Here is a 72,089-nt window from a genome sequence, read left to right as displayed (position 1 = left end):
ACTGATGGTACAGAAGTTTGAGGATGATTATTATTGTAATAGAAAGGAAATCAACACTGAATATTCATTAGAAGGACTGATGCTGAAGCTGAAGCTCCAATACTTTGGCCACTTGATGCAAAAAACTGACTTATTGGAAAAGATCCTTTTGCTGGGAAAGATTGAGGGCAGGAGGAGAAGGAGGGCAACAGAGGATGAGATGGTTGGATGGCAACCCTGACTCAATGGACTTGAGTTTGAACAAGCTCCCAGAGATGGTAAAGCACAGGGAAGCCTGGTGTGCTGCCATCACAAAGAGTCAGACATAATTTAGCAACTGAACAACAGCAATACTTTTGAATAGAAGACAGAGCTTGTATCTGTGGGAGAAAAGTTGAAAATTATGTGCCAGACACTCAGATGAGGAAAGACTTTGTCCAAAAAAAATCAATTAAAGACTCACATTCTATTATAGAAGAGAACTTTATACTAGAGTGCTCATGAGGAGAGAAAGAAGAAATGAGGATGATAAAAGAGAAGTCAGATAAGCATATTATGTGAAGAGAGGAAGAGATAAGGGGTGAGCCAGGCAACCAAGGCAAGCCACAAAGAGATGAGATGCATTGGCAGAAATCGGTTTTGGGAGCAAGAGAACTAGCTTGGCTATTGACATATTGCTGGAAATTGTGATGAAGTCTTGGGCTTGCCAGGTGGTGCTGGTGGTAAAGAACCTACCTGCCAATGCCGGAGACAGCTGGTTGGATCCCTGGGTCAGAAATATTCCCTGGGGAGAGCATGACATGGCTGAAGCGACTTAGCACACAGCACATAAGTGATAAAGTGCAGCAGGCAGTAGGACTAAATAAAATTTTCTTTATAGACAGGTCACTAATTTTCATTCTCATAGTCATGCACATGTTTTGTCTGTGTTTTAAATGAGCAAGTAGGTCAATGAGTATGAATAAATTTTTTAAATGAATGGTACATGCGATTGATATTTGACATTGTTAGAAAAAAATAAATTCTACATGAAGATATGGAGTGAGAAAATTAAATAAAAGTAAGAATCGACTCAATTTTGACCCAACTATAGACAAAGAAAGAAGTACAATAAGGAAAGAAAGGAAATAGAAGGAATCACAAAAGTGAAGAAAGAATTTGCAGCACTGTGGTTGGACTTGGAGGGTATCACGCTAAGTTAAATACTGCATGATATCACTTACATATGGGATCTAAAAAATACAACAAAGTAGTGGATATGCCAAGAAAGCAATCAGACATACAGATTAGATACAAAGCACCAGCTAGTGGTTTCCGGTGGGGAGAGGGGAATGGGCAGGGGCAACATAGGGGTGCATATGTGCTGAGTCACTTCAGTCGTGTTCAATTCTGTGTGACCCTATAGACTGTAATCCACCGGCTTCCTCTGTCCATGGGATTCTCCAGGCAAGAATACTGGGGAGGGGGTGGGGGGGTTGCCATTTTCTTCAAGGGATTAAAAAATACAAGCTATTATGTGTAAAATAATCTACAAGGGTAAAACATGGAGAATTAACCAGTATTTTACAATAACTGTAAGTTGAATACAACCTTTAAAAATTATGAATCACTGTACTGTATACCTACACTATGTATATATACATATATACATATACATATATATATACACACACACACAAATGAAGCCAAAAAGCATACTATATATAGGTATAGGTATACAATATACACTCTATACTATAGTATATCTACACATATATATAGGCATACATACCTGTACCTAAGCTGCTATACCCCTGCACAGCAACTATACTGCAGTTTAAATAAGGGAGCAAAGCATAGCGACAAGAGGATGTCAAGAAGAGAAAAACAGGTGGTGTTAGTGGTGAAGAATCCTCCTGCCAACGCAGGAGATGCAAGAGACGTGGGTTCAATCCCTGCATCGGGAAGATCCACTGGAGTAGAAACTGGCAACCCACTCCAGTATTCTTGCCTGGAGAATCCCATGGACAGAGGAGTCTGGTGGGATACAGTCCATGGGACTGCAAAGAGTAGGACACAACTAAACACTGAGTTACTGGGTTGAACTTAACATGGGTATAAAGGCTGAAAGAATTTTGAGTGATGTTGAATGTGTGTGTGTGTGTGTGTGTGTGTGTGTATGAAATAAGAGAAAGCTAGACACATCTGAAGGCACAAGAGGAGACACCAATGGAAAGATATTTTAAAGATTAAATGTTTCATTTTTATAAGGACCAGTTGATGCTTTCCGAGACAAGGGAAGAGGAGATAAAGTTGGGAGAGTCCCAGAAGGGTTTTAGACCTGGCAATGGTGGGAGGGTAGATTATTCTCTTGATAAGGAAAGAAGAGAAAATAGGTGATAATCCAGAGATATTTTGAGATTTGAAGAGATATATACACAAAGATATAAGTAGGAAAGAAGGAATGCATGCCAGATGGTCTCAAACTAGGAACAAAATGGCTGGGTAAACCAGGCATTAAAGAATCAAGCAAATGAAGCCAAAAAGTGAAATTAATGTTGAAGAGTTGAAGTTGAGCTGAAATTAATGTTGAAGGGGCATGACCCTGGCTTTGCTACCATTAACAATAGTCACCTGGATTTTTACTACTCAGTAAAGTTTCCATCTGTAAAACTTGGAAGACAACCAGGTAGAACAGTGAGGAAAACAAAACTGTCAGCAAAAGAAAAAAAGAGAGAGAGAAACTATCTTAAAACTCAATTCAATTAAAAATATATCTTGAGCATTGATTACATGCCAGGCACTATATTAGATATGAGCAGGAAAATTTTAATGGAATTCTAGGACTTGGAAACTTGCACACAAAAAAAGTTGTGCTAGTTTCTTAAAACTGTATAAATGAGTTTCCTTTAACCAGGATGACTCAAGATAGCATGATACTGGCCTCAGATGACCCCTCAGTTATTTTCGAATCTGCTTATTGGGAGAACTCTGAATAACCAGTAAAAAAAAATTTTAATTTAGATGAATTTAGATGCTACTAATAATAATGCTATTGTGCCACCAAATCCAGAAAGAAATAATACTGGCCCATTACTCACTAATTTCCTTCTCATCCATCCCAACAGCTATAGCTTTTCTCATGACAATCAATGCTAAAGAAAATCAACCCTGAATTTTCATTGAAAGGGCTGAAGCTGAAGCTGAAGCTCCAATACTTCAGCCACCTGATCCAAAGAGTTGATTGGAAAAGACCCTGATTCTGGGAAAGATTGAAGGCAGGAGGAGAAGGGGATGACAGAGGATGAGATATTTGGATGACATCACTGACTCAGTGGACATGAGTTTGAACAAACTCTGAGAGATGGTGAAGGACAGGAAAGCTTGGCATGCTGCAGTCCATGGGATTGCAAAGAGTTGGACTTAGTGACTGGAAAAAACAACAAAGCATAAAAAGGAGCACAGTGCAGTGATGTATAAAGATGCAATCGACATCAACTTTTGAATGACCACTCTTTTAGGAACAGTATTCATGTCATCTCCTCTAATCTTTATATCTTTATGATTATTATCTCCATTTTAAAGGTGAAGAAATGAAAGCCAAAAATAATAAGTAACTTCCCAAGATGACTCAGTCAGTACGTGAACAATCACCAATTCCAACATAACTGCCTCTTTTTTCAAAGTCTACAATATTTTCCCTTATCCTAGTGACACAGTCTTTGCATATCAAAATAAGGTGGAGAAGTTTCAAAACATATGCATGCCGAAGTCTCATCACAGACCAAGGAAGTCAGAATGTCTGTGGGTGTGGAACCGGCACCTGGGTGCTGAACGATTTTCCTGAGGGGACTCTCTTGTGTGGTCACCACTGGGAACCACGCTTCTACATCAAGCCGTCATCACTGAGTCTCCTTTAATCCTGTGTTCCTCTGACTTCCTCAAAGTCAGCCTACTTTTTTTAAAATTAGTGTTTACACTCACAATAAGTGCAAATCCTTTGTCTTAGTGATCTTATATTTTCAAATTCCTGGTTTTCTGCAATTGCCCCCTCTAGATGAGAGTTTATGATTCTATACTTTATATGTATAATGTGCCTTTTACATTTAAGTGAGTTACATTTGTATATCTTATCTACATAATATGCATTATTCTTAAAAACTTATTTGTCAAGTATCTACTATTTTTCAACCTACATTCTAGGGGCTAGGGCTATGGTAAGAAAAAGAAAACACAGGATAATAAAGAGAGTCAAAGTTTGAATTCAGCCTTTTAATTATAAACTTAGTCCTCTTTCTACTCCTTTATCCTCATATAAAGTATACTTTTGTAGCTAAAATTAATAGGGGGAAGCTAATATAATCCTAGGGTTGCCCATGCAAATATTATGTTTATTACAATATATTCTGTATATGAGGGCTTCCCAGGTGGCTCAGGGGTAAAGAATCTGCCTGCCAATGCATAAGACACAGAGACTTGAGTTTGCTCCTGAAAGATCCCTTGGAGAAGGAAATGGAAACCCATTCCATGATTCTTGCCTGGAAAATCCCACAAGGAGTCTGGCAGGCTATAGTCCAGTGGGTTACAAAGAGTTGCACGTGACTGAGTGACTGAGCACACACCGTCTAGTTTTTAGACAAGAAGTCAAGTGCCGATGATAGCTCTACGTATCTGGAAACATAAAAAGAGACTAAGGATTTCAGCACCTGTGATGGGCAGTAGGGAGGAGGCTGGTAATACCATGGACGGAGGAGCCTGGTAGGCTGCAGTCCATGGGGTCACGTAGAGTCGGACACGACTGAGCAACTTCACTTCCTAAACATTACTGTACATGTTTTTATGTGGACACTTGTTTTCCTTTCTCTTGGGAATATACCTGGAAGTAGAATTTCTGGGTATATATTAACCATTTAAGAAATTGCCAGAGTGTTTTCTGAAGTGGCCACATCATTTTACATTTCTACAAGCAAGTGATGAGGGTTTTAATTTCTATACATCCTTGCTGACACTCGTTATCTTTTTTATTCTTGGTGTACTAGTTGGTGTGAAGTAATACCTAATTGTAGTTTTGATTCACATTTCCATGATTACTAATACTGTTGAGCATTTTTTCAGGGGCTTTTGGGCCATTTTTATATCTTCCTTGTAGAAATGTCTGTTCAGGTCCTTTGCCCATTATTAATTGGATTATTTGTCTTTTTTTATTGAATTGTAAGATTTCTGTATATATTCCAGACACAAACATAATATTAGACATATGCTTTATTAATATTTCATCCCATTTTCACTTTGTTGATACTGTTTTCTGAAATATAAATATTTTTAACTTACATTATGTCCAATTTATCTTTTCATTGTGGTTCATGCTTTTAATATCATATCGAAGTGTTCACTGCCCCATCCAAGGTCCTGAATATTTACTGTGTTTAATCCTAAGAGTTCTGTGGTTTTAGCTCTTCCATTTAAGTTTTTGAACTATTATGAATTGATTTTTGTGTATGATGTAAGGGTACAAATTCATTCTTTTTCAGGTGGCTCTCCATTTATTCAAATGACTTTTGTCCATTCAATCGTTTCAGCATCCTTGTTGCAAATCAGTTGACCATGGACACATGGGTTTATTTCTGGACTCTTCAGTCTATTCCATCTATCTATATGCTGGTATCACACTGTCTTGATTACTGTTGCTTTGTTGTTAAGTTTTGAAGTCAAGAAGTGTGAGTCCTCCAATTTCATTCTTTTTCAATATTGTTTTGACCATTTTGAATCTCTTGCAATTCTATATGAATTTTAGAACCAGGTTGCCAATTCCTGCAATGAATCTAGCTGGATTTCTGATAGGGGTTGCATTGTATCTGTAGATCAGTTGGGGAGCATTGCCATCTCACCAAGAGTAAGTCACCTGATCTATAAACTGGTCCTTACATTGTCAACACTTCTTATTATCTCTGTTTTTGCCATTGTTCAGTGTCTTTTCACTTAATTGGTCATGTGTAAAAGAGGAGAATAGTAAGGAAACAGAGAATCAAAGTATGGGGGTATGGACAAGGAACCATAATTAAGGAATAAAACATGGTTCCTGTGAATAAATCCAGGTAGAATAGTTTCCTGCAAGATCAATCTTTTGTGTTTGAGGGGAAATCCTGGAGGCATTCCATTCCAGTGCCTTATTTGGGGTCATGTCTCTTTCATATGCCGCAGCCCCGGGCTCCCATTTTTTCCTTTCTTTTTCTTTTTTTTATTGCTGTGGCTACCATGGCAACGGTTCACATGGGCTGGAAGAGAGATGAGGCCTCTGTGGAGCCATCATTAGTGCTCCTGTGGCCAGCAGGGGGTGCCAAGAAGAGCAGGCACTTGCACCTTCTCTTTCTAAGTATTCACACCCACCCCCAGGAAAGCAGAGGACCTGTGACTAGCTGAAGGTGGTGTGGGCACCACTACAGAAGGAAATTTTGAGCTTTCTGGAGAGGTTTTAAAGATTTGTGAGGATTTCACCAAGAATTCACAACCTAACATGATGTGTGAGTGATTAAATAGATAGTAAAATGAAAACTTCAAAATGTTCACTATAAAAGATAATCTTTCCAGCAATCAGAGATCATCTTCTTATTTTTACTTACTCATTTTTGCTACACTGATTTGATTTTTACATATCCTGCACTAACACGATTCACACAGGTTAGCGTCTCTTTGTGCATGATAGTTAAGCATCCCAAGGAATTAATAAATGTTTATTAAGGTGAATTCAAATGTCTGTTCTCTAGATACTGAAGCAAATTCTGTTTCCATTCAGTTAAGAGCAGTGGATCACCCACCAGTGCTTTCCTAGCACCATAGAATGAATTTCAAGAGGACACTGAGTTGTTATTTTACAATTCCATTCCATGTATGCATCAGAATATTGTGTCTCACACACATAAGCATGCAGGCAGCTATTAAATTAAAATGTGATGCCAAATACACGTTAAAAGAACTGTGGAGAATAAAGTAATGGCCTTCTATCACCCTTTCCAAAATATCACATGGATAGTCATGGATGTATATTTTGGGGTTTATATTATGTGGAATAATTTGCACATCTCTGGCCTGTGAGCTTGAAATCTTCAGATCTTTGATGCCTGTGACTGGCAGTTTTTACCTTTGCAAGTTCTTTGGTATGCAACCAGTGCTGCATGATACACAGAGTTGACTAAATATTTATCAAATATTACTCAGCGGATTAATTATTGAACAAGCTTCCACTCAACCATCCTTCTTCTTGCTACAGCTAATTCTCTGTTGCTCCATTGACATATGTTCTGGGGAAGGCAGAGAAAGAGCCAGCTCAGCAACTTTTATCCCTTTCAAGGTTATGCATTAAAGTGTGAGAAAGCCAGACACTCATGAAAGCCCACATCACTGATTTGGTGGTCTTAAAAGTTTAAACATATAGATGAACTCCCAATGGGTTTCTGTGTTTTGCTTTTGGAACAAATTTATATTTTAAGGCACTGTTTTATAATGTATTAACTGACAAAGAAGAAACTCTTTAAATAGCTAAATATAATTATTTTCATAGAGAATTATTATAGAATATTCCCCTGTGCATCCGTTCCTTTTTTTTTTTTTTTCCTGTAAGAAAACCAGGCTAGCTTCTGTATTCCCATTTTACAGAAGAGGCATTTGAGGTTCTGAGTTACTCACTGATTTTTCTCAAATTCACACAGCTGATAAGTGGTCATATTGGCACTGAAACTTGTGTTCTGTTTTATGCCGGGCAGCATAGCTATGTATATTAAAGAAAAAATGGAAATATTTGCTATAGGGATCCATAGATTTTCATTTTAGCAATGTTTTCATCATTCTCTGTATTCAGAATTGAAATTACGTTATGCACAATTCTCTTCTTTTTGATAGGCTATACCAAAAAGAAGTTACTGTTCCCATGAATGTAGATGAGAAATGGGGAGGAGGGAACTAGAAGATCTGTGTCCCCTCATAGAGCAGCTGTGCAGCTGCATGGGGGCAGTCCAGACCATGATGAGCAGATCTTCAGTGATTAAGTGATTGGATATCACCACCAGTCACCCTCAAATTTGTAACTAGAAACAATTGTAGGAATAAGAAAGATGGAGGTGGGAACCGACTTCTATTGATACTCAACTGTGGCATAGTCTTAAATAACAGGACTCTCTTTTGGATCTTTTTATAAGTGTGTTTATTTTTTATGTTTGGCTGTTCTGGGTCTTTGTTCCTGCTCGGGCTTTTTCTAGCTGCAGTGAGTAGGGGGCTACTCTTCTGGTTATGGCGCATGGGATTCTAATCACGGAGGCTTCTCTTGTTGCACAGCGCAGGCTCTAGGCGCACAGGCTTCAGTAGCTACACATGTGGGCTCAGCAGTTGTGGCTCCCGGGCTCGAGGGCACAGGCACAGAGTTGTGATGCACAGGTTTAGCTGTCCTGAGGCAAGTGGGATCTTCCTGTACCAGTGATCCAATCCACGTCTCTTGCATTGGCAGGCAGATTCTTTACCACTGAGCCACCAGGGAAGCCTTCTTTTGGATTTTTAACATAAAATTTGTACTTTAGGGGAAAATATCAGTTCCCTTACAAAGTCTGATTTCTGCTTTCTGTTAGTTCTAGGTAATCATATCTCTTTCACAGAAGGACGAATCTCAAGCTACAATGCATGTATCATGCACCTCAGCATTTCTATATTGAATCAAATGCAGTGTTCCCATTTCCACACCTTTTAATTGGGTCATCATGACCTTTTCCCATCAGACATTCTCAACAAGACCTTATAATGCACTACTATATGCTACATCTCTTAATTTTTCCCTAACAACATTATCATCATCTACCTATTTTGGCAGTCTATTTAAAATCTTAAAACTAGGGCTTTAAACAATATTCTTGGGATCAGAGTAAATAAAGATAACAAAATACTTGAACATGCTTCCAGATTATCCTTTTGTGAAGAAAGAATTTCAAACAAACTATTGTTCATATATGTGGTAATTAATATCTATTATAAATAGGTCAGGATTTCAAGGTTCCTGACCAACCATTAATTATGAATGTATTGTTTCAAACAAATAATAATACAGGTTATTTACAATATTATCAGCAGATGTGTTTGTGTTGTAAAACACCGATGGTATATTTAATTACTTGTAAGTAATACAAATGCATGACATAAACTCTTGAGACTTCAAATGTGGAGGTGGTTTGTGAAAAGCTTTGAAATCAACTGGCACATGCCATTCTTTCATTCAAGACAAATATGTGGGCGAATCAGCAGGAGTCCGTTCTGGCTTTCCCGAGAGTGCCCTGGAGCTGTCCACAGGAAGGTGCTGGAAAAGGCAGCCGCAGATGGTCTGGGTCCACAATTATTTCAGCCTGAAATGCGGCAGAATAATCAGACTCATGTTAGGGTATTGCTACAGTGTACATGACCTGGAAATTGCTTCATGAAGGCTTTCAGGGCCACCTTCAATCTCCTTTGATAATTATAAAGAAAAGATTTTTTTTTCATAAGAAACAGCAAGAAGATTTACATAAGATAAGGAATCATTTATTTAGTCTCAGAGATTTAAATGACATTCCTAATAGGTACCTGGCTGAATTGCTAAATAACTGGCATTTTATTCCAGAAGATTTAAGGTCTTTATTGAAGAATGTTAAGTTCAGACTCTGTGGATGTTTCTAGAATTTCCAACTCCAGACTGGAAAATAAAAGACCATTCAAAAAATCTGCTATTTACCCCCAATAGAATTGCCCTCCCAGCATACTGAAAAGAAAGGGGGATGAAAGGATTGATAGTTTTAGCAATATACAAGGACTGACTTTCGGATCCTTGGTAAAGGTCAGGCGTAATATTCAAAAACAAATTAAAAGGCAGACATTCTATTGGACTCAGAAGATTCCAGCAAGTGATGGGCACCCATGGGCATTGGCTCAAAATGTGTTTATTGTGATCATACCCCAGTTGATGCTGCAAGCACTATTAAGGACCCGGTTCACCACCATCCTTCTTGCATTATGTATGCAGTTATTGTTTTGCATTATGCACTATCTAAAATGATACAAAAACATTTTGCTGAAAAATAAACCACTGGTTTTATGCTTAACACCAGGATTACAAAACGTGATGTCATGAATTATTCATATCATTCGATTTAATGTAATCATTTTCTCCCCAGTGCTAAGCCTCTGTGAATGGTGTCCTCTGCAGCCACTGTTTTGAAGAACTTAATACAAGGGGGAGAAACACCTGGCATTAACTGACAGTAAATTAGGCTCATTGTCACTTTGAGGGAAAAATTGCAATTTAATCTTTGATCTTCTATACATCCTAATTCCAAGGAACATTTATCAGCACTGTAAAATGAACCAACCTTAGGAATTTATAGAAATATTGACCTCAACATTTAGATGCAGGCATACATAAAAGTACACATGCACCTTTGAAATTTGAACTATAGAATGGAATTCATCTTTGTTTCTTTCAAAGCAACAGTGGGATCTATTTTGAATGTGTTTACACTAATAGCAAATAGATTTTGATACACATTTATAATTTATTTAAATCAAATCTTTCAAAGAAAGACTGACCTTAGGAGAAAGCATGTTGAGAAAGATAAATATATCAATGCAACTTAGCCTACAGATTAAAGCAATTTATCTTCAAGGCAGTCCAAAAAAAAAAAAAAATTAAAACCAAGAGAACAGAATGCTTCTGTTTGAAACTCTTTAGAGAAAGTACAAACATTGGCATAAAACTGGTAGAAGCAACTTTTAAAAATCAGCATCCCCTCCTGGAGACCTATTTTCAACTTTGAATTCCAGGTTTTAACTAGAAAAGTTATAACAAAGTGTTTCTATTACTCTTTTAAAAAATACAATTTATTTATTTATTTATTTGGTTGCACCGGGTCTTAGTTGTAGCATGTGGGATCTAGTTCTCTGACCAAGGATAGAACCTTGCTTTGGGAACATAGAGTCTTAGCCACTGGACCACCAGGAAAGTCCCTATTTCTATTACTGTTAAATTAGAAGATTCTTCATTCTGGGATTGGGTATACGACCAGGTTATAGTGAAAAAAGCAGAATCCAGCAAAGCTGATCCTTAACCCCAGTCTCCTTCAAAACCCAGCTCCTGAGTATCTTAACACTGTGCTCTCAGCTACCCTGCTACCCTTACGATTAGGTAGGGAGACTAAACAATACCATTTGAGGTAAAGCATATCTAAAACTCTGGCATGAGCCACAAGTATGAAAAGTTATCATTTTAAATCAAAATGTCTGTGATCCCTATATGTTTGTAATCTACAGAAATGTTAGAAGGGATATGTAAAGATACTTATAGGTATCACTAAAAGACAGGTTTTTTCAAAAAAAGAAATTGGCTTAATAAGGAAAAAAAAAAAAGCTTAGCAATATAAAAATCAAATGGTACCCAAATCTGTATGGAATATCTCACCCAGACAACCAGGAAAAGGAAGAAAAGCTGTATACAGTGCAGTCAAGATCACAATCCATTTGCAGGACAGTTTTATCTCTCATAGCACCTACTGTAGCATCTTGCACCTTAGTCGAGACTCAGCCCCTGTGGCCTGACTCACAATGAAGACAGCTACCATGGTCAACCAGTAATTAAAGGTTCATTTTTTATAAGGTCAATTTAAAATCTGTCAACTGCTCCTCTGTGATAACAAACGCCTGAAAAACTTGAGACTCGGGCTTTACCAAATAATAACAATTGACAGTGTTCATCACAGCAGTATTTTAAGGAGGTGAAGTGGTGGGAGGGGTTGGAGGGGGGAGAACAGAGGCAGAGTGGTAGATGGAAAGTTTTCCTTAAACTAATGGCTTATTTGCCTTGTTTCTATAGCATACTCTCTTTTCTACTTAATAGGTAAAGGGAAATTTCTCTTTCCCCTAAATAAAAATTATTAGGCACTTTTTCTCAGAAGCAGGCTTCAACTAGTCTCGTTAACATCACAAGCTGGGCCAGAAGAAACCGTGTCACTGCCTTCCTTTCATTTCAAGAGCACATTGACCTTCTCTAGCATCCTGCACACCCATCAGGGTTCTCACCGCTTCCCAGGGTGACCGTCTGGTCTCCCAAGAGTCCATCAGAACAGAGTGGTCCCTGGAGACAGTCTACACAGGAAGCCTCTGGGGTCAGCTTTTCATTTGCTCACTTAGACACTCACTCATGGTTTATTTGAAAAAAAAAAAAAAAGAATCATGGCTTCAAGTCCACCCCCCACCCCCAGACCAAAAAAAAAAAAAAAAAAATGTTTGTGCTTAAAAAAAAATCTGGAGAACTGAGAACCAGGGCTGGTGCTTTAAGCGCTCGGTGAAGCTACAGCCTAATTACTGCCTGCTGCGTGGCGCAGTTAAACACAATCAGTCAGAAAGCCTTAAAGATACAATATCCCTTTTCACAGACTGTCTGCTTGTCAATTCCAAGTCACCCCCCTGCTTTAAATCAACCAACCACAGAGCTGTTATGAACAGCAACTGATTTTCCATGCAGTGCTGCAAAACAAAATCACACCGTATCCTATTTTTAATGGCCACAGTTTTTCAACTACATAACAAGAGTTAGCTGGCACTGCTGAGCTGAACGGTATCAAAAAATGGGTTCAAGTAGAAATAGCATGGAACCCTTGAAGTGAACAAGTACAGACCCAATTACAAGTGCATTGTCATGCTCAGTACCAATTACATCGAAATAACAGTGGAGTGAATTTCCCCCTTAATAGTTATATTGTAGACATCAACTTCTTTTATTTTTGTTCCTCTAGGATACAGCTTGATATTTACAAGGTGGAGGGTGGGGGAGGCTGGATCATAAATATTATTAACACAGTCTATTTATGCACAAAGGCTTTTCTATGATGTCAGCTTCTAAGCTGACATGGTACCTTGGTCACCACAGAGAGGTTTTTATCTTTCTTGCAGAGTTCATGATTTGTTGGAAATTTCACTTGGGAAAACCAGATTTTCTTCCTTGTGTACTGCTCCTTAGAAGCAATCTCTCCTCAGACAATACTCTTTTCAATTATTTGAGCCTTAGAGATATACACAGACAGTATCAGGGATTTTTTTTTTTTCTTTTTTAAGGAAACTTGGCCTCATCTCCAAAGTGTCAGTAAAATTAAGCATTCCACGAATTAAGGAACCTGCCACTTGGGCCCCTGGGGGTGAGTACATGACAGGTGCCTTAATAGGTAGAGAAAAAAAGAAAAAGGAAATAGGAAAACAAATGAGGCTGGATGGGAGTTGAAGAGATGCAAAAGAAAGTGCAAATACCAAATTGGTCCTTAAAACCCAGAGACACTATAGGAGAAAAGAAGCAGCAAAGGAGACCAGATTAAAGAAGAAGCAAGGGAAACCAACAAAATGCAGCGCCAGCGTTATGTGTGGTGTTTCGTTAAGTATCAAAGTCAGAGAAACGATGTGTCTTCAACGTCATGCTGTCTAACCCTGGATCACATATCATCCTACTGGCCACTCTGCTGGAATGTTTTGCCACAGCAGCCAGCATTCACTTATTCCTTGGGTATTAACTTCACTTTCAGTTTCTTCCAGGCCAGGATGAGCACTAGAGTTGTCCACAGCAGCAGAGGGCCAGCCCCATCTTTCCATGGCTGGCCACTCAGGCTTAAGGAAGGCAGCAAGAGAAATTAATGATGTCTCCAGGGCTTCATCAACACGCTTCAAAGGATGGAAGCACAGTTGGGAGCAAAGAGATACCTTCTTTATTTGCCCCTTTGCTCTGCCCATTTTCTCTTTATTTGGAACCATGAGTCAGAGCATGTGATCCAAAATTTCCCACCAGCTTGGTATCCTGTCCTCTTTTCCAGTTCAGTGTGAGCTTCATCCCTGACACACAGTGAAACAGAAGAGGCTGTTTCAGATGTAAGATAAAATGAAGGTCTTTAAAAGTTTTCATTCAGAATAAAAGTTAAACAAGAGACATGCCCTGATTCCAAATAAATGATAGAGATTTCTTTTACAAACCTTTTTAGAAAACTCTCTCATTTTAGAGATGAGGAAACCGAGGCCTCACATGACCGTGGGTTTTACAGCACATTTGTCGTCAGCAAGCAGTGGCATCAACAGCCCTGACACCTGGCATTGATCCCAAGACTCATGGTAGCAGGGGGATTGCTATTTATTGTTCATAGTGACTCACAAATCTAGGCTATGTGAACTATAAAAAGCCTGACTCAGAACTCCAGAGAGCAAGGAGCTAATACTCCTTGAAATATAGGCCATGCATCGTAGTATGAGCATGTTTGTAAGATTATTTTTCAAAGCAGCATGATCCAGACTGCACTGAATATAGTCCAACCTCCACTAATGGACAGATGTCAGGAACTTCATGACATTAACCATGATTGTGATGACAATCCACTTATATGCTTCCAGGCATTTGGAGTGAGAGGGAGGGAGAATCGGGTTATGGCTGAGATTTGGGTTTTGGGGAGATGACCATAGGATGGGAATGGAGTTGGGGGTGGCCAGAGAGGGCAGGAGAAGCTGGAACCCCAGACCCACCAGCAACCCAGGACCAAGTCTCTGCCTATCTCTGCTGACTATCTCTTTGTCCCTATGAAAGGTCAGGGAGAAAAGTCATAAATGTTTCCACTGCCCGAATTCAACAGCTCCCCTGAAATGTCAAATCAAGTCTACCTTCAGGACCTCTGGATAATTCCAACCCTTCTTGCCTTGCCTCCAGTTTCCCCAGGCTTTGCCAATTGCTGATGTTCCTTGAGACTCTGAGAGCTTAAGTGACCTAAAATGCAAATGCTTGGATGAGGTAATGTTTAATCAGTGAAATAAAAAATAGAACCAATCCATCAAAGGCAAAGACTGATGTGTGATTTTCTTTTTTCCTGTTTTGATGAACGAGAAAGTCTGTAAACAGTCAGAAGATACTGGCTACCTCACATAGTAGGGGGAAGAAATCAGTTACAAAGAGAGGAAGCTGAAGACACAGAAAGAACACTTCAACAGCACAGCACAGCAAGGATATGCAGGGAAACTTAGCACCCAGTATATTTTAATCTGCAGCTAGGAAAATGGAGTTTTATCCTCAAATGATTTAGGGAGATTTTTGAGGGGGTGTTTTGGGGATGTTATGCGAAGTTCTATTGTTTGCTTCTTCTGCTGTTTGTTTGTTGTTTTTTTTTTTTTTAACATTGCTTGCTTCCTATTTAACATCACTTGCTTCCTATAAAGAGAAATTTTTCCTTCAGGGGATTCTATCCCTGTAACTATATTGACTTAATTCTGAAGCACCAATGCAATTAAAAGACGGTTCTAATTAATAGGCAATAGAACGGTTGTATGTGAAAGATTTAAGCAGTTTATGCTTGGTGCACTAAACGAATCTGAACAGTCACCAAAGGCGTCGGAGCTGCATTAGAATTTATCAGCTGAGATGCTTGGGATATTTTTCACATTGAGTAGTCACATTGCTCCCTGCCTTTGGGACTGGACTGGTGAGGGTGGGGGGGCGGTAAGGTCAACATGTTTTGTTGTACTGGTGGCAGTAAAACGCTTCTCATTTCAGCTGAGAAGTGCCAGCCGCCGGAGCAAAAGCCCCTCTGCTACAGGAATGCCACTTCTGACCTGCCACAGGGAAAGCTGATAGCATCACTGTGCATGATTTTCTAACACGTACAGTGAGTGGGTCAGACTCTGGTTTCCAATCTGACTCTGGCCACTTACAAGATGTAGGACCCTGGGTGGGTAACTTGCTCTCTCTGCTTCCAGGTCGTCATACGCAAAATGGGAGAAGAGCCTTTCTTCTTTGGGCGGTTGTGAATTACGTAAGTTAACTCGTGTAAAGGACTCAGAATGATGTCTTGCAGTGCCCTGAGCACTCTATGTATTCTGCATTATTATTATCCAAGTCTGTCGTTACAGATCTGCCATGGTCTTATAAAGAAACTGCATGACTAAGCATATTTCATATTGCATATATTTTGTCCTGTGGATCTAATCATGCATGGTCAGGGATGAAGGGAGAAAGGTTCTAAATTTTCATCTCCTAAATAAATAAAGATCCCCAAAGGAAACCTGTACAAACTATTACAATTCCATTTTCTCTTCTTTTAATGCCCATGATTTCTGAGCACTTGAAAAAAGATGATCCCTGGTTACCCACAGGGGCTAAAGGCAGTAAGTCTTAAATACTGTGTCATTATCACTTATTTACTTTTAAAAGTAATGTCATTAATATTCTTACTCCTGCATGCAGACTGTATGTAAATTAGCAATAACAAGTATTATTGAGAAATGAAATTATTTAGTCTCCTACCTCCTAGAGAACATCTTAGAAAAGTAACAAAGGTATAGAGAATTTTGGTCTTTGCATAAATCTAAGATGAGAAGTTATGAAGTAAGGAGGTAAGAGGGCATCAAGGATAATTTTGCCAGTCTTGGTGGCTGCCCAGCTTCTGAATTCTCTGCCTGTGTTTCAAGAAGTCTTATTTTGCGCAGTGAGCTATCTTTACGGGATTTCCCAGGTGGTTCCATGATTAAGAATCTGCCTGCCAATGCAGGAGACTCGGGTTCAATCCCTGGGTAGGGAAGATCACCTAGAGAAGGGAAATGGCAATCCGTTTCAGTATTCCTGCCTGGAGAATCCCATGGATAGAGGACTCTGTCAGGCTACAAGCCATGAGGTTTTCTAGAAGTTGGACATGACTGAGCATGCATGCCATATTCACAGCCATTATACCCACAGGAGTCCTAGCAGCTACCAAGAGCTGGACTAGGACAAGCTGGATAGCCTCTCTGAAGCATCCAGGAAGTGACTGCTGTGATGCTGGGAGCAGCTCCAGGCTCCAAATTTTGCAGGGGAGGAAGTAAATCTCTTGGAGTACAGTGCCCATGCCAGTGATCTCTTCACTGGAAACCAATTGAAACCTGACATTGGGCCTTATTCCTGGCTGCTTAAGCTCTGGGGTTAGCTTCCTGGCCCTGGTGGAGATTCTGTAAACTACCCAATTTATCTTTTTGAAAGAAAGTGAAAGTTGCTCAGTCATGTCCGACTCTTTGCGACTCCATGGACTACAGTCCATGAAATTCTCTAGGCCAGAATATTGGAGTGGGTAGCATTTCCAGGGGATCTTCCCGACCCAGGAATCGAACCCAGGTCTCCCACATTGCAGGTGGATTCTTTACCAGCTGAGCCTTTTTAGTAAATTTCTTTTCTGCATACATCAATGACAGTAAGTTTCTGTTGCTTACAGCTGGAGACTTTGGTGGTCTGATATGGTGGCCCTGGATTTTTTTTTTTTTTTCCTTAGTCAGTTAGTGCTTGCTAAGTTGCTTCAGTCATGCCTGACTCTGTGTGACTCTATGGACTGTAGCCCTCCAGGCTCCTCTGTCCATGGGATTCTCCAGACAAGGATACCAGAGTGGGTTGCCATGCCCTCCTCCAGAGGATCTTCCCGACCCAGAGATCTAACTCGTGTCTCTTATGTTTCCTGCATTGGCAGGCAGGTTCTTCACCACAAGCACCACCTGGGAAGTCCTTTTTGAGCCAGCCAGTCTCAAAAATCTTGAAAAGTAGGAAGTGAAGTAACCTAAGCAGTTTTCCCTGGACTATTCCTGATGAGAGTATATTGGGAAATTGCACGAATTTCTCAGTGCCAAGTAGTGGGAAAGATATTGTCTTGATCCCAGTAGGTCAAAGCTAGGATAACCATGCAGTAACAGTGTAGGAAAACTATCACCTAAGGACGGTCCATAGGCTAGTTCTCCTGCTTGCTGCTTCCAGGCTGAAATAAGATAGAGGAAATGTAAGCCCCCTTTCCTTCAATAATCCAATACGATCCTCAGGAAAGTGTTAACCTTTCCTGGAGTAAATGTCCCCAGGGACTTCACCTTGGAGTAGTAAGCTAGATTACATTACATCTAAGATCCCTTTCCAATATAATATGTTATTCAAGCTTTGGAAGACGTAAGGTACAAAATATTGTCTGATGTCCACTAGCTATCATTTTAAACTTCAGTACCACTTACTACCTAATGGGAAGGAGAAAGAATATTTGACATCACCAGTAAAATATAGTATGTGTTCACCAATTTTTCTTACCTAAGTTTTCAAGGACTATATTCAACACCTAGTAGGAACTCAGTCAATACTGCTCTGAATTGAACTGAATTATGTCCACGGCTCCATTCAGCCAAGAAGATTTTTTTCCATTTTTTCAGCTTATCATCCTCACTGATTCCCTGACTCTGTGTTCACCTTCTTCCTGACCCTAAATTCACTGGCATCGCTTTAATCACTCAGTCTTCTTTGTCTATCCCCTACAGACAAGCATATCTCAGCTTCAACCTGACCCCAGATCATCAATATTTTTTTCCAACTTTTTTTCTTCCTTTTCATCCATCTAGTCCAAAAACCAACTAGTCTCCAATTGCCAGAGCCTCTTTCTCAGAGTAGAGGGTCAGAAAATGTTTGTTGAATAAATAGGTCACTATCTCATAATGACTTTGTAAAAACTCATTGGCTAAATTAAAAAGCTTATCATTTTTCTGATATTTCCTGATGTTAATGAGCACATATTTTAAACTCCTCTTGACAGGTTAAAAAAAAACAGATTTAAGATCTTTAAAACATCACTTAACATTTGTAATTTTTATTTTGGGTCCAAGAATATGCCTAGAAATAAAACTTAAGAGGCTGTCTGTGGTAAACATTCTATAAATTTTGAAAATGATAGCTCATTTTCAACACTATTGTTCATAGCTTATCATATTCCTCAAATTATGTGATATAACAGTGAAGATTAGCATTGCTGTAGACAAAGCTTACAAATAAATGCCTCTTTTCATAGCACTAAATAAATGAAGACTTTGCCCTTTATTAATGAACCAGGGCCAACTTGTCCTTATAAAAAAAGTACTGGTGTTACATGATTAAGTAGGGACTTTCCCAATTTGGGACTTCCCTGGGGGCTCAGATGGTAAAGAATCTGCCTGCAATGTGGGCAACCTGGATTCAATCCCTGGGTTGGGGAGATCCCCAAGAAGAGGGACGGCAACCCTCTCCAGTATTCTCGCCTGGAGAATTCCATCGACAGAGGAGCCTGGTGGGCTACAGTCCATGGGATTGCAAAGAGTCGGACATGACTGAGCAACTTTCATTTTTCCAGTTTGCATTGGAACACTGAAAGTACTAGTCAAGTTGTAAGTATCTCATCTTAATCATTCCATCTCAAAATTTAGGGAAATAGTGCTGCTTCCACTTTCCTCACAATTGCCCAGTTGTTTGATAAGATATAGAGGAGCTGGATTCATTGAGAGGATGACATCAGGTAGCCTTTAAAAATTTTAACCACTAAAAAAGCATTTCTATTAATTTTAATCTTTCTTCCTTCAGACATTAATAAATAGTTCCAGTGATAATTAGCAATCTTCCCTAATTACAGAAAATTGGCACTTCACAAATAATAAACTCTGATATTATCTAGTATAGTGCCAGTTTTCCTATTAATTTGGAAATTCAGCAATTATCACCAGTACTACATAGGTTAAAATGTGTTGGATCCTGGGTAAACACCTTAAAATACCCAGCAATACAAGGTTTATTGACAAGGAAAGTTCAACATTGACTTTTAAAGAGAAAAATTTATTAGTGAGCACCCCTTGCTATCGCAGCTCTGTGGGAAGATGTTCCCAGTTTCTTTAATTTCAGTCCAGCCCCTCAGATGACATCAGTTGCAGAATCTGGACAATGTGCCTCATGGTCAGTTGGAAGAAAACAGCAACAAAAATGTAAGTTCTCAAATTGGAAAGTGGCATATTCAAAAGTGCTATTGTTGCTGCTGCTGCTAAGTCACTTCAGTCATGTCTGACTCTGTGCGACCCCATAGACAGCAGCCCACCAGGTTCCCCCATCCCTGGGATTCTCCAGGCAAGAACACTGGAGTGGGTTGCCATTTCCTTCTCCAATGCAGGAAAGTGAAAAGTGAAAGTGAAGTTGCTTAGTTGGGTCCGACTCTTGGCGACCCCATGGACTGCAGCCCACCAGGCTCCTCGGTCGATGGGATTTTCCAGGCAAGTGTACTGGAGTGGGGTGCCATCACCCTCTCTGCAAAAGTGCTGTATCAGGTATTAAACGGAAGTTGACACCAGTTTTCTTTTCTGGAGACAGAAATTCTCCAGGACCTTTGTTGGGTGAGAAATAATTGACACACTTTTGGACTTGTCAGTTCCTAATATGCAAATATTTTTTTCCTGAATGCAAACCAATCTTTATGTGAACTGTGTTCTTGGGGTTCACCTTGCTGTTAAGAAGTCAGGAGTTGGAGAAGTGCAGAATAACTCAGTTCCTTTTGCAATAGCTTGTTTCATGCTGGCCCATCACAAGCCCCTAATTAACTCTGGTTAACACTAGGAGTCATCAGGTTGACTCTTACTTTTTCATCTTAATGTGTGTCAGGCTTACTCTCAGCATAGTGTCACTTAGTTTTATCTGGAACCCATCCTCAGAAGTTCAACAGCTGAAAGCAAATGCTTGTCTAGGCTTTCAGCTTTCAGAAGTCTTTCCTGAACTCAGCAATTCTGAGACCAAAATTTAGGCTGCATTTGCATGTCATAAAAATAACTATTTTTTTTCTGAAATGTAGAAAATTCAGGCAACTGAATCAATCCACAGGAAGCCAAATCAGTTTGACAGTTTTTTTTTCATTAAATTGACATGTGTTATGTGTGTTATTCAATTCTCCCTCAAAAAAAAAAAAAAAAAAGGAAAAACACAATCAGGTGACAAGGGTGGTCAGATGTCTATTACTGTGATAAATAAAACTAGGGACTTCCCAGGTGGTTCAGTGGTAAAGAATCTGCCCGCCAATGAAGAAGATGCAAGAGACATGGGTTCAATCCCTGGGTTGGGAAGATCTCCTGGAGGAGGAAGTGGTAACCCAGTCCAATATTTTTGCCTAGAAAATTCCATGGACAGAGGAGCCTGGCAGTCTACAGTCCCAGAAGTCACAGAGAGTTGGACACAACTGAGCACATACACACACACACACACACACAAATAAAATGACAGTTTCTGATAATGCCATTCAGCAATTAAGAACATATGGAAAATCACACTATGACTATGTTGGAAAGCATCACAATTGATTTTCCACTTTCATGGAGGGAAGACAAGAGTGGAAGTGAACTTAAATTCCAACAAAAGTTATTTCACATATACTACTCTATATAAAATATCCAACCAACAAGGACCTCTGTATAATACAGAGAACTATACTCAATATTCTGTGATAACATTTACCAGAAAAGAGTCTAAAAAAGAATGAATATATTGTTTATGTGAGTTAAATCTTTATCTTGCATTATGTGGCATCATAAGACAGTATAGCATTTAAAAATCAAGAAATAAGAGTATGACAATACTATTTAAAATTATGGGCATACAACCAACGAAGCTAACAGCACACACCCAAAATTGTCACCTCTGGGGAGTAAGAACAGAGTAGGTGGGTGGGAGAACTTCTTCTCACGCACTTTTGAACTGTTTGATCTAAAATCAAATGATAAATTAAAATGTATGTTTTGCCAAAAACAGAAGAGCATGTGTGGATGAGAAGTAAAGATAGAAATTGGAATATAACATATTTCCAGTAAGAGGAATAGGTTAAGGAGTGTCAGAAAGTTTAGATCCTACTTTCTTCTTCCACTACCAGGCTGCCTTCATTATAGTTGACTGGGACAGGCTGCCCACGGCACCAGGACTTGTATAATCATAGTACCCTGTTGGTCCTTGCTCCGACCTATTATCTTTTTTTCAAAACACCTGTCAAGGCTTTGTCATAAATTGTTACCTCCTTTCCCACTTTGTTTTGTGGCTGTTGAATTACTAGAATTATTGGATTAATGCACATGTTTCTCCATCTGCTTTTATAATAATAAATATAAATGACCTAATATGTGCAAAGAACCTAAAACATGGTAGATACCTAATAAACATAAATTTTCTTTTCTCTGCCTGGGCTTCTGAACCCACTCATTACTCGTCAATGGAAGATTTATTGAGAGAGATATAATCAAATTGAAGTTTATGGACTGCAATTAAGCACTGCCATTTTCTTAAAACTTATGTCCTGTTATTACTAGAGTCCATAACTGATATTTGTTATCTAGAACTTCTGTTAACACATAAGTACTCCTTTTTATTTGTGTATCTGAAAAGAACTTCCCCCGTGGCTTCCCAGGTGTCTCAGTGGTAAAGAATCCACCTGCTATGCAGGAGTCATAAGAGATGCAGATTCAATTCCTGGGTGGGAAGATCCCCTGGAGGAGGGCATGGCAACCCACTCCAGTACGCTTGCCTAAGAAATCCCATGGACAGAGGAGTCTGGAAAGCTATAGTCCAAAGGGTCACAAAGAGTCAGATAGGACTGAAGCAACTTAGCACACATAAGAACTGGTATATTGAAATTATTTTAGTGTATAATATTCTCAAACGGAGAAGGCAATGGCACCCTGTTTCAGTACTCTTGCCTGGAAAATCCCATGGATGGAGGAGCCTGGTGGGCTGCAGTCCATGGGGTCACTGAGGGTCAGGCACGACTGAGTGACTTCACTTTCACTTTTCACTTTCCTGCATTGGAGAAGGAAATGGCAACCCACTCCAGTGTTCTTGCCTGGAGAATCCCAGGGACGGGGGAGCCTGGTGGGTTGCCCTCTATGGGGTCACACAGAGTTGGACACGACTGAAGTGACTTAGCAGATAATATTCTCTAAAGGACGTTCAGTAGTTTTGTGGAGTATTTAAGAGGCTACCAAGATTGAGGAGCACCCACACAGTTAATCTATGGAGGATCAAAGTCACACCATCATGTTAGGACAAACTGAGAAAACAAGGGATGGGAATTCAGAGTCCTTGAATACTTTTGTTTGGTTGGTTTTACTATATGCAATGAAAAACAAATCCTTCTGTGATTCAAGCATTTAAAAAAAAACATTCTAGAGAGCTCACTGTCATCGACTATGTATATTGCTGAAAATGTTAAATTATTACAGTTATTTTCTTAGCCATATGGACAGTTTATTCTTAGCAAAGACAGCTAACATCACTCCCTTTTTCAGGTGGTTGTGTGGTCGCTAAGGCTAGTCCGCCAGGCTCCTCTGACCATGGGATTTCCCAGGCAAGATTATTGGAGTAGGCTGCCGTTTCCTTCTCCAGCCTGCAACTCCTGCATCTCCTGCACTGCAGGTGGATTCTTTACTGACTAAGCCACCAGGAAAGTCCTGCAGTTACTGGAGTGTTAGCTAACAGATGAACAAAGACATCAGGGTATCTGGCTGAATTTTCCTCATTTCTTCGGGGTTCCTGGAATCACAGAGGCGTTGAAATAATCCCTTTGAGTCAGATGCATTTTACTCTCTGGTGAATGACTGGTGAGCATCTGCTTAAGAAGTTCACTTGAAAGAAATGTGATGAAAGACAATGTCTTGATCACCTACAGTCTTCCTCAGTTTATGCACATTGGGCTTTGGACAGGAAAGAAAAGAACTTGCCAGAGCATGAACCAAGTATCTGTACTATTTTTCACCCCACCTCAATTCTGAATCCTTTGAAAAATAGGAGTTTAAAGTAATGTGAGACTTAGAAAATGAACTTATGGTCACTGGGAGAAAGGGATAGTTAGGAAATTGGGGATAGACATGTACCCACTGCTATATTTAAAATGGATAACCAACAAGGATCTATTGCATAGATCAGGGAACTCTGCTCAGTGTTATGTGGCAGCCTGGATGGGAGAGGGGTTTGGGAGAGGACGGATACATGTGTATCCATAGCTGAGACCCTTCACTGTTCACCTGAAACTATCACTACGTTGTTAATGGGCTAGTCCCCAACACAAAATAAAAAGTTCAAAAAACAATAACATAATGTTATGAAAAAAACTGATCTCAGTTGTCATAATCTAAAAGACACTGTGCTGTAGGGAAATAATCACCTGAGAATTTTCTTTAAAGAGAACACACTTCCCAGATGCATTAGCTTCATACATGGTTGCCTTCAATGTCAGTTGTCACACTTTATAATGTGGGATATCTCTGCTTACACGGAGCTATTTCAATAAAGTTGTTGAAATTCAGATTGTGAAGCCCACTAGTCACGGGCTTATGGAATTTTTATATTGGTATATTCCTCTCCAAAAAAAAAAAAACTTTATCTGTGGATGGAGTGAGTGCTACCTATTTGTAAAATCCCAAACGGGTCTCCTTGTACCAAAACCTATTATCTTACCATTACAATCCCATGTCTTTGAGTCCTAAAAAGTTTCTGTATTCAGAAGTTCCCTATTATACTTGTATGCACAGCTCTTCAAGCTTATGTTTCTAAAATTGTAGTAGATCTACCACCTGGCACATGCAGAATCGTGTCAAGGGAATGAGAAGCTATATAATAAATATGACATCTCCTCCTGGAAAATAAATTTCACTTTAAGATTTTAAGGCAGTAATTTAAATGAAAATTTAAACATTTTTATATTGAAATATATATATATATTTATATTTATATTATTGAATAGAATTCTAAGTGTGGGTGAATTGTCTGGCTAAAACCCAAAACTTCAAATAATTTTGAGGATATGGAGTTTGTGCTGGTGATTTTTGTTTATTTCAAGTGACACAAAGGACCCAGGTGGCTTAAATGCAAAAGGAACATATTTGCTTTATATAAATGAAAAGTGCAGGAACAGGACTGGTTTCAGGTATAGCTTGTCCAGCGGCTCAAAAAAATGTCTCTTAGACGTTGTTTATTTTCATCCTCTCGCCCTCCATATTGACTTCATTCTTACAATCAGAAGATGAGTGCCAGAGCTTCAGGCTGTACATCTCTGTCTTAAATAACAGGGGGAGAAAAGCAAGTGTCTCTCCTAGAAATCTCAGGAAAAAAGACACTGTGAATCTCACTGATTCCAGTTGGGTCACCGAATGAATAATGGTGGCCAATTTTAGAATTAGCCAAACCTCACAGCCCCCTAGAACTTCAATGGAAGTCTATAAATTAAGAGTGAAAGAATTCCCACCTTACTAGAAAAATTATGGGGTGTTTTCCAGAATAAAAGTGAACTAGGGGGCTTCTCTGGTGGTCCAGTGGCTGACTCCATGCTCCCAGTGCGAGGAGTCGGGTTCAGTCCCTGGTCAGGGAACTGGATCCCACAAGCCACAACCAAGAGTTCGCATGGCACAGCTGAAGGTCTTGCAGACTGCTTCTAAGACCGGTGCTGCCAAAATAAACAGATAAAAATTTTAAAGTGAGTAGTGCTACGTGGCATGTCTTACATACACATGCATCGCTGTTACCATGCCTCATCTCATATACATGCACACCTTCCCAGGTTCAGTTCTGCTTCTCAAGAGGTATGCTGGTGGAAAAAATCTGAGACACACTGCTTTAACTTACCCATCCAAACTTTACCAGGGATTAATAGCTGGTGGAATCTAGCCATGCTCACCGGCAATAGAAGTATTCAGATTAGTAGGGCTTCCCAAGTGGCTCAGTGATAAAGAATCCACTGGCCAATAAAGGAGAGGTGAGTTTGATCCCTTGGTCTGGAAGATCCCCTGTAGAAGGGCATGGCAACCCACTCCAGTATTCTTGCCTGGAAAATCCCATGGACAGAGGAGTCTCGTGGGCTACAGTCATGGGGTTACAAGGGTCAGACATGACTTAGCGATTAAACCACCACTTGGATCAGAGGCTTCTAGTACTACACTGACAGTAGGTGCATCAGAGACCCTTAACTGTGTTCTCCCTGACTTCTGATTTCCTTTATTTCTTGTCTCACCAAATGACTTGCTGTGAGTGTTAGTCGCTCAGTTGTGTCTGACTGCTTGGGATTCCATGGACTGTAGCCTGCTAGGCTCCTCTGTCCATGGGATTCTCCAGGCAAGAATACTGGAGTGGGTTGCCATTCCCTTCTCCAGAGGATCTTCCCGACCCAAGAATTGAACCTGGGTCTCCCACACTGCAGGCAGATTCTTTATTGACTGGGCTCCCGGGGATCCCTAAGGACTTACTGATGCGAGGTAAACCTTGCTAACTTAGCATAGGCAGAGCTGGAAGAGTATTTTCAGGATAAGAGGCTATTTTGAACTCATCTTCAAGTTTGGCCAAGACAATTGCACACAGTATAATGAACCATAATAATGACGCTGCAGAAAGTTGCAAAGTGCAGGATTATCAGTGCTGAATTCAAAGAGCATCTGATCCTCTGGGCAGATCATACAACTGGGAAATTCTTTGCTAACTGGATAAAACTGTTTCTCTATTATACAGAGTGAAGTAAGCCAGAAAGAAAAACACCAATACAGTATACTAACACATATATATGGAATTTAGAAAGATAGCAATGATGACCCTGTATGCAAGACAGGAAAAAAGACACAGCGGTGTATAACGGACTTTTGGACTCAGAGGGAGAGGGAGAGGGTGGGATGATTTGGGAGAATGGCATTCTATCATGTATACTATCATGTAAGAATTGAATCGCCAGTCTATGTCTGACGCAGGATACAGCATGCTTGGGGCTGGTGCATGGGGATGACCCACAGAGATGTTATGGGGAGGGAGGTGGGGGGGGTGGTTCATGTTTGGGAACACATGTAAGAATTAAAGATTTTAAAATTAAATTTAAAAAAATTAATTAAAAAAAAAAAAACTTCAAGAGCAGTGAGTTTTATTCCATGTACTATATGCAGCATTATATTCTCCCTCACTCTTTTTTCTCCAAAAGCAGGAATCCCACTCTGCCTCAAGAGACTACATTAAGAGTATGGTAGGCAATTTATAGTCTGGTTAACTACTTGTTAAATATAGGTCAGGCAGAGGATCTTGCTAGTTGTCTAGCCATTATCCAGTCTTTTCTTCTCTTATTAGGAGAGAATACAGATTTTGTTTAAGGTGGCAATGTGCCCAGAAAAATAAACCTTCCATTTGTTGTTTAGTCGCTCAGTTGTGTTCAACTTTTTTGCGACCCTATGGACTGCAGTACAACAGTCTTCCCTGTCCTTCACTATCTCCTCGAGTTTGCTCAAACTCATGTGCATTGCGTCAATGATGCCATCAAACCATCTCAACCTCTGTCATCCCCATCTCCTCCTGCCTTCAATCTTTCCCATCATCAGGGTCTTTTCCAATGACTTGGCTCTTCACATCCGGTGGCCAAAGCATTGGAGCTTCAGGTTCAGTATCAGTCCTTCCAATGAATATTCAGGGTTGATTTCCTTACGATTGACTGATTTGATCTCCTTGCTGCCCCAGGGTCTCTCAAGTGTCTTCTCCAGACCTATAGTTCAAAAGCATCACTTCTTCAGCACTCAGCCTTCTTTACAGTCCAGTTCACACATCTGTACATGACTACTGGGACCCTCCATAATTCCAACCTTAGTCACAGATCAAGATGACCTTTGGGCACACTTCTGTCCATAGAGATATAAGCAGGTTTCTGTGGATTTCTGGAAATATTTTCAATTTTTGGTAGTACCATCCCTTTTTGTCCCATATCAGTGACTGCCTGACATACAGACAGCAAGGTTGACCTGAAGCTTCCATTCTGTGACCATGGGGGTAAAACCACATATGTGTCAAGGGAAGTACAGGGCAGGAAAGCACCTAGAACAATGACAGGATGTGCTGTCTAGTCTTAACAGTTAGATGAAAACCTTAATGTATGTTGTATGAAGCTGTGATAATTGAGTTTCCTTCTATTTCAGGCAGTCAAATATATTCTTAATCAATAAAGTCCGCTTTTAAAAATTCTGCAAAATCTATTGACTTCTCACAATAGCAGAAAAAAATTAGTTCAAAATAGTTCATTCCACTGGGAGTTCAGCCTGTAAAATTTCTCCCCATTTTCCAAGGCCATGTTAATACTGACATCTTGGACAAGCTTTCTGAAATTCACTTTCTCCATCTCTAGAGGGCCATTAACATATTACTTATTTATTACTTATTTCCTAAGGTTGTTGTGAGGATTAAACAGAACAATCTGTAAATATTCCCTGGTAAAAATAATAAGCACTAAAAATATGAAATTCATTTTTGTTAATTATTATTGGATAATCTAGATGAGAAAGAAACACATCTAAAGGCACATGTGCTTGTGCTCAGTTGCTTCAGTCGTGTCTGACTCTTCATGACCCCATGGACTGTAGCCCACCAGGTTCCTTTGTCCACGGGGTTCTCCAGGCAAGAATACTGGAGTGGTTGCCCTCTCCAGGGGAATCTTTCCAACCCAGGAATAGAACCCACATCTCTTGCATCTCATGCATTGGCAAGTGAATTCTTTACCACTAGCACCACCTGGGAAGCCAAAAAATCACATAGTAAGCCCTTAATAGGCATTTATGGATAAATGTTTAACAGTGGTTGTGTAGTTGTTGGAAGCAAAGCAGCTAGTGATTCTTTTCTCCCTTTTCTAAATTTTATTGAATAAATGTATTTATTGTTTTATAAGAACATTTAATTCATCCACTCTAAATCCCTAATGATCAAAATACATATATATATAATACTCAGTATAATTTCATTTAACAGATATGTTTAATAAATGTTTATATATTTATTTCATATTTATCAAGTGTAGATTTATAACATAGCTAAAGCTTTATTTAAAAGGCTGAGTATGTTAGAACAAAGGGGAAAATGCAATGATGCCTGCGTGAATACAAACACATGGGCACATAGACATACACAAACAGACACAAATTATAATAATAAGCTATTTGAACAAGACACCCCTAAACCATGGCATTAGGAGTTTAAAAATAAATATGTATTCTATAAATAAAGCAAGTATGACAATATTACCATCTGACACAAAATTCAAGGTGACAAGCATCAAATAGAACAAAGGTAAATATTTCATACTGCCAAATTGAATAATCCACTATCAAGAAATAACAATTTCGTTTTATGAACCTCACTGAACAGCTTTGAAATATATAATAGAAAAACATTATATAAAAGGGAAAAAATCTACAATCATAGTTGAAGTTTTATTGTTCCTCTTTTAAAAATCAACAAATCAAGCAAGAATGTGAAGAGCTTCAGTTATATAATTAATAATATGATCTGTTTTTATATAATAAAATACAGCAAATATTGTGCTGCTATATTAAGAATTAAGAATTTTTGTGTATGAAAAGTAGAATTAAAAATAAAAAGACACAGCAAACACTTGTAATGTTAAATTGGAGTTAGTATTAAATCATAAACTTTTTTTTTAAGTGTGAGGGAATCGATTACCAGGTATTGTGTGCAAGAAATGTTACAAGCTCTTTCAGTTCAGTTCAGTTCAGTCGCTCAGTCGTGTCCGACTCTTTTTGACCCCATGAATCGCAGCACGCCAGGCCTCACTGTCCATCACCATCTCCCGGAGTGCACTCAGACTCATGTCCATCGAGTCAGTGATGCCATCCAGCCATCCCATCCTCGGTCGTCCCTTTCTCCTACTGCCCCCAATCCCTCCCAGCATCACAGTCTTTTCTAATGAGTCAACTCTTCGCATGAGGTGGCCAAAGTACTGGAGTTTCAGCTTTAGCATCAGTCCTTCCAAAGAAATCCCAGGGTTGATCTCCTTCAGAATGGACTGGTTGGATCTCCTTGCAGTCCAAGGGACTCTTAAGAGTCTTCTCCAACACCACAGTTCAAAAGCATCAATTCGTCGGCGCTCAGCCTTCTTCACAGTCCAACTCTCACATCCATACATGACCACAGGAAAAATCATAGCCTTGACTAGACGGACCTTAGCTGGCAAAGTAATGTCCCTGCTTTTGAATATGCTATCTAGGTTGGTAAGAAATATAATATTGGTAAGAAATTTAAATTTATATAAAGAAAGGGAGAGCGCTGAAAAGAGAATAAGTGGAGGTAAACTAAAACCCTTTATTTTACTTTTACTTGGTTCTTAATTGCTCTAGTAGATAACATTTTTTTTTTCAAAACAATAACAACAATGTATTCAATAATTTGTGTATGTGTGCTAAGTCGCTCCGTCATGTCCTACTCCTTGCTACCCTATAAACTGTAGCCTGCCAGGCTCCTCTGTCCACAGGATTCTCCAGGCAAAAATACTGGAGTGGGTTGCCATGCCTTCCTTCAGGGGATCTTCCTGACTCAAAGATCAAACCTTCATTTCAAGTCTCCCGCACTGGCAGGCGGGTTCTTTACCACTAGCACCACCTGGGAAAAGCCCCTATATAGGTATTTGGGAATGCTTACATGTAAGTGAAGTGAATGGCAATAGTGATACAAGGAATGAGGGAGAAGGGATTAGGGTAATTTTGCTATAATAAGGTACTCACTACCAGTGAAGTGGCATAGCTTTCTTTAAAAATGAGCTTGGATTAGTTGTAAATATATACTGCAAACTCTAGGGCAAGAACTAAGATAGAAAAAAAGAATGAAGTACAACTGCTATGCTAAGAAAGGAGAGAAAATAGGATCATCTAAAATACTCAATTAAAACCAAAGGCAGAGGGACTTTCCTGGCCATCCAGCGGTTGAGACTTCCCCCTTCCAGTGCAAGGGGTGTGGGTACAATCCCCGGTTGGAGAGTTGAGATCCCACATACCTTGTGGCAAAAAACCAAAACATAGAGTGGGAGCAATATTGTGACAAATTCAATAAAGGCTTTAAAAATGGTCCACATCAAAAAAAATTTTTTTTAAAAAAAGGGAGAAAAAGAATGAAAGACAAAAAGAGGAACAAAGAACAAGAGTTACAGCTAGTAAAATGTAACGAATATGGTAGATATTAATGCAAGCATATCAATGACCACTTTGAACATTGTCAGTATAAAAGCACCAGTTAAAAGACAGAGATTGTCAGGAATTCCCTGGTGGTCCAGTGATCAGGACTTGGTGCTTTCACTGCAGGGGTTCAGGTTTGATCCCTGGTCAGTGAACTAAGAGCCCACATGTAAAAAATAAATAAATAGATAAAATAAAAGACAGAGATGTTCAAAGTGGATCGATGAACAGGACCCAACTGTCTGTCATTTACAAGAAGCCCACATTATATGCATTGGGTCCATTAGATTAAAAATAAATGGATGGAAAAATATCTACCATGCTAATACCAATCAAAAGAAGGACTAGCTGTATTAATCTCAGACAGAGCAAACTTCAAAGAAAGGAAAGTTACAAGGGATAAAGATAAAGAAGGGAATTACATAATGATAAAGGGGTCAATTCTCCAAGAAGACATAACAATCTTTAATGTGTATGCACCTAAGAGCAGAGCATCTAAATATGTGAGGCAAAAATTGATAAAACTGCAAGGAGAATAAATGAATCCACCATCAGAGTTGGAGACGTCAACACCCTTCTATCACAGATGGAAAGATTCAGCAGGCAAAAAAAAATCAATAAGGACTTAGTTGAACTCAACAGCACCATCAATCAACTGGATATAATTAACATCTATTGACTGCTTCATCCAACAACAGCAGAATACACATTCTTTTCAAGCTCACATGAAACAATCACCAAGAGAGACCACATTCTGAGTCATAAAACATACATTAACAAATTTAAAAGAATAAAAATCATACAATGTCTGCTCCCAGACCACAATGGAATTAAGCTAGAAATCAATAACAGAGAGACAACTAGAAAAAAACATACTTTTAAATAACATGGGTCAAGAAAAAAAACTCAAGAAAAATTTTTAAATACTTTGAACTAAATTAAAGTGAAAATGTAACATCAAAATTAGTGGGATGCAGTGAAAGCAGTGCTTAAAGGGAAATTGATAGCATTGAATGTGTACTTAGGAAAGACAAGGACAGGGGTGAGCAGAGGGGGAATTGCGAGAAGGAAATGGCAACCCACTCCAGTGTTCTTGCCTGGAGAATCCCAGGGACAGAGGAGCCTGGTGGGCTACAGTCCACGGGGTCACACAGAGACAGACACAACTGATGTGACTTAGCAGTAACAGCAGCAGGTCAAACAGTACAAACTTCTAGTTATAAATAAAGTCTAGGGATGTAATGTGGAACGTGACAACTACAGTTAACAATGCTGTGTAGTAGACTTGAAAGTTAAGACAGTAGATCCTTTCTTTTTTTATATCTATATAAAATGATGGATGCTAATTACACTTAGTTTGGTAATCATTTCACAATACATATAAGTAATATCATTATGCCCTATGCCTTAAACTTACACAATGCTCTATGTCAATTACATCTCAATAAAAATAGGGGGGAAGAGAAGAAAAATCTAATATTGGGCACCTACGTTTCCACTTTAGGAAACTAGAAAAAATCCAGCAAATTCAACCGAAAGTCAGCAGAAAAAAAAAATGATAAATATGTATAGCAGAAATCGATAACACTGAAAACAGGAAATTAACAGAAAAAATCAATAAAACCAAAAGATAGTTGAAAAGATCAGTAATCTATAGGCCTCTAGCCAGAATAACTAAGAAAAAAAGAGAGTGGACACAAATTACTAACATTAGAAATGAAAGAAGGCAATGGGTTTTTAGATCCAATACCAAAAATATGACCCATGAAAGAAATTTCAGATAAGCTGCACTTCATTTAAATTTAAAACTTCTGCTCTGCAAAAGACAGTGTTAAGAGAATGAGAAGACAGACCACACACTGGGATAAGATATTTGGTAAAGACATATTTGATAAAGGACTGTTAGCCAAAATGTACAAAGAACTCTTAAAATTTAACAACAAACCCCAAAGAATCCAATTTTTAAAATGGAACAAAGACCTCAACAGACATTTCATCAAAGAAGATATAGATAGCAAATAAGTATATGAAAAGATCCTTCACATCATATGCCATCAGGAAATGCAAATTAAAACAAGCTAGCTAGTGTGTACTCAGTCATGTCTGACTCTGCAACTGCATGGGTCCATGGGATTCTCCAGGCAAGAATACTGGAGTGGGTTGCCATTTCCTTCTCCAGGGGATCTTCCTGACCGAGTGATAGAAGCTGAATTTCCTGCATCTCACCATTAGCAGGCAGATTCTTTACCACTAGCACCACTAATGGGATATTACTATTGCACCTATTAGAATGGCCAAAATCTGGAACACTGAGAGCTCCAAATGCTGGTGAGAATGTGGAATGACAGGAATTCTCATTTATTCCCACTGCAAGAGTAAAATGTTATAGCCACTTTGGAAGACAGCTTTCAGTGTCTTACAAAACTAAATACATTTTTATATAATCTAACAATCATGCTCTTTGACATTGCTAGTGGGAATGAAAAATGCTACAGCCACTTTAGAAACATGTTTGGCAATTTTTTACAGTTAAACCTACACTTAGCATTCAACCCTGAAACTCCATTGCCAGAAATTGAAAGACAAAAGCTGAAAACATACATTCACAAAAAGCCTTGCCAAATGTCCATCAGTTAGTGAATGAACATGCAATTGTGGTATATCCATGCAATATTAATAAAATAGTCCCTGGCAATGAAAAGTGAATTAATGATACATGTAATAATATAGATGAATGCCAAAAGCATTATTTCAAATGAAGAACGCAGGCACAAATGACTACAGAGTTTATATTATTTATATGACGTTATATAACTGTCACATTTATTCCCCAAGCACGTTTCCCTGTTTCTATGTGAAATACACTTTTCCTTCTCACCTGGAAAATTCCACTCATTATCACAGTACAAGCCTACACCAAAATACATCAATCATTTGTTTCTGACACAACTTTTTGGAAGTTTCAGTTATAGAAATTACATTTTTTAAAAAAGATTTTTTAATCTCTATTTTCCCCAGAAAATGTGAATTCCTCAAGGACAAGGAAGCTCTCTCCTTTGTATTCCTAGGGCTCGACAATGACTGATACATGATACATTCTCGATCCATGTTGAATAATATGTTTAGTTTTCTGTATTCCAGATTTCATCTCAGGCAGCATTTCTATAATGAAAAGCAATGAAACTAAAACTAAGCTGCTTCTATTTAACTTATTGGTATTGTCTAATCCCCAGGGTAGGAAATGGCAACCCACTCCAGTACTCTCCTGGAGAATTCCAGACAGAGGAGCCTGGTGGGTTACAGTCCATAGGGTCACAGAGAGTCAGATACGACTGAACCACTGAGCACACATATTGTCTAATTATATAAAATAATCCAAAGAACCAGTGGCTATCTTAGCTTAAGGATGTACAGGAGAGTTTTGTTATTTTTGTACGTGAAAATACAGTTTTTCTCTTGTTCATTTGATAGCAGAAACTAAGTCATTTCTTCTCCTTTCTTGCTTCCTTCTTCCATTCCTTCCTTCCTTCCTTTTTTATTCTTGTCAGTATTTCCAGCTAAGGAAATTAAATGAGGTCATATTTAACTTAAGAAAGATAGAAAAATCTATTTAGTGGACACAGAAAATTTTGACAGCTACCATATGATCGAGCTGGTGATAATTATATTTTCACAGACATGTTGCTGCTGATATTTAAGCAAAATACATTGAGAAGAAAGAAAATGATGGTAAAAACATGGCACTTCATTTCTATTTTCAAGAAAATTCTAAATTCCAAAAACTTCTTTAGAAAAAACCACCATGAATTCTCACTTTGTTAGGCTTGATTGGTCCTGAGAAAATCAAGGTTTTGTTTTTTAAGATATAAACATGTGTCTATCTCCACAGACATAATTAAGAAAAGTGGGCATAGTGAAAACAACTTTTATAGGTTAATAAAACATACTTTTATTTAAGGGCTTGAAGGTAGATGGACTATGAAATATGGAGCTAACAACAACATTTAAAATAACCAACAGGAACAAAAAGAAAGTGGAAAACTAAGATCAAATGAATATAAAATGAATTTATTGGGAGAATGGCATTGAGACATGTATACTATCATGTAAGAAATGAAGTGCCAGTTTATGTTCGATACAGGATACAGGATGCTTGGGGCTGGTGCACGGGGATGATCCAGAGAGATGATATGGGGTGGGAGGTGGGAGGGGGGTTCAGGATTGGGAGCTTGTATACACCCGTGGTGTATTCATGTCAATGTATGGCAAAACCAATACAGTATTGTAAAGTAAAATAAAGTTAAATAAATAAATAAATAAATAAAATGAATTTATAAACATACACACTTTTAGGGGAAAACTACTTTAAAGTGTAACTTTAATACTGTATAGCACACAAACAAAATACAATAAAAGGTAGCAAAATAAAATTTTCACTACTAGAATAAGCAAGGAAATCTGAAAATATGAGCTCCCCACAAAGTTTGCTAAAACTAGTCTTCATGAAATCCATGTGTAGATAATCTTGGGCTGTGGGACCACTTAGAGGAGAAGATTGAGTAACACATCCTAATACTCATAATCTAAAGTCAGCAAAAGTGGAAACAGTGGCAGATTTTATATACTTGAACTCCAAAATCACTGCAGACAGTGATTGTAGCCACAAAATTAAAACAAACAAACAAACAAAAACACTTGCTCCTTGGAAGAAAAGCTATGACAAACCTAGAAACTGTATTTAAAAAGCAGAAACATAGTTTTGCTGACAAAGGTCCATATAGCCAAAGCTATGGTTTTTCCAGTAGTCATGTATGGATGTGAGAGTTGAACCATAAAAAAGGCTGAGGGCCAAAAAATTGATGCTTTCAAAAAGTGGTATTGGAGAAGACTCTTGAGAGTCCCTTGGACTGCAAGGAGGTCAAACCAGTCCATCCTAAAGGAAATCAACCCCAAATATTCATTGGTAGGACTGACGCTGAAGCTGAAGCTGCAGTGCTGTGGCCACCCGATGCGAAGAACCAACTCATTGGAAAAGACCCTGACACTGGGAAAACGAAGGCAGGAGAATGGGGTGACAGAGGATGAGATGCCTCATAGAAAATTCTCTTTCTCCACTTGAACTTCCTCCAAAATAAAATATTTGTAGATGTGAAGAAATTTTAAAGTAGCCTGGAGGGGACCTTGTGATGTCTGGGCTCTTGAGAGATTTGAACTTAAAAGGCTTATGGAAGGGATGTCAATAACCTGAGGTCTCTGAGTCTCCAGAGACATTTGGGTTAAAAGGAGTGGAGTCCTTTCTAGGGCCATGAGCTTCAAAGAACATAGTACATCCCAGAAGAGAAGCTGGGGCTAACTGTTCAGGACTGACTCCAGCAAAGGTAGAGGAATTGTTTGAGTTCCTTTTTCTGCTGCTCCTGCTTATCTAGAGGCAAAATTTCAAGACAAAGTCATGTCTATAAATTACGAAGATGATTTTGGAGTTAACCATTTATCATTGCTGCATCTCTTGGGGCCTAACCCAAGGAAGGAGGGACATCATTTGGGGCAGTCAGGCACTTTAATAGCTTCCATGCAAATCCCGGAGGGGAAACTTGCAGGGGAAGATAATCTCCAGCGCAAATGTTGAAAATGCACAACTTAACGTCTTTAAAAGTCCAGGAGATACAGAAAGGAACAGACTTTCAATGAAGAAAGTCCCCCCGCATATGCCATGAAATGGGTATTTAAGTTTATAGTATAACCAAGTTTGCCTCAACACAAAATATAATACATGATATTAATTTTTCACCATTAATCTGATTACTCTGAACTCTGGGACAAACCAGCTGCCCTAATGTATAGCTCTCTCTGGGATATATAACACTTGGGGTTAGAATCCTCATAAATAAGGGTGGTGATGATCACCTGAATACGTTCTTTTAAATTTTAAACTGAGATAATACAGAGCCTGACATACAGGAAGTGTGGGATAAGTGGGTTTCATTTTTCTGTAAATATCTATTCTCCATCACCCCAACTTCTCCTTTTTGCACATTCTTCCTTGTCATGGTGCTCAGTAGCATCCAACTCTTTGCGACCCCATGGACTTTAGCATACCAGGTTCCTCCGTCCATGGAATTTTCCAGGCAAGAATACTGGAATGGGTTGCCATTTCCTACTCCAGGGGATCTTCTCAACCCAGGGATTGAACTCACTGTCTCCTGTGTCTCCTGCATTGGCAGATGGATTCTTTACCACTGAGCCACCAGGGAATTCCACATTCTTCCTTGCTGCTAAGTCACTTCAGCCGTGTCCGACTCTGTGAGACCCCATAGATGGCAGCCCACCAGGCTCCCCCGTCCCTGGGATTCTCCAGGCAAGAACACTGGGGTGGGTTGCCATTTCCTTCTCCAGTGCATGAAAGGGAAAAGAGAAGGGGAAGTCACTCAGTCGTGTCCGACTCTTCGCGACCCCAAGTACTGCAGCCTACCAGGCTCCTCCGCCCATGGGATTTCCCAGGCAAGAGTACTGGAGTGGGGTGCCATTGACATTCTTCCTTAATGGCCCCCAAATTCCTGATGGCATCAAAAGCCAGTGTCAGAAAGACCCAGCAGTGAATTATTAGGGACAGTGGTCTCTATTCTGCTCTTAAAGTTCTGGATGTGGGATATGGATCAGTTGGGGTTACATTTGAGTAGAGATGGAGATTCAGAGCAGAAATTTAATAGCAAGTCAGAGAATGTCTCCCAGAGCAGCTTGTTAATTACATGTACCAAACACTGTAATAACATAGCATCTATCCATCCAGGAAGTGTTCCTTTACTTGCTGTTTGAAAGCAATGATTTCCATAGTTGACTTGTGTACAATTATTCCTTCAGTGACTAAGTGTCTGTTTAAAGTAGTTCAAGAGCTCAGAAAATTCCCTCTGATGTGACTACATGGCAGGAATAGTACTTAGAATATTTTAAAATTGACTCTAGAATTCAAGTTCACAAACATTTATCAAGGGCCTTCTGTGTCAGGTACCCTCAGGTGCTGGGAGAATAAAGAGAAACAAGACAGGATGGGGTTTGCCTTCAAGAAGCTCAGAGACAAACAAGCAGGTGACTTAGTACCTTGTGAAATGACATGCTGTGATAGAGAGGGGGCACTAGATCCAGCCACCCTGGGAGAGAGAGGATGGAGAAGTGACTGTTCATAAGAGGTGGTATATGAAGAGAGTCTCAGGGAGTGACACAAGCCAAACAGTTTGCAGCAGAACAGCGTGTTCAAGGAGGGAGGGGGCAGAGAGCGTAAATCGACTGTGGTCAGAGGAAGTAAGTGTCAGTACGTGGAGAACCTTGATTTCTTATTATGTAAAGGAGCTTAGAATTCAGACTAAAATGGACAAGGTGCTTCTGAGGAGATTATCAGAGGGAAAGTGAAAGTTGATCAGTTGTGTCCAACTCTTTGCAACCCCATCGACTATACAGTCCATGGGATACTCCAGGCCAGAATACTGGAGTGGACAGTCTTTCCTTTCTCCAGGGGATCTTCCCAACCCAGGGATCAAACCCAGGTCTCGCATATTGCAGGTGGATTCTTTACCAGCTGAGCTATCAGGGAAGTACCCTAAAGACTTCAGAGGGATGTCATGGTTAAATCCACCTTTTAGACAGATGACTCTGATACTCCATTTAATCAGATTTAGTGCTGCTGTTAGGAGGCTATGGCAGTGGTCCAAACAAAAGCTATTAATGGCCAAATTTAGGATAGGGCTGTAGGTTCAAAGATAGGTTGAAAACATACATGAAGGAGAAATCATGATATTGACTTATTCATTATACATGGAAGGTATAAGTCCTGGTTTCTTTACTTGAGCAAATATTAATACCAACACCAATGACAAGGATATAAGAATTCTTTGAAGCAATACACTGCTGTCTAATTTCAAGGGATATACAGCATGTTGATGGAAAGCATGAGCTTTTCAGCCAGAGTGGCTTGGTTCAGATTCCATCTTCATGGTTTAAACCTAGATTAACTTGGATGAGTGCCTCCATTCTTCTAGGCAATTTTCTCATCTATTGAAAGGTGATGGTACTGGCAGTATCTGCATATTGGGATTGTTATGAGGATTACATAAAGAAGTATATGTGATATGCTTAGAATAGTTTCTGACACAGCAGTCAGTAAACAACTATATATACACAAATGAAAAACACTCAAGGCCAGAAGATAAGTAGAACAAAACCCACACTGCAGTAGACACCAAAGTTCAAAGGCAGAGATAGCAAGTGGAACATGAGGTAGATCAAAGGGAGAAGGGTGGCATTAGAAAGTCCAAAGAAGAGTTTCAAGGAGAAACAGTGAGCAAGTATTAGATGATGCTAAGAGTTTAAGCAAAGTCAACACAATAAAGGACTTTAAAGGTAGCAGGTAGGAACACAATGAAATAAATCATCCTTTTCTTCAGATGAAACTCTATTGTGTTTGGGAAGTCTTTTTAATTTCTAAAAATTTATTGGAGGATAATTGCTTTACAATGTTGTGTTGGTTTCTGCTGTACAATCAGTGTAAACCTGCTACAAGATTACATATATCAGGGATATCCTGGTGGCTCAGACAATAAAGAATCTGCCTGCAGTGCAGAAGACCTGGGATCGATCCCTGGGTTGGGAAGATCCCTAGAGAAGGAAATGGTAACCCAGTCCAGTATTTTTGCCTAGAGAATTCCATTTATAGAGGAGCCTGGCAGGCTGCAGCCCATGAGGTAGCAAAGAGTTGGGCACGACTGAGCAACTGACACTTTCACTTTCATACATAGATCCTTTCCCTCTTGAATCTCCTTCCCACCTCCCACATCCTAGGTTGAAGCTCTATTGTATTTTGAAAGCAAAAATTATGGCTACTTTTCTCTTGAGTTCCATTTCACCAAACCAATAAAAGATATAAGAGTAAATGTCATGTGGGACAACTGGCTAACTCTTTAGGAAAGCTAAAGGACAGCTAAACTGGATCCTTATACCACCTCTCATACCAAAATAAATCCCAGGTGTGTCAGAGACTGATCTATACAATACAAAGTCAAAATAGACAAGAATAAATTCATAAACATTTTGTAATCCAGGGGTTAAAATGTATTATTTTTAAACATAATAAAATATTTAGACAGTATAAAGAAAATGATTTACAACTTCCTTATAGAAAAATATCATAAAGAGAAAGATTTTTTAAAGATGACATATTTGTTGACTGAGACTCAAATATTTGAAAACCTGGCAAAAACATGAGTGAATAATTCATAAGACATGAAAAACAAATGAATAATAAATCTTTAAAAAATATTCTCAATGTAAATGTGAATTAAATCTACAGAGCAATTCTATCTATCACCATCCAAGTAGGCAAAGGTTAACGAGATAAATATCTTCTAATATTAATGCTATTAGAAAAAATAGCCATTAATATGTACTAGTATTTGGAGTATATAGATTATTAACACTTTTGGGGGGTCAGGGGCTTCCCAAGTGGCTCAATGGTAAAGAATCTGCCTGACAATGCAAGAGACACAGGTGGGTTCAGTCCCTGGGGCAGGAAGATTCCCTGGAGGAAGAAATTGTAGCCCACTCCAGTATTCTTGCCTGGATAATCCCATGGACAGATGAGCCTGGCAGGCTACAATCCATGGGGTCGCAAAGAGTGGGACATGACTGAGCAACTGAGCATGCATGCATCTGTAGCAATGACTATTGAAATGCAAACATCAATCAATCTATTCCACACAAGACCTGGCCAGTTCAGTTCAGTTCAGTCACTCAGTCATGTCCAACTCTTTGCGACCCCATGGACTGCAGCACTCCAGGCCTCCCTGTCCATCACCAACTCCTGGAGTTTACTCAAACTCATGTCCAGTGAGTTGGTGATGCCATTCAACCATCTCAGCTTCTGTCGACCCCTTCTCCTCCTACCTTCAATCTTTCCCAGCATTAGAGTCTTTTCAAATGAGTCAGTTCTTCATATTAGGGCCACCCAAGATGGATGGGTCACGGTGTAGAGTTCTGACAAAACATGGTCAACTGGAGAAGGGAATGGCAAGCCACTCCAATATTCTTGCCTTGAGAACCCCATGAACAGTATGGAAAGGCGAAAAGATAGGACACTGAGAGATGAATAGTATGAAAAGACCTAGCCACTTCTCTTTAAAACTATCAAGGTGATGGGAAATGAGTGAGAAATAGTCATAGATGGGAAGACACAGGAAACCTGATGACTAAATGCAGTTGGTGTCCTGGAGAAGACTCTGGAACAACACAATACAGTAATGGAAACATCTTACTGAAATCTGGAGTTTGGTGAACTGTAATGTATCAACATTGCTTTTTTACTTTTGACAATTAAGTATGTTTTATTATACTACCATGCTAATATAAGATGGCAATTTTAAAGCAAACTGGGTGAGGGGCTTATTATCTTGCAGCTTTTCTGTAAATAAAAAACAATTCCAAAATTAAAAGTTTATTTAAAAATTTGTTTAACCAGTAATTTCATTTCTAAGAATGTATCCTATAGAAATACTACAGCAAGCATTAAAAATGTGCAGAAGGATACTCACCACATATTAATTACAAATTGGAAAAAACAAATGTAGAAAAGAAGATTAAATAATTGAGCCTGAAGCTATAACATGGAATATTAAACATTCATTAGAATGTGCTCTGGACTTACAACTGTGGCAAGAAAGATGTCTATGGTATATTGTTAAAAGAAAAAAAAGCAAGTTGCTATATACAGACACAGAGAGAATGAGAGATAGAAATAGACACATATTTATGGTCAAAACATACATGTATACAACAGAAGGAGTCTGGGGAAAAAAACACATATAATTGGTTTTTGAGAGAGAGGAAAGTGGAGGGTTTCGACTTTCCAGGTTTTTCAAAATTTCCCCCTTGAACATTATTAACTTGGTTAGTACAATTGATATAAAATTTTGTGTTGTAATGGGGAAAAAAGTGGACACAAGAATTAGAAAATTAGGAAATGTCCAGCTTTGCCGTTGGTTATATGACGTCAGGTACATGGCTTCATTTATCTGGTCCTATATTTCCCCAGACAACAGGAGGGAGTGGGATTCAATCACCTCTTGATGTCTTTCTCGGACCTTAAGATTCTGCTGGTCGATTGTCTTGAAGACTGGGTGATCCTGACATTCTAACATCTATGTAGAAATGGGTATTTTTGGTCTTAGAGCATGTCTATTTTGTTGTTGTTGTTGTTTAATTGCTAAGTCGTGTCTGACTCTTTTGCGACCCCATGGACTGTAGCCAGCCAGGCTCCTCTGTCCTTGGGACTTCCTAGGCAAGAATACTGGAGTGGGTTGTGATTTCCTTCTCCAGGGGATCTTTCCAACTCTTTCCAACTCTTTCCGAGTCTCTTGCATTGCTGGCAGTTTCTTTACCACTACGCCGCCAGGGAAGCCCAAATCTCCATGAAGAAGGAATAAATATTATCTTTCAACTGGTGGAGGAGGCAGTATGGGCTATATTAAGGAGTTTTTAAAGCAACTGGAGATTCATGTCCAATTCATAATGAACACAACTGGTTGTGGTTCATTACCTAATAGTAACATTAGGTTACCTAGAACACTCCTCTTCTGGAAAATGGTTTTGACACCATCAGCCTGAGAGACTATATATATTCTCAGGTTTAATGGACATTTCAAAGGCACCATGATTCAAGCTTTATTTAAACTCTTTTTATATACTTTAATGAGTTGTTTCTAGTCAACCTTGGGCACACTCACTACTAAGGAGGAATCACACACATTCTTTCCATTCCTAATAATTATATATATTTTCTAAAATCTATTCAGTTATTGCAGGCAGTGTAGGTTTATCAATTACCTCTCCAAGCTGTCCATTATCTATTTTGAGAGTATAATTTGTTTCCCGCATAGAGTATGTGTTAACAGCATGATGCGTTTTACATTTGTAATTAATTTTGAACTGACAAAGAAGGTAGGGAAAATTCTCCCATAAATAAAAGTAATGAATGCAAGTATTTAAACAAAAGGTCCTAGTAATTTCCAGAGACTAAAAAAGGAAAAGAGGAAAAAACTCAACCTTCTCTTTTGAAAGAAAAATAAAATATCCTTTGTTCCTTCTTCACAACACTCCAGAGATTTTGAAATTCTAATACTAAAAAGGACAATAAATGCCAGGTAGGCACAGTACATTGAATCTGTGATCAAGAAATTGTTTACTTCTCAATAAAATTAAGAAGATCATTTTTCCTGTACATGACTAATTGGCTTGTTCATGCAAAGTTGTATCAAAAAATCATTTTTCTAGACATAAATTCTGCCCCACGATGAAACTAAATATTTTGCTACTCTTAGCACTTTTTAAAATGATAGAGAGCTTGAAATTAAATTACACTAAATGCCTTTATATTTATTCGGCATTAAACCTTATTTTCCTTACTGTCATCCTGCCAGCGTGATATCATCAGAGTTAAAGAGAGATGCTAATGCTATTTATATTACACTGCACTGTCCTCTAATTGACCTTGTTTGTGCAATGGAATGGCTGCTTTTCTCAAGCTGCCAGCCCTTTATTGCAGCATTTTGACCATGCACTAGTGGCTCTTTGTGCTGCTGCTGAGTTCAAGAATCAATACTGCATTCCCCACAGCCAATAAAGGCAGCTGACAGCATGAATTAACTGAGTGTGGCCAGTTGCATGGGGGACCATTGTCTTTAAGGAAAATCTGGACGTGATTACCAGTCTCTATCTCCAAGTGAAGGTTTTAATGCAAAGTGTGAGGTTGCTGTAATTTAATTTTGGCCTGCTGCTCTGACACACTCCCCTTTGCCACTGCTTCATGGAATCCAAGCTATAAATGGCTGCAAACCAAAACACATACAGAGACAAAGGCAAATACTTACAGTCACAGGATAGCAGCGGTTTCACCTGGGTTGGCCATTCTTTTCTGATAGCATCCTTGTAACCACTTCTATTTCTTCAACCCGGTCTACCTGCTAAAGTACTAAGTCAAGCCAAAGTTAAAAATTAAATTTGTTACAGCCTCTGTTTCTAAATGAAATTTTCCTATGTGGCAAGGTGGGAAAATCTGCATGAACAACTCATTGCTTTCAAATAGATTTGTCAAAATTACAGAAAAATTTATCTATACTTCCTCATCCTCCACCCATGGCAAGATGATTTCTATTTCTAGTCCACTGATCTATTTTCCCCTACAACAAAATCAAATAGATTATTCCAGTTCTTATCTTCTTCTTAGTATTTACTATTAGACACTTTCTCCTTCGCCAAACATTCTCACCTTTTGGAATCTGTTTCCCTCTCAGTGTTGATGTTCTGCTCATTTTACCCTTCTCTTCTCTTACTTGGAGGTGGTCCCTCCGTGTACAATCTCATCCTTTTTCATCCCTATAATCCCTTTCATCTCCTTGTGTTGACTCACAAGTATTAACTTTCATTTTCATCTCCAACCTGGTCCTCTTAATAATTCTGGTTGTCCCATCAGTATTTTGAACTCCTCGGATCTCCAACTCAGAGCATCATCTCCCATTGGGTTTTCCAGTTCAGTAAGTGACCACTAGTTTCACATGCAAGAACCTGGACCTTTCCTTTGAATTCTCTCTGTCTTTCACTTTCCACAAGCAGTCCGTTTTCAAGTCTTCCTAATCTATCTTTTATTCTTGCAAGGTAGCAATTCCCTTATCTCCATCATTTCCAAAGGCTACCACACTAATTGGGCTCTCCTTCAAGGTCTTCCTTATCTATCTCCCAGACTCCCTGAGCATGTTCCCTTCACTGAAATATCTACCCTGAAATTAACCTTATCTTTCTAAAAACATCAAATAGGTCCACACTACTTTTCTGTTAAAACATTTCAAAGATGCTACACTAAGACTTTACATCTTCAGTTTCAAGTTTTATGGTGTGTTGTCTTTTGCCCCTTCCCAATGACACAGATTTTGGTCCCATAACTACTAACTCAGTGGTTTAAATACAAGGACACGGACCATGGTGGAGACTTAGTTTACAACCAGAACAGAGAAAAAACACCTATTAGATACTTGTCTGCATTCATTGAGCTCCAAAGCTGCAGTGACTGCCTAACCTTCCACAAGTGTGTTAGACAAAGGGAAAATCCGCAGAATTACAAAGGAGATTTGTGTAAGCCTTTAAAAGGGGAAATGACATGCCATTTCTTGCTTTATCAAAAGACCTATATTTCCGAGAGAACTTTGGTATTGAAAACATCATTTCTGTTTATAACAGGCAATGCTCTGGGTTGAAATTAATTCAAGCAGAGTTATTCAAGGGACAGTGTATTATATACAAACCATTTAACTTGAGCTTTAAAACGATTTTTCATGTCTGAGAATTATCAGAAAGATACCGGTTTGGATCAACACTTTCCACAAACTGGAATAAAGCCTGTGGTTTTTATTTATTTTTTTTTTTTCTACGTTAAATCATTAATAGTTGAACTTTTTCAGTATCACTTCCTGCTATAAAACAAAGTTTTTATTACTTTTTTTTTTTTATTTTTTTTTTATTTTTTTTTTATTAAATTTTAAAATCTTTAATTCTTACATGTGTTCCCAAACATGAAACCCCCTCCCACCTCCCTCCCCATAACATCTCTGTGGGTGATCCCCATGCACCAGCCCCAATCATGCTGTATCCTGCGTCAGACATAGACTGGCGATTCAATTCTTACATGATAGTATACATGATAGAATGCCATTCTCCCAAATCATCCCGCCCTCTCCCTCTCTCTCTGAGTCCAAAAGTCCGTTATACACAGCTGTGTCTTTTTTCCTGTCTTGCATACAGGGTCGTCATTGCCATCTTTCTAAATTCCATATATATGTGTTAGTATACTGTATTGGTGTTTTTCTTTCTGGCTTACTTCACTCTGTATAATCGGTTCCAGTTTCATCCATCTCATCAGAACTGATTCAAATGAATTCTTTTTAATGGCTGAGTAATACTCCATTGTGTATATGTACCAAAGCTTCCTTATCCATTCATCTGCTGATGGACATCTAGGTTGTTTCCATGTCCTGGCTATTATAAACAGTGCTGCGATGAACATTGGGGTACATGTGTCTCTTTCAATTCTGGTTTCCTCGGTGTGTATACCCAGCAGTGGGATTGCTGGGTCATAAGGTAGTTCTATTTGCAATTTTTTAAGGAATCTCCACACTGTTCTCCATAGTGGCTGTACTAGTTTGCATTCCCACCAACAGTGTAGGAGGGTTCCCTTTTCTCCACACCCTCTCCAGCATTTGTTGCTTGCAGATTTTTGGATCGCAGCCATTCTGACTGGTGTGAAACTTCCAAACTCATTCTATGAGGCCACCATCACCCTATTACCAAAACCTGACAAAGATGTCACAAAAAAAGAAAACTACAGGCCAATATCACTGATGAACATAGATGCAAAAATCCTCAACAAAATTCTAGCAATCAGAATCCAACAACATATTAAAAAGATCATACACCATGACCAAGTGGGCTTTATCCCAGGGATGCAAGGATTCTTCAATATCCGCAAATCAATCAATGTAATTCACCACATTAACAAATTGAAAAATAAAAACCATATGATTATCTCAATAGATGCAGAGAAGGCCTTTGACAAAATTCAACACCCATTTATGATAAAAACTCTCCAGAAAGCAGGAATAGAAGGAACATACCTCAACATAATAAAAGCTATATATGACAAACCCACAGCAAACATTATCCTTAATGGTGAAAAATTGAAAGCATTTCCCCTAAAGTCAGGAACAAGACAAGGGTGTCCACTTTCACCGCTACTATTCAACATAGTTCTGGAAGTTTTGGCCACAGCAATCAGAGCAGAAAAAGAAATAAAAGGAATCCAAATTGGAAAAGAAGAAGTAAAACTCTCACTGTTTGCAGATGACATGATCCTCTACATGGAAAACCCTAAAGACTCCACCAGAAAATTACTAGAGCTCATCAATGAATATAGTAAAGTTGCAGGATATAAAATCAACACACAGAAATCCCTTGCATTCCTATACACTAATAATGAGAAAGTAGAAAAAGAAATTAAGGAAACAATTCCATTCACCATTGCAACAAAAAGAATAAAATACTTAGGAATATATCTACCCAAAGAAACTAAAGACCTATATATAGAAAACTATAAAACACTGATGAAAGAAATCAAAGAGGACACTAATAGATGGAGAAATATACCATGTTCATGGATTGGAAGAATCAATATAGTGAAAATGAGTATACTACCCAAAGCAATTTACAAATTCAACGCAATCCCTATCAAGCTACCAGCCATATTTTTCACAGAACTAGAACAAATAATTTCAAGATTTGTATGGAAATACAAAAAACCTCGAATAGCCAAAGCAATCTTGAGAAAGAAGAATGGAACTGGAGGAATCAACTTGCCTGACTTCAGGCTCTACTACAAAGCCACAGTCATCAAAACAGTATGGTACTGGCACAAAGACAGACATATAGATCAATGGAACAAAATAGAAAGCCCAGAGATAAATCCACACACATATGGACACCTTATCTTTGACAAAGGAGGCAAGAATATACAATGGAGTAAAGACAATCTCTTTAACAAGTGGTGCTGGGAAAACTGGTCAACCACCTGTAAAAGAATGAAACTAGATCACTTTCTAACACCGCACACAAAAATAAACTCAAAATGGATTAAAGATCTAAATGTAAGACCAGAAACTATAAAACTCCTAGAGGAGAATATAGGCAAAACACTCTCAGACATAAATCACAGCAGGATCCTCTATGATCCACCTCCCAGAATTCTGGAAATAAAAGCAAAAATAAACAAATGGGATCTAATTAAAATTAAAAGCTTCTGCACAACAAAGGAAACTATAAGCAAGGTGAAAAGACAACCTTCTGAATGGGAGAAAATAATAGCAAATGAAGCAACTGACAAACAACTAATCTCAAAAATATACAAGCAACTTATGCAGCTCAATTCCAGAAAAATAAACGACCCAATCAAAAAATGGGCCAAAGAACTAAATAGACATTTCTCCAAAGAAGACATACGGATGGCTAACAAACACATGAAAAGATGCTCAACATCACTCATTATCAGAGAAATGCAAATCAAAACCACAAGCCTGTGGTTTTTAAAGGCTTTTATTTTAAATGCAAACATGAGTAAGACTCTTAAAGGCCCAGCTTCAGATCTCTTCCTACTCAAAAATTCTGTTGCTATTCAGTTTTTTCAGGAGACTTTTATTTTACTTCTATTGTCTCCAAACATCCTTATTAAAATAATGAATTAAAGTCTGTAATTCTTGCATTCCCACTTTCAGAAAGGTTGAAATAAAGTTGGTAAAGCACAGCTACTTAAGCTGCCTCATCCTCCCCAGAATATGCAGCTATAAAACAAGAAATAGGTGTGTTCAGCTTCAAGTCAGAACATGATGATCCTTCTAAAATATGTGAAGAAAAGGTATTTTCTGCTTTCCTATCCTTCCTCCCACCAGCTCTTTCATCTCTCATATGAGGCACTTCCCTGGCCTGAGAAACTTCAAGTGTTTAAGGCTTGGTGACTCAACACCATTTGTGGGTTCTGCTGAGAGTGCAAAAATGGCAAATGAAAGCACACACAATTCTCTGTCCTCCGCATCTCTCATGGAGGACGGAGAATTAGAGCATGGAGGGAGGCTCGGGCTACCTCCATAAAGACTGAGATGCTGCTGCTTGTATTACATGGTGAGATATTGTGCAAAAGTGGGAGGGGCATTTTGTGATACACAGGTGCATTCACTTGGAGTCCAAGAAGCCCAGGCAGGAGTCGCCAGGTTCACATCTCTAACTCACCTTCCCTTATTCTGTCAGGAACCTCTTGACATCAAAGCCTGGCTACTTGCAAGAAAGCAAGTGGACGCAAAAAAATGAGAGAATGTTGCACCCCCTTTTTACTTGGGAAGGTATATTTGTGTAACTGTTCTCAAGACTTCAAAGTGACCAGTTAAACCTATGAAATATCTTTGCTCCTGATTTATTTTATCTAAAATGATTCTTATGAGTAGCAAGATGATTTTTACCAAGTTCCCTTTCATCGGAGGCAACATCCTCCAGATTAGATCTGCCTAAAATATGTATTTGATAGGATTCAGTGTACTTTACACCTCCCTGAAATAACCTTACACTTTTAATGACAATTGTGGTTGTCCGGCCTTTTGACCTCACAGAAGAGTAACAGCAGTCCAGCTCCTTGAAGCAGCGCAAGTCTGGGTGGGGAGTGGGGGGAGCTGAGAGCCATTCATCAAAGTCCTCACTGTGGGCCCGACTGCAGGAATCGCTGTACATCAAGACCTGAAAATATATAGGCTTCTTCTCTCTCCTTGGTAGTGTGCAAAAGCCATGTTTATTTGTTAATCCATTCTCCATCCCCTTACCCTCACCCCAAAAGTACTGTCTCTGTTTATAAGAAAATTCGGCTGCCTTTTGTTTTCCGATCCAAGGCTCTGAGTGAATTATCTGGTCAAAGCACAAGGCCAGGCAGCCCTCTGGGCTTTCTGGATGATAAACGAGAAGGCTCTATGGCCTCAGCTGGGAAGTCTGCAGCCAGCATTGAAATAATCAAAAGTGACCCCCATGCAATCATAGCCGGTGTAACAGTGAAGAGGGGATACCGGGAAGCAGGTGGTCCAGACGACAGAGGATCAATACTCCTGGAGAGGGGGTAAAACAGATTCCAAATGGAAAATAAACTTGTCGAGAATACGTCTACAAAGACAAGAGAAGAGGAGGGAAAATAAGCCAAACCTGCAGGAAACAACACAACAAGGAGAAAGTGAGGGCATGTGGGGTTGGGGAGAATGGTTCACAGTTGATGTGAAGATAAAAACTGACTGCATGAGAGTCAATAGGAATTTGCTTCCTCGGCAAAGAAAGGGGCAGTGAAAGCATTCAGGAACTTGAGTTGTCATATCGCAAGAGCGAGGATCTTCTCTAGTCTAGCTTAACCTGCTTCAAAAAAAATTTCATCATTGATACAAAGTGTTGACAGCCTCAAAAACTTGGTTTTGTTTAGTGAGGCTTAATTTTCAAGAAGGAAATGAGGACAATCCATATTGCATTTCTTTTGAAAATATATTTCAATGAAAAAGAAGATGGAGAGAGGTAAACCTAATTTGCATCATTTAGTTCAAAAGAAACGTTGCTTTGATGCCACTGTGTATATTTGCAGTGCTTCCTTGCTCTCCTGGGAGCCCATGTGTATTAACATTCCAGTCTTCTTTTTTCATTATCACTATCACATATATTAAAAACACACATGGATGTGGGCACACACACTTACACACACACACACACAGAGCATTAGCTGATAAAACCACCACAGCAACCTGCAGTCTGAGAACTTTCTCCTGAATTCAATGCCAAGCAGTATAAGTAAAACTAAAGACTCTGACAAATGTTCATAAAATGTCATTAGGTTCAAAGACAACATTGGAATTTCATGATTCCCTGTTCCTCTCTGAAGTCGCAGTGAATTCGTGTTTCCAGGGAGTCACACTATTCTGTAGTCAGGCCTGGAGAATGTTTCAAATCTCATTCAAAAGGTGGAACATTGCATTCTCTACGGCATCATCTTCATTTCTTCCTTTTCTTTTTTTTTGTTACCAGAAACTGGAGATGCGTTGCTGCCGGCATGCTGGGAAGGGAGTGGGACATCTAGCTTCCCAACTGCCTGCGGATGCACGACCTACTGCGTCAAACGCTACAGCCAACCTACATGGAAATCAGAAGTCAAGAACTGTGATCTTCCTACAGGAACAGCTTTGAAAACCTTCAGTTATTCCTGCAATGCAGCAGATGCTCGGGCTGCTGCCCAGCTCCGGCTGTCTCTCAACACTGCTGACGCCAAACCTGAGATGCTGCAAGGAACCAGCGTCATGTTTACACAGAGCTGCTAGGGTGCCTGAGATGCCCTCCTTGGCATGCCCTTCAAGCACTTCTTTCCTTCCCACATCCCCATGTGGCTTGAAATGGTCTTGCTTCCCTGTGTCTCTGGGCTCACTCTGGCTGGATAGTGAGTTCCATGAGGGCAAGTCTGTGTGTGCTAACCCAGGTATCATCTCTAACACCCATCTCAGCAAGCACAGCCTGACCCACGGTAGGAAGTCTGAGACCACTTGCTGGATGAATACATGGAATTAAATAACCTTGAAGAAGCCTCCTAAGATGAGTCACTTCCTGAATCTGGCACATGGCTCTGTGTTCCTAAAGGAAGACACAGAACTCAGAACAGCCGACCTCCCTTCTGCCTAGAGGGGTAGAAAAACCAATCGAGTCCCTGATGCTGAGGACCCATCTGGACCAGCACCAAGTAGCATATAACTGGGGCTATGTTGAGAAACACAGGCTGAGCCCTTGGAACAGCTCACTCAAAGGGAAGGAAGGTTTTCATGAATTGCCTGGAGGGCTGTCTGTTCTCAACACAGCCCTCAGTTACACGCTTCCTGACTAGAATTCCTGTGCTCCCTGAGGATGAATCTCAGCTGTGGTCTGAGCTACTTGCATGTCTGGAACTCAACTAGGAAGTGGGACGTGGCTTCCAAAGTCAAAACCAGGGTCAAGTTTTGACCCTATCATTTTCATTTTGGGTAAGTCATAAATAGTAAAGATGGTACTTGGATGATTACAGCCCCAGCTCCAAGTTTATTGCAGCCCTAACCTCCATGCCTGAGACACAAGACCAGCGGAGATGCTGAGCCCCTCCTGCCACAGTCATTTTCCTGACTGCCCGGCCCTGCTGGCCCAGTCGCCCTGCTGCAATGTGACAACGTGTGATCCATGGCTGTCTGCACCCAGGCATGCAGTCTTTCGCTGGAGCCCACAGAGCAGCTGTACCCTAAGAAGAGCCCACATTTTATTGAGTCTTTCCCTAAGATCACAGTCATCTCTACCCAGTCCCATCACCTGGGAAGTGAAGACTACAGGGAGCCTTAGAGAAGAAAGAGGCTGAAATAATTCTTATAGCTGAAATGTGGCTGGACTGGGAAGGGTTACTCTGTCTGCCAACGAAACATGCCATATGCTCTTCTGTAAGCACAAGTGACTGAATTTATTCTTTATCTGAAAGATAGTTAAAATGAGTTGTCAAACACTTTCGGTGCAGTACCATATTCAAGACTCTTTTATTTTTTGTTTCAAACGCTCTTTGTATAATTAGGACATTCTTAAATACATTAAAAAGACCTCTAGTCTATTTACCTATCTAATAATTTTCAAATTTAACTGTCAGGAGCGAATCAGGGAAGGTCTAATATAGAAATGTTTTTTGTATTATTAAACCATGCATTTACTCTCCAGCCCTTCTAGATGAATATTTTAGTCTGGGGACAAGTAGATAATGCTAGCAGTGCATAAACATACCCCACAGTGCATAAACATACATGCTCATAGACACATATGTGCACATACATGCTTGCACACACAGAGTCATCTTTCTGAGGATTCCTGCAAACTCTTTTTTTATGCCACAGGCAGGATATGCCCAAGTGAGAATTAAAGTCCTCTGTGGAAATGGCAACCCACTCTTTTATTCTTGCCTGGAGAGTCCCATGGACAGAGGAGCCTGTCTGGTTATAGTTCATAGGGTTGCAAAGAGTCAGACATAACTGAAGCGACTTAGCACATAGATTAATAAGGAGTTAAATGAAAAGAATCGGAATGTCTCTCTTTCTCAGACCCGGCCTCTCTTTGTTCATCATATCTAGGTTTTAAATGACCCCCCACTTCCCAAAGGCTTAATCTCATTCTCTATGAACCATCTGCGAGGTCTTCACCTTGGGGACCCAAAGACTCTGTGGAAAGTATCAAACATATTTTATAAGGGAAATTCTGTTTTACTCATCTGAAGGTACCAAACATAGAAAAAGAGTGCTTTTCAGTGTCGTTTTAATGTGTGAACTGAGGGATCATTTACTTAGCCAAGTGAGGGAGCTTTCCTGACATGACCTCTCTGCAGGCTTGAGGTTTGCTTAAACCCATTCACATGCTGCTATATCCAAATGGGTAACTTGGGAAATTTTCTTCTGTTCCTTAATGTATAAACTCCAGCCTGATTCCTGAAAAAAAGAAAAAATTCTAAGAAGAAATTGAGGGAAATATCTGCTTATCTCTTCTGTTTGAATAAAGAACAACAAAGTAACCTAAATGTCCATCCACAGAGGATGTGATACAGATATCCAATGGAATATTACTCAGACATTAAAAAGAACAAGCTAATGTCATTTGCAGCAACATGGTTGGACCTAAGAATGTCATCCTGAATAAAGTAGTCAGACAGATAAGGAGAAATATTGAATGGCGTCCCTTATATATGGAATCTTTAAACAAAAGGGACAGAAATGAACTTACTTACAAAACAGAAAGAGACTCACAGACTTAGAAAACAAACTTATGGTTGCCAGGGTGAGGAGACAGAGAGTTTGGAATGGTCGTGTACACACTACTATATTTAAAATGGATAATGAATAAGGACCTCTTGTATAGATAGACTCTTCCCAATGTTATGTGGCAGCCTGGATGGGAGGGGTGTTTGGAGGACAATGGAGACATGTATACCTATGGTGGTGTCTCCTTGCTGTTCACCTGAAACTATTACAACGTTGTTAATCAGACATACCCCAATACAAAATACGTTAAAAAGAAAAAAGCTGGGGATATATAAAGGCAAAAAAAAAAAAAATGAACAGTAAAGGACAGCATGAGCCAGGAACTGGCAAATTGAAAATGTGGTTTTAGAAAAAATTATTCACAATCTGAGTGAAAAAATTCTTCCCAGGTGAAATCTGTTCTTTAGAGAAGAGGATGATTTCACTGATGCTCTGAATGCAAATGGTATGAAGCTATTCAGGCACTTGATCTAGCCACCTGGATGGGCTTTTGGATTCTGTAAAATTCAGTTTTCTTGAGTCTTAAAACATCATTTGTTTTCTTTACCTAGATATGTAAAGGGAAAAAGATACAAACAAACAAAAATAAAATTACTAAAAGAGACAAATTATTCCCTAAGCAATAATGATTGTGGAAAGCAGTCTTTTGTAGCCACGAACTTGTTTCTCTAAGTGAAAAACAAAAACAAGTTGAGGACAATTTTCCCTTGAAAGCTATGAAGTGATTTTCAGGATTATCAAAATGATTCTGTATCCTCAGAAATATGAAACAATTCATAGGAAAAACTGGAACTATCAACCTATTGTAATGATACCTTAAAAAGTGAAAGAGAAAACAGAGACAATTTTTCTAAAAATGTCAGTGTAAGAAAAAAAGGAGACTTAAAATGATCTGTCAATCTACGAGAAAGATTTTTGAAATAATTTAGCAACCCTGATCTCTAGAGTTTTGCCATTTTATGCTAAATGTATCTATTTTCATTTAATCTTCTTTTTTTCCTAAGGTTTAAGATAAATCTTCTGATATAAAACTACTGAATTAGACAAATGACATTTGTTTGACTAATATCTCTCATAAGCAAGGACTCTATGCCCTCTACATGCTTCTGTCAGGTGTCATTTAGGCTGCATTTAAATTTAGGCTAGGATCAAGACAATACTGGATGAAGGCTTGATTTTGCTATGCTTTTTCTATTCACAGATAATTAGTGTGAAATACTTTTTCATAGATATATGAGATGAGAGAAGGGACAGTGTCAACTCAGAGCACATTTTATTTCAAAAATAAAATGGAATAAATTTAAAATAAATTCTGCAAGACTTGTATGTAACTTTCACTCAATTTGGCATATGATTACTTGCATTTATGTACCATATTTGTATTATTATGTGACCCATATTAAACCAGTTTAGATTGTTGTTGAGGAAGATTGAGCAGATCATTTATATTACCACAAATATCCTTAATGTGATATTTTTAATCACTAGCTAATTTAAATAGTAATAACTAAGATTGTAGTTATAATTATGTAGTTATAATCTTTCCTTTAACTGTTAGGGATATATTTAGCTTTAGGTAATGAAGTATTGATGCTTTTGAACTGTGGTGTTGGAGAAGATGGACGTGAGTCTGAGTGAACACCGGGAGTTGGTGATGGACAGGGAGGCCTGGTGTGTCGCGATTCATGGGGTCGCAAAGAGTCAGACACGACTGAGCAACTGAACTGAACTGAACTGACTGAATGAAGTACTAAACTATACTATCTTAACAAAGTAAATGTCGGCTTTCTCCTCATAAAAAAGCAAAGTCAAGCTGTTTCTGATGTGAGTTGGACAGCTCCAGGATGTCAAGTCAGACATGGGTTTTTCCTTACAGTCACAAGATGGCTGCACAGCTCCAGGCATTACGTCTGTATTCAAAGCAGGAAAAGAGGTGAAAACTTGTGTCAACCATGTCTGTTCTATACAAAAAGGGGAAATCTTCAGCATAAATAATCTTAACAGACTTCTTTTTAGAATCCATTGGCCAGAACTGGCTACTCTTATGCCCTGAGACCAGGAAAGCAAGGAAAATGATTGTCATGACTGGCTTTGGCTACTTACAATCTATATCAACTACAGGGTGGCAAGGCACATAAACATTCTAAACAAATGCAGGTTTCTGTTGGAGAGGAAAAAGAAGACTGGATGTAAAGTAGGCAATAACATTGTCTGTCCTGCATCCATAAATAGAAATTGATGGTTTGCCAAAATATGCAACCTGGCATGCGTGCTTGTCTTCAAACTCCAGTGTGTGTCCAGCTGACAACAGTTGAGTGCATCATTTTGGTGTGCAAAGATGCACACTTCCTACTGATTTCCATGGCCTCTTTGATATCGATCATCAGAACTGATGTTATATGACAGCAGAACTTAAGCAAAATTAAGTTAAAATAAAATATTTTTCTTTTCCTACTGTCATTTGAAAAGGGCCTATAAATGTCTTCAGACTCCATCTTCTCTACACTTACCCTCCAAGTCAATAAGAAGCAGGTTTGGTTTGTTGTAAGATACCCAGACCATCCTCAGTGTCACTGAGAGAGTTGACAGAGTTTAATGGGAAGTTCCTGTAGCTTTCTCTGATGGCTCAGTGGGTAAAGAATCTCCCTGCAATGCAGGAGATATAGGAGATGCAGGCTCAATCTCTCTGTCTGGAAGATTCCCCTGGAGGAGAAAATGACAACACGCTTCAGTATTCTTGCCTGGGAAATCCCATGGACAGAGGAGCCTGGTGGGCTACAGTCCATGGAGTCGCAGAGAGTTGGACATGAGCATTTAAGTATGTAAATATATAAAGGGAAATTCACAGACCCTGGCAAGATACAGAGCCAAACTCGCATCCAGGTTTCTTCTACTTGCTGCCAGATCTTTGGTAAGTTATTTATCCTCTTTCTACTTTAATTTTCTCTTCTGGATATGGGTGTAACCTATCCTGACCGATGAGCAGCCCAAGGGCAGGACGGATCACATAGACCAATGTTCAGGACACCTTCTACTGTGTCTCCGTCTCATCCCCTTAAAAGCATAGCCTTTCCTTGAGACCAGCAGAGGGGAACCAAAGTCCCACTGAAGATTTCAGGATTGGTTTCAAATCTCACCCTTCAGTCTGCAGAGAAAAAGCTTTCATTTCTTAGATTACAAAAGGTCTTTCATTTTGCTGCAATACTAAATGGATTCAAATCCTTCCAAGTTTAAATCTGCAGTCCTAGAAAGTGGAAACACAGCCTGCTGATTTATGGGAATTGGAGTTGGCATCTTCTGAAAACAGAGATCTCAGACACTGGGGACAGGGGAGAGGAACAGTGACCTTGTGAGAGAAGGTGAGGAGTTTCTGAAGCTGTCGTCAAGGCTTCCTTTCCTGCAGACTTCAGTTTTCATCAAAGTAACTGATCTCCCCTCTAACCTCTTTACTTTTCTGAGTTTATTTTATATCCAACCTAGCTGATCAGTTTTATGATGATGTAACAGATCCAACCAGTCCATTCTAAAGGAGATCAGCCCTGGGTGTTCTTTGGAAGGAATGATGCTAAAGCTGAAACTCCAGTACTTTGGCCACCTCATGAGAAGAGTTGACTCATTGGAAAAGACTCTGATGCTGGGAGGGATTGGGGGCAGGAGGAGAAGGGGACGACAGAGGATGAGATGGCTGGATGGCATCACCCACTCGATGGACGTGAGCTTGAGTGAACTCCGGGAGTTGGTGACGGACAGGGAGGCCTGGCGTGCTGCAATTCATGGGGTTACAAAGAATTGAACACGACTGAGCAACTGAACTGAACTAAACTGAACTGAACATGTTATCTACTTTCTCAACTGTAAAAACAGGATAATAATCATCTCTTTTTCAGTGGCATTACATGGGGATTAACTGAGATAATGTAGGTAGAGTGCTTAGCCCAGTGCTTGACTCATTTCTTGTACTTCAAATCTTCACTAGGTGTGTGTGTTTTTTGACTAGTTATTCATCAGGACTTGACAAAGTAATTGTCATCATTCTTTGAATAATTTGGGGTCTTTTATACATTTCCAGCTTCCCCCATTTTATTCACTGTAGTCTTCTGGAAATCTTCCCAAGGGATGTTATGTACTAACTGATGCTCTGCCTACACAAAATAAACATTTCCGAACCATTACTTTTATATTAAAAATCTTTTTTTTCATCTAGCTGCAAAATTTTGTCTACAGCACAGACTGTGAAAGTGAAATCAGTGGGGAACAGGCTCTATGTGACTCTGGTCTAGAAATAGTTCCTAAAAACAGCAAAAGCCACTTTTCTAAAGGTAAGTTTTGATGGAGAGACTTTCAGGGTAGAAGTGATTCTCATATTAAAAAACTAACACCCTGCCTGCACCAGTAATTCCTTTCCAAACCTTCATTCTGTGACGGGTAGATGCAGCCTTAATGGCAACTAAACACTGTGTTTGAGGGATTGTTTTTGAAAATTGGTATGAATCTCATTCAAGTAGAACTAGAAAGAGTGGCTATGCTACTTGCAAAGCATTAGAATATGAAGATCATAAATAAAATAAAAAGGTGCATGGAGTGTTTTAGAACTTAATTGATTATGCTGATCTGAGGATTTCTTCTTTCCTGTTCCCCAGACTATTTAAATAATAGTTTTAATTGCTATCTGCACCGATTCAGGGCTTCCCAGGTGGAGCTAATGGTAAAGAACTCACCTGTCTATGCAGAAGATTTAAGAGACATGGGTTCGATCCCTGGGTTGGGAAGATCCCTTGGAGGAGGGCAAGGCAACCCAATCCAGTACCTTTGCCTGGAGAATCCCATAGACAGAGGAGTCTGGTGGGCTACAGTTCTTGGGGTTGCAAAGAGTCAGACACAATTGAAGCAACTTAGCTCGCACACATGCAACAATTTAGAGTCCTTGACAAAAATATTTGCAAGCAAATAATAAATGATTCAAGCCTATAAATAAAATAAGAATATGCTTAAATAGGCATGATAGACTGTACACACAAATGAACACACAGGGGGCTTCCCTGCAGGAGAATGGCAGAGCCCTCACTTTTTAACATTGCCATTTTTCTGTAGCAGGGGAAAAGGCAGCGTTAGCAAACAAAAATTGCTCTCCACTTTGCCAACAAGCTAAGCAGAATGAAATTTCAATGAAAATGACTGGAAAATGTACATGATTGATGCTAAATTTGCAAAAATTCCAAAGATATGGATATAGTTTGTCACAAAAATGATGTTGAAATCTTTTTGTTTTGTCAGAAAAATTATGCAAAGAAAAAAAAAATTGCCAATTTTCCTCCTCCAGCTCTTGTCCTTGCCTATTGTAGAATCTGTAGGCTTTCTGAAGAAAAGAGACAGGAATATTTTTGCTTTTTACATCTTTTCTTTTGCTAATCACTAAGAATCTGTGGCAGCCATGTTTCCGTAGGAGCTTTCATGGAGATAATACGCCTGTATCTCTCCCTCCCAGCATCAGAGGAGGACCTGAGACAGAGCCCTACATGAAAGCGCTTTGTAGACTTCACAATGCCCCCAAAATGTTCATTTTCTTTATTAGATCAATGATACTTAGGTACGTTTAAATACTGTTTGTGGGAAAGAAGATTCTAAACTCAGAATCAAAGGGAAATCAGATAGCCTTAAAAGTAAGGGTGGATGATAAGAAAAAACAAAACATGCTTTTACGAAGATTTATAGATCTGCCTTAGATTCAGTGCTTATCTTTTATAACAACAGCAACTCACTTTTTTCTTTTTTTCCCCCCCACAGATCAGAGGAGTACAGTCTTGTCCAAGTCTTCTCTGAAAACCCAGCCCTTAAAACACTGGAAGTCTATGGAAGAAGATCTGTAAATACACATTCAATGAATAAGTGAATGAACGATCACTGATGAACAGGTAAAGGTCTAAAGTCTTGTGTGTGTGTTAATTCACCAAAGTTTATTTAATCTTTACATTAAACATACAAAATAGGTTTAGTTCACCATTTTTGATAAGAAAACTAAAAATTGGAAAGGTACTTGCTATATGCTTAGTCTTGTAAGCATTTCACATAATTATATCATTTAACCTGCCCTACAGTCCTATGAGGTGAGTGCTCTTATCCCCATTTAAAGTGAAGAAAACCGGCATGAGATAAAGCAAAATTACTTCCCTAACAAATGGGGCCCCTCAGCAGAATTCCCATCCAGCTCTCTGTCCCCTGAGACCTCACGCCCAGTGTGAGTATCACTCTGCCTTCCCTCCTGAGGACACACGTCATGGATGTGGTACCGACAAGATTTTGTATCTGACTCTGCTTGACTCCAAAATGTGATCTTTTGCATCCCACCTTCAGAAGACTATTTCAAAATTTGCTCAAACAGAACATTGGAGCCAAAAAAGAGTTGGAGGACTGGAAAAGTCTTGGTAAGAATAATTGAGGTTGCTAAGCCCTGTTTCAGGGTCAGTTTTGCTAAGGAGACAAAGAGAAAGACAGCATTGATGCACTGATGTGAGGGAAGATGATCAGATCCAGGAGAGAATCGGACATCTATTACTAATGAGTGGGTGACACTGAATTGTTTAATGCAACTGATCTAAGACTCAGTTCCTTAAATGAGAGAATCAAGTAAAAGAGTGAAGCAAATGCTATGCAACTTGGATTTTATACCAAAATAAGTGGGAGTATAAAGTTAGAAAATTCAACTGTTAGTGACAGTATGGCTTAATTCTTTTATAGGAACTATTGGCTGTAATTGAAAAGTAATAGACCAGGTTTGGTGGAAAGGAGCATATGATGTTCAATCCTGTTTCATCTGAAAGCTCTTCTGAAAGTCAGAATCTTCAGCTGGATCATAGAGTCAGCTTATTTTTTAAAATTAAATACAGATTGCTCTAGAGTAAAGATCATTCAAAATCCAATCAATTTTTTTTCAAATCAGATACAAGGTATTTTTTAAAGAATGAATCATAACAATGAAAAGGACTTCAGAAATGCATCTAATTCAGCCCTGTGTATTTAAGCCCTATTTCCTCCAAATGTCTTTAAATGGTTCAACCATGACCTCTTCAATTAACTAGAGTCTATTGAATACTTATTGTGTAACAGTAATATTTATTGAATAATGCTCTGTATCATGTACAATGCTAAACTTAATTTGCATTATCTCATTAAGTACACACAACAACTCTTCTAAGGAGTGCTTTTATTATTACCATTTCATGGACAAAGATGAGCGCAATAAAGGACAGAAATGGTATGGACCTAATAGAAGCAGAAGAAGAGGTGGCAAGAATACACAGAAGAACTATACAAAAAAGATCTTCACAACCCATATAATCATGATGGTGTGATCACTCACCTAGAGCCAGATATCCCGGATTGTGAAGTCAAGTGGGCCTTAGGAAGCATCACTATGAACAAAGCTAGTGGAGGTGATGGAATTTCAGTTGAGCTATTTTAAATACTAAAAGATGATTTTGTGAAAGTGCTGTACTCAGCATGCCAGCAAATTTGGAAAACTCAGTAGTGGCCATAGGACTGGAAAAGGTCAGTTTTCATTCCAATCCCAAAGAAAGGCAATGCCAAAGAATGCTCAAACTACCACACAATTGCACTTGTCTCATATGCTAGCAAAGTAATGCTCATAATTCTTCAAGCCAGGCTTCAACAGTATGTGAACTATGAATTCCAGATGTTCAAGCTGGATTTAGCAAAGGCAGAGGAACCAGAGATCAAATTGCCAACATCTGCTGAATCATCGAAAAAGCAAGAGAGTTCCAGAAAAAGTCTACTTCTGCTTTATTGACTATACCAAATCCTTTGACTGTGTGGATCACAACAGACTGTGGAAAATTCTGAAAGAGATGGGAATGCCAGACCACCTGACCTGCCTCCTGAGAAATCTGTATGCAGGTCAGGAAGCAACAGTTAGAACTGGACATGGAAAAACAGACTGGTTCCAAATCAGGAAAGGAGTACATCAAGGCTGTATATTGTCACCCTGCTTATTTAACTTCTATGCAGAGTACATCTTGAAAAATGCTGGGATGATGAAGCACAAGCTGAAATCAAGATCGCCAGGAGAAATATCAATAACCTCAGATATGCAGATGACACCATCCTTATGGCAGAAAGTGAAGAACAACTAAAGAGCCTCTTGATGAAAGTGAAAGAGGAAAGTGAAAAAGCTGGCTTAATACTCAACATTCAGAAAACGAAGATCATGGCATCTGGTCCCATCACTTCATGGCAAATAGATGGGGAAGCAATGGAAACAGTGACAAGACTTTATTTTGGGGGGCTCCAAAATTGCTGCAGATGGTGACTGCAGCCATGAAGTTAAAAGATGCTTACTCCTTAGAAGAAAAGTTATGACTAACCTAGACAGCATATAAAAAGCAGAGACATTGCTTTGCCAACAAAGGTCCATCTAGTCAAAGCTATGGTTTTTTCAGTAGTCATGCAGGAGACCTGGATTCGATCCCTGGGTTGGGAAGATCCCCTGGAGAAGGGAAAGGCTAATCACTCCAGTATTCTGGCATGGAGAATTCCACAGGTACAGTCTATGGGGTCACAAAGAGTCGGACAAAACTGAGTAACTTTCACTTTCACCTTCATATGTATGGATGTGAGAGTTGGACTATAAAGAAAGCTGAGCACTGAAGAATTGATGCTTTTGAACTGTGGTGTTGGAGAAGACTCTTGAGAGTCCCTTGGATAGCAATGAGATCCAACCAGTTCATCCTAAAGGAAATCAATACTGAATATTCACTGGAAGGATTCATGCTGAAACTCCAGTACTTTGGCCACCTGATGCAAAGAACTGACTCATTTGAAAAGACCCTGATGTTGGAAAAGAGTGAAGGTGAGAGAAGGGGATGACAGAAAATGAGATGATTGGATGACATCACTGACATAAGATGGACATGAGTTGGACATGGACATCAATGGACATGAGTTTGTCTGGGAGTTGGTGATGGACTGGGAGGCCTGGCATGCTGCAGTTGATGGGGTCCCAAAGAGTTGGACATGACTGAGAGACTGAACTGAGCTGAACTCATGGACAAAATGCCTGGAGTGTATAAGGAGGTTAAGGTATTATCCAAGACCAGAGAGGTCATAAGTGGTCAGATCAAGATTAAAACTGGGTGTCCATAAAACTAGAGTCCATGAAGCTAATCCTCAAGTCATAGAGAAACTGTAGTTGGTGGTATGGTAATTTGGAAAATTTTATTATCTGGAAATACATTCAATTTACAGAAAAGTTAATAAGAGTAGCGGCAGCATACAAACAACATCATTAGACCCTGCACATGATTCACCTGTTAAATTTTGCCCACTTGCTTTGTCATTTTGAGGATAGATAGATGATAGATAGATGATGGATAGATAAATATATGCTTAGATAGGTGATAGGTAGATGACAGTTTAGCAAATTGATATTGTGAAAGGAAAAATCAAAATTGAGTCAGTATTACTTAGAGAACTCTGTAAAACGAAGCCTGGGTGGGAGCAGGGCATTACTGAAGGGAGACTTTGCATTTCTCACCTTCAGTGGATCTGATCTTTTGACCACTTATGTCCTAATGAAGTCATCCAAAACATCTACCAGAAACTCAAGACACCTATCAGACTCTCCCTTAAAATAACTCACTCAGGTCAGTTCAGTTCAGTTCATTCACTCAGTCATGTCCGACTCTTTGCGACCCCATGAATCGCAGCACTCCAGGCCTCCCTGTCCATCACCATCTCCCAGAGTTCACGCAGACTCACGTCCATTGAGTCCGTGATGCCATCCAGCCATCTCATCCTCAGTCGTCCCCTTCTCCTTCTGCCCCCAATTCCTCCCAGCATCAGAGTCTTTCCCAATGAGTCAACTCTTTGCTTGAGGTGGCCAAAGTACTGAGCTTCAGCTTTAGCATCATTCCTTCCAAAGAAATCCCAGGGTTGATCTCCTTCAGAATGGACTGGTTGGATCTCCTTGCAGTCCAAGGGACTCTCAAGAGTCTTCTCCAACACCACAGCTCAAAAGCATCAATTCTTCAGCACTCAGCCTTCTTCACAGTCCAACTCTCACATCCATACATGACCACAGGAAAAACCATAGCCTTGACTAGACGGACCTTAGTCGGCAAAGTAATGTCTCTGCTTTTGAATATGCTGTCTAGGTTGGTCATAACTTTTCTTCCAAGGAGTAAGCGTCTTTCAATTTCATGGCTGCAGTCACCATCTGCAGTGATTTTGGAGCCCCAAAAAATAAAGTCTGACACTGTTTCCACTGTTTCCCCATCTATTTGCCATGAAGTGATGGGCCCAGATGCCATGATCTTCATTTTCTGAATGTTGAGCTTTAAGCCAACTTTTTCGGTCTCCTCTTTCACTTTCATCAAGAGGCTTTTTAGTGCCTCTTCACTTTCTGCCATAAGGGTGGTGTCATCTGCATATCTGAGGTTATTGATATTTCTCCTGGCAATCTTGATTCCAGCTTGTGTTTCTTCCAGTCCAGCGTTTCTCATGATGTACTCTGCATAGAAGTTAAATATAGATAGTGTTATGTATCATTTTTCTGAATACTGAGAGAGTGAGCTGTATATTATCAGGGCCCATTATCTCTATATACTTCAACATGTAATTCTTAAGAATAAGATATTTTCTAACATAAATTACAATTATCAGTATAATTAACACTGATAGGATACTTTCTTCTGATCCTCTGTCTGTCCTCTGATATTATCAAAGGATCCAATAATGTACTTCACAGCATTTTTCCCTTGAGTGCAAGATCCAGGCTAGGGTAAGTTAATGTGTCTTATTTTGTGTCTCTTTTGCCTAATTTAATCTAAAACATTCTATAAACTTTCTCTACCCTTTTTTGACATTGACAAGTTGAAAAAATAGCCCTTTTTCATATTGGGATATTTTTCTTTGGGGGTTTGTCTGTTTCTTTACGATAAAGTTCAGCTAATACATTCCCAGATGGAATAATTCATAAGTGATGATGTGGCTTCCTCAAGTTACCACATCCTTTTGCCCTTCATTGAGAATGTTAAGTTGGATAAACCAGAGAAGGTTTGTCTGGTTGCACTGCAATTGTTCAGTGGCTAAGTCATGTCCCACACTTTGTGACCCCATGAACTGCAGCACACCAGGCTTCCCTGTCCATCAGGGAAGCTTGGCATGCTCTAGTTCATAAAGGTTTGTCTGGTTTCATATTTGCTACTATATAGTTACTATTATATAGAAACTTAACTGTATATAACTATATATATATTCTATATACACATAGAGAATATTCAATATAACTATGCAGTTAGTATTATATTAGCAATGTTTTTTCCTTACAACTATAGTCAGTCTGTGGGGAGATACTTCAATGCCAAACAAATATTGTGCTTCATCAAAATTTTCCTCTGAATCCAATAAAAAAAGAAACTCATAAAAAAGGGAGAGAACAAGATGGTGGAGGAGTAGATGGATGTGAAATATATCTCTCTCCACAGATACATCAGGAACATAACTTCAGAAACAGAAGTGCATGCTGAACACCAGCTGAGAGTGGACAGGAGTACCTGACCAGTGGAAAAGAATATATAGATCCACACAAAATTTGAGATTGAGCCTTGAGCCATTGGAGTGGGAGCACTGAATCCAAGACCCTAGATTACCAGAGAACTAACCCTAGAGGGTATCAAATAATGAGAACTCACACAAAGGAAACAATACAAGACCCAGCACCACCCAACCACCAATCGCACCTTGTGCATGATGCCTCATCTAAACAACAATCAAAACAAAAATACAAACCCACTCATCACCAAACAGGAGTACCACTTCATTCAGCCTTGCCCATCAGGGGGAAAACAAACAAACAAACAAACAAAAAAAACTCAGCACAAATCTCACCCTATAAGAAGCTAACACAAACCACTGGACCAAACTTAGACGGCAGAAACCAAAAAGAAGAAAGAATTCAGCATTAAAGCCTGAGAAAACGAGACCTCAAACACAATAAGTTAAAAAAAATAATGAAAAAGCAGAGAAATACTACACAAATGAAGGAACAAACTAGAAACACAGAAGTCCAAATAAATGAAGAAGAAATAGGTAAACTACCCGAAAAAAAAAATCAGAATAATGATAGTAAAGATGATCAAAAACCTTGAAGGCAAAATGGAGAAAATGCAAGAATCAATTAACAAAGACACAGAATTAAAGAATAAGCATACAGAGACAAACAACGCAATTACTGAAATTAAAAATACTCTGGAAGGAATCAATAGTGGAATATCTGAAGCAGAAGAATTAATTAGTGAGCTAGAAGAAAAAATGGTGGAAATAACTTCTGAAGAGCACAATAAAGTAAAAAGAATGAAAAGAGCTGAGGACCATCTCAGAGACCTCTGGGACCATATCAAACACACCAACATTCGAATTATAGGGGTCCCAGAAGAAGAAGAGATAAAGAAAGGGTATAAGAAAGTTTTTGAAGGGATTATAGTTGAAAATTTCCCTAACATGGAAAAGGAAATAGCCAATCAAGTCCAAGAGGCACAAAGAGTCCCATACAGGATAAATCCAAGGAGAAACACACCAAGACACATACTAATCAAACTAACAAAGACCAAACACAAAGAAAGAATATTAAAAGCAGCAAGGGTGAAGCAACAAGTAACATACAAGGGAAACCCCATACGCTTATCAGCTGATCTTTCAGCAGAAACTCTGCAGGCCAGAAGGGAATGTCAGGATATATTTAAAGTAATGAAAGGGAAAAATCTATGACCAAGATTACTGTACCCAACAAGGATCTCATTCAAAATTGATGATCAAAAGCTTTTCAGACAAGCAAAAGTTAAGAGAATTCAGTACCACCAAACCAGCTTTACAACAAATGTTAAACAGACTTATATAGTTAAAAAATACAAGAGAAGAAAAAAGATCTACAAAATCACCCCCAAACAATTAAGAAGATGGCAATAGGAACATATATATCAATAATTACTTCAAATGTAAATGTATTAAATGCTCCAACCAAAAGACACAGACTGGCTGAATGGATACAAAAACAAGACCCATATATATGCTGTCTACAAGAAAGTCACTTTAGACCTCAAGACACATATAGACTGAAAGTAAGAGGATGGAAAAATATATTCCGTGCAAATGGTAAGCAAAAGAAAGCTGGAGTAGCGATACTCATATTAGACAAAATAGATGTTAAAATAAAGATTACAAGATATAAGGAAGGACATTATATTATGGCCAAGGGATCAACACAGTAAGAAGACATAGCAATTGTAAATATCTATGCACCCAACATAGGAGCATCTCAATACATAACACAAACATTAACAGACATAAAAGCAGAAATTGACAGTAACATAATAATAGTAGGAAACTTTAACACCCCACTCACACTAATGGACAGATCATCAAAACATAAAATTAATAAGGAAACACATCTTAAATAATATATTAGATGAGATGTATCTCATTGATATCTTTAGGATATTTCATCCAAATGTAGAAGAATACACCTTCTTCTCAAGTGCACATGGAACATTTTCCAGGATAGACCACATCTTGGGTCACAAGTCAAATCTCAGTAAATTTAAGAAAATTGAAATTATATCAAGCATCTTCTTCAAACACAATGCTATGAGACAAGATACCAGTTACAAGAAAAAAACTGTAAGAAACACAAACACATGGAGATTAAACAACACGTTTCTAAATAACCAACAGGTTACTGAAGAAATCAAAAGGGACATCAAAAAATTTCTAGAAACAAATGACAATGAAAGCGCGACAACTCAAAACCTATGGGACGCAGCAAATGCAGTTCTAAGAGTGAAGTTTATAGCAATACCATCCTACCTCAAGAAAGAAGAAAAACATCGAATAGACAGCCCAACTTTACACCTAAAACAACTGAAAAAAGAAGAACAAAAAAAAAAAACCAAAATTAGAAGAAGGAAATAAATCATAAAGATCTGAGAAGAAATAAATGAAAAAGAAATGAAAAAAACAATAGTAAAGATTAATAAAACTAAAAGCTGCTTCTTTGAGAATATAAACAAAATCGACAAGCCTTTAGCCAGACTCATCAAGAAAAAGAGAGAGAGGAATCAAATCAACAAAGTTAGAAATGAACAAGGAGAAGTTACAACAGACAACGCAGAAATACAAAGGATTATAAGAGACTATTATGAACAACTATATGGCAAGAAAATGGATAACCTGGAAGAAATGGAGATTCTTAGAAAAGTTCAATATTCTAAGACTGAAACAAGAAGAAATAAAAATTATGAACAACCCAATTACAATCACTGAAATTGAAGCTGTGATAAAGAAAAAAAAATCTCCCCCAAAACAAAAGTCTAGAACCAGATGGCTTCACAGGAGAATTCTATCAAACATTTACAGAAGAGTGAATGCCTATCCTTCTAAAACTCTTTCAAAAAATTGCAGAGGAAGGAACCTTCCAAACTCATTCTGTGAGGCCATCACCCTGATACCAAAACCAAACAAAGACAACACACAAAAAGAAAACTATAGGCCAATATCACTGATGAACATAGATGCAAAAATTCTCAATAAATTTTAGCAAACAGAATTCAGCAACACATCAAAAAGCTCATATACCATGATCAAGCTGGATTTATTCCAGTAATGCCAGGATTCTTCAATAAATGCAACTCATTCAATGTGATACACCATACTAACAAGTTGAAAGATAAAACCCATATGATCATCTCAATAGATGCAGAAAAACCTTTGTGAAAATTGAGCACCCATTTATGATTCAGTTCAGTTCAGTTCAGTCACTCAGCTGTGTCCGATTCTTCGTGACTCCATGGACTGCAGCACGCCAGGCCTCCCTGTCCATCACCAACTCCCGGAGTTTATTCAAACTCATGTCAATTGAGTCGGTGATGCCATCCAATCATCTCATCCCCTGTCATCCCCTTCTCCTCGTGCCTTCAATCTTTCACAGCATCACAGTCTTTTCAAATGAGTCAACTCTTCACATCAGGAGGCCAAAGTATTGGAGTTTCAGCTTCAACATCAGTCCTTCCAATGAACACCCAGGACTGATCTCATTTAGGATGGACTGCTTGGATCTCCTTGCAGTCCAAGGGACTCTCAAGAGTCTTCTCCAACACCACAGTTCAAAAGCATCAGTTCTTAGGCACCCAGCTTTCTTTATAGTTCAATTCTCACATCCATTCATGACTACTGGAAAAACCATAGCCTTGACTAGACAGACCTTAGTTGGCAAAGTAATGTCTCTGCTTTTTAATATGCTGTCTCCGTTGGTCATAACTTTCCTTCCAAGGAGCAAGCATCTTTTAATTTCATGGCTGAAGTCACCATCTGCAGTGATTTTGTAGCCCCAAAAGATAAAGTCTGCCACTGTTTCCACTGTTTCCCCATCTATGTGCCATGAAGTGATGGGACCAGATGCCATGATCTTCATTTTCTGAGTGTTGAGCTTTAAGCCAGTTTCTTCACTCTCCTCTTTTACATTCATCAAGAGGCTCTTTAGTTCTTCTTCACTTTCTGCCATACGGGTGGTGTCATTTGTATATCTGAGGTTATTGATATTTCTCCTGGCAATCTTGATTCCAGCCTGTGTTTCATCCAGCCCAGTGTTTCTCATGATGTACTCTGCATATAAATTAAATAAGCAGGGTGACAGTATACAGCCTTTATGTACCTCTTTGCCTATTTGGAACCAGTATGGTGTTACATGTCTAGTTATAACTGTTGCTTCCTGACCTGCATACAGATTTCTCAAGTGGCAGGTCAGGTGGTCTGGTATTCTCATTTCTTTCAGAATTTTCCACAGCCAGTTGTGATCCACACAGTCAAAGGATTTGGTATAGTCAATAAAGCAGAAATAGATGATTTAAAACTCTTCAAAAAATGGGCATATAAGGAACTTACCTCTACATAGTAAAGGCCATATATGATAAGCCTACAGCAAACATTGTTCTCAATGGTGAAAAACTGAAACCATTCCCTCTAAGATCAGGAACAAGACAAGGGTGTCCACTTTCACCACTATTATTCAACATAGTTCTGGAAGTCCTAGCTACAGCAATCAGAGAAGAAAAAGAAATAAAAGGAATCCAGATGGGAAAATAAGTGAAGTTCTTACTGTTTGCAAATGACATGATACTGTATGTAGAAAACCCTAAAGATAATATCAGCAAATTACTAGAGCTTGTCAGTGAATTTGGCAAAGTTGCAGGGTACAAAATCAACAGAGAGAAGTCACTTGCATTTCTATATACTAACAATGGAAAATCAGAAAGAGAAATTAAGGGATCAATCTCATTCCCAATGGCAACAAAAAGAATTAAATATCTAGGAACAAACTTATCTAAGGAGACAAAAGAACTGTACACAGAAAATCATAAGACCCTGATGAAAGAAATCAAAGATGACATAAACAGATGGAGATATTCCATGTTTCTGGGTAGGAAGAATCAGTATTGTGAAAATGATTATACTACCAAACACAACCTACAAATTCAATGTGGTCCTTATCAAATTACCAATGGCATTTTTCGCAGAACTAGAACAAAAAATTTCACACTTCATATGAAAACACAAAACACCCTGAATAGCCAAAGCAGTCTTGAAAAAGAAGAATGGAGCTGGAGGAATCAACCTTCATGACTTCAGGTTATACTACAAAGCTATAGTCATCAAGACAGTATGGTACTGGCACAAAAACAGAAATATAGACCAATGAAACAAGATAGAAATAAACCCATGCACTTATGGGTACCTTATTTTTGACAAAGGAGGCAAGAATATACAATGGGGCAAAGACAGCCTCTTCAATAAATGGTGCTGGGAAAACTAGACAGCTACATGTAAAAGAATGAATTTAGAACACTTCCTAACACCATACACAAAGATAAACTCAAAATGGATTAAAGACCTAAATGTGAGACCAGAAACTATAAAACTCTTAGAGAAAAACATAGGCAGAACACTCGATGACATAAATAAAAGTAAGATCCTCTATGACCCATCTCCTAGAATAATGGAAATAAAGACAAAAATAAACAAGTGGGATCTGATTAAATTTAAAAGCTTTTGCACAGCAAAGGACGCTATAAGCAAGTTGAAAAGAGAACCCTCAGAATTGGAGAAAATAATAGCAAATGAAACAACTGCTGCTGCTGCTGCCGCTAAGTTGCTTCAGTCGTGTCCAACTCTGTGCAGCCCCATAGATGGCAGCCCACCAGGCTCTGCTGTCACTGGGACTCTCCAGGCAAGAACACTGGAGTGGGTTGCCAGTTCGTTCTCCAATGTATGAAAGTGAAAAGTGAAAGTGAAATCATTCAGTTGTGTCAGACTCTTTGCGACCCCATGGGCTGCAGCCTACCAGGCTCCTCTGCCCATGGGGTTTTCCAGGCAAGAGTACTGGAATGGGTTGCCATTGCCTTCTCTGTGAGACAACTGACAAAGGATTAATTTCCAAAATATATAAGCAGCTCATACAATTCAGTACCAGGAAAACAAACAATCCAATCAAAAAGTGGGAAAAAGACCTAAAGAGACATTTCTCCAAAGAAGACAGACAGATGGCTAACAAACACATGAAAAGATGCTCAACATCACTGATTATTAGAGAAATGCAAATCAAAACCACAATAAGATATCACCTCACACCAGTCATCATCAAAAAGTCAACAAAAACAATAAATGCTGGGAGGATGTGGAGAAAGGGGAATGCTCTTGCACTGTTGGTGGGAATGTAAATTGATACAGCCACTACGGAAGATGGTATGGAGATTCCTTAAAAAACTAGGAATAAAACCACCATATGACCCAGCAATCCCACTCCTAAGCATATACCCTGAGGAAACCAGGGTTGAAAAAGACACATGTATCCCATTTATCCTGTAAACATGTATTCTGTTTACAATAGCTAGAACATGGAAGCAACCTAGATGCCCATCAACAGATGAATGGATAAAGAAGTTGTGGTACATACACACAATGGGATATTACTCAGCCATAAAAAGGAATGCAGTTGAGTCAGTTCTGACGAGGTGGATGAACCTAGAGCCAATTACACAGAATGAAGTGAGTCAGAAAGAGAAAGATAAATATTGTATTCTAACACACATATACAGAATCTAGAAAAATGGTCCTGAAGAACTTATTTACAGGGCAGCAATGGAGAAACATACATAGAGAATAGACTTATGGACATGGGGAGATGGGAGGACAGGGTGAGCTGTATGGAAAGAGTAACACGGAAACTTATATTACCATATGTAAAATAGATAGTCAATGGGAATTTGCTGTATGGCTCAGGAAACTCAAACAGGGGCTCTGTATCAACCTAGAGGGTGGGATGAGGAGGAAGATGGGAGGGAGTTTCAAAAGGAAGGGGATATATATATACCTATGGCTGATTCATGTTGAGGTTTGACAGAAAGCAACGAAGTTTTATAAAGCAATTATCCTTCAATAAAAAAATAAATTAAAAAAATATATATAAATGGTAAAACAAACAAACAAAAAACTCATAAAAAGAAAAAAAAATTTCCTCTGAATTGCTAATTCTTAACTGAGCCAATCTTTAGCAAGACGATTGCAAAGTGCTAATTTTCTAACTCCAACATTTCCTCTATGTTTACCGGCAGGCACTGGGGATTCTACTGTAAGCAACAACCCTCCCTATTCCCTCTTTTATTTCTTTCTCTATATTCCTATTTTTCAATGATCTGTTACTCTACTTGATTGTTTTGGTGCTCGGATTGTCTTAGATGTGGCCAGTAGAGGTCCTTGGAGCTGTTCCTGTATTCTTGTAATATGTTCCATCATTTTATTAATGGAGGGAAA

This window comes from Capricornis sumatraensis, chromosome 11 (assembly GCF_032405125.1).
Source record: "Capricornis sumatraensis isolate serow.1 chromosome 11, serow.2, whole genome shotgun sequence".
NCBI classification, from domain to species: Eukaryota; Metazoa; Chordata; class Mammalia; order Artiodactyla; family Bovidae; genus Capricornis; species Capricornis sumatraensis.
This window is presented reverse-complemented; position numbering follows the sequence as displayed.